Consider the following 60,948-nt stretch of genomic DNA (forward strand, 5'->3'; position numbering starts at 1 on the left):
AACTAGGGACACAAAAATGTACAAAATTCCTGGTGCTGGGTGCCAGAGTCAAAATGCTGAGAAGGGGTTCTCCCACCTGGAAAGTGCGAAGCCCAGATAACTTTATCTTTAGCTCTATTCAGTTAAACTTGCCTACCAGGATTCTCCTAGGATGGACCCTATGTTTTCCCCCTCTAAGGAGGCCATAGTGGAGCCTTGTCTGTACTGGGGGCAACTGAACCGAGACTCCGTCCCCACCTGCATTGAGAAGCCCAGGATCTCAGCTGGGATTGGGGGATGCACACTGCCAGCCACTTAAAAGGGCAGGTGAGCATCTCTCCAACAGGTGAGGACCCAGGAGCCTTTGAACAGAAGAGGGTGGGGTCTCTGTCTGAGGATGATGGAAACCATGAGCCAGGGCTTGCACCCTGCATCACTGGGTTTGTGGGGGTGAGGTGGGGGGAGCACCATGAGGCTGGTCCCTCCTTTTCTCAGCTGAACTTTTCTTCCTATCTGAGTCCAGGCTTCTAAGAGAGTCCCGCTGTTGTGGGGACAGCAACCTGAGTCATGTCTCAAGTGTCCACCCGCTTGGGTGGACTTGCCTATTGTCAGGCTCTACCCTGTGTGGTCAGTGGCCACTCACCAGGGACAGGTCAAGGGAATGGTAGGCAAAGAAAGGACAGGGGTTCAGTAGTAACCCAGCTCAGCAGGGTGCAAATGGGGAAAAGCCCAGGGTGGGGAGAAGATGCAACTTTCCTCCTGCTTAGGGAGGCAGGGTGGCTTTGCTCCCATGGCCCCCTCCCCCTGCCACCAGCTTCTCCCTAGAGTGGGCCGGGCTGGTCAGGACCTGCCTCCAGCCTGCCTTCCTCCCCAGCAGCTCAGAGGAAAATTACTCTCCTCTTGGTGCTCTTGATTTTTTGAAGCCAGATCAAAGGTGGGACCCAGCTGGGAGCCCTAGTAAAATCTCAGCAATGTGTGGAGCCCTGGAGTTTCAGAGGTGAAACCAGGAACCAGAGGAGGGCCCATCCCAGGCTGGGGCTGCAGGGGTCAGAGGCCAGAGAGAGAGAGAGAGAGAGAGTGTGTGTGTGGAAACCTGGAGCAGGAGTGGGCCGGTGGGTGGGGGCTAGGGCAGGAGCATCGATTTAAAGGCTCCAAGCAAAGTGGCCACTGCTTTGGCTGGCGCTGCTGATCTTTCAATACAGAGACCCCCAACAACCTCAGGGGCCAAGCCCAACTCTCTCCAGAGTTTGACACAGACAAATGACAGCCACTCTTACATCACTGCCCCTGGCTGACAGAACTGCTTTTCATAACAGCGGATTCTTAGCTTAGGCAACCTTGCTTCTCTCTGCTGCAAACAGCAGCAGGGTCCTGTTTCCCAGGCCTGGGGTCAGACCAAAAAGCTTTTTCTGTATTTTTTGTTCTCATGGAGCTGAGGATTAAACCCTTGAATGTGAAGGAAACACTTTGCCTCTGAGCAACAGGCCCAACCCTTTCTGTCTTTTCTAAATTTGTTTGTTTTTGTTTTGTTTTTAGAGACAGGGTTTCCCTGTATAGAGCCCTGGCTATGCTGGAACTCACTTTGTACACCAGGCTGACCTCGAACTCACAGCCTCTGCCTCCCAAGGGCTGGGATTAAAGGTGTGCACCACCACACCCAGCATCTTTTCTAATTTTTGATGTCAGACTCCTTTTGTAGTACAGGCTAGCCTGAAACCCATGCTCCTTCTGCCTCAGTCACCCGAGTGCTGGGATGCTAGAAGGACACCAACCACCACGGGAGATTTTCCTATTTCTTCTCCACTTTTCAGATGAAAACTTAAAGCTGAACTCCAGGCCTGTGTCCCTGCCCTGCTCACTCACTCTTCCTTGTTCTTGGAGCAGTCCCAGGTAGGCCACATGATTGCTCTTGTCCTTCAAAAGCCCAGTTTTGCAACAGGATTTCTTGGAACTCACTCTGTAGACTAGGCTGGCCTCAAACTCATGGAGATCTGCCTGCCTCTACCTCTCGAGTGCTGGATTTAAAAGGTGTGTGCCACCACTGCCTGGCTCAAGAGGTCAATTTTTAAATTTTTAAATTATATTTACTTTATGTGCATTGGTATCTTGCCTGTACCACACGCACGCGTACACCACACGCGTGAGTTGCAGAGTTGTGAGCTGCCACGTGGGTGCTGGAAATCAAATCTGGGTTCTCTGGGAGAGCAGCCACTATCCTGCTAACTGCTAAACCGCCTTCTCTCCAGCGCTCTCAAGGGGCATTCTTCTCTGGAAGGAAGGCCTGCCCTATCTGTTCCCTTGCTAGGAATGACCTTGCTGTCTTCCAGTACTGTAGCATGGAAGAGATTAATGGAACTGCTAGGGTGGACAGCTGCTCTTAAGGATGGATCACTGGGGAATGGGGCAATGACTTGGTTGAATAAAGTGCTTGCTGAACCTGGGTTCGGATCCCCAGCACCCACGTCAAAAACTGGGTGCGCTGGCATGCAACCATCCAGGTGCTGGGAGCTGGAGACGGAAGGGTCCCTGGGTTTGCTCGCCCCAGTCTAGCTGAATCTCCAGGTTCCAGGTTCAGTGAGAGACTTTGTGTCAGAACTGAGGCGGAGTCACTGAGGAAGACAACTGTCAACTTCTTATCCGCACATGCAAATGCATGCATGTGTGCCAGTGCGCACCCACCACACGCATATGCACACATAAAAAGCATAGCCTTGTGTCTTTTTTCTTTTCCGGTAGGAAGATGTTGTGTGGGTCATTCCAAGACCCTACCTTCTTTTTCTTTACGGTCCTGACTAGGACCGTGACAGACTGAAACGAGCATGTCGTGGGAGCCGCCACTGCCCCTGGCTAAGCCCTCTTTAACTAAGGCGGCCTCTGTTTTCATCACTGCAGGCAACTGTCCGTTGCCCACAGCCTGAGTTCTCCCAAGCACTGAGATGCTGGCGAGGCAGAGCGGGGATGGGCAGTGAGTCCATGTGTGCGCACATGTGGCTGTGGATACAGAGAAAAGGACACGGGGGCTGCTCTATGGTCCTTCTGTCACCAATGCACTGTGACCTCAGCCAACTCCAGCACCTTCTCAGGGCCTCGGTTTCCCCTGGTCATAAAATATGGGGTTAATTGTCCCTTCTAGGGAAGCTGGGAGGGTTAATTGGGCAATGGCTCTGAAGAGAAGGAGATCTATAAATCCAAGGGATCATTAGAGGGTATTTCACAGGCGCTTTGCGGCCCCGATGGTATTATTAATATGATTATTGTTATTGTTATCACCACCGTCGCCCACTTCCCGAGTCCCTGCCAGCTGGGTCCTGCTTCCAGGTGAAGGAGCTCTGCCAATGGCCTCTGTGACCCTCCACTCTCTTTACTCAAGCATCTCAGGGGACCCCTCGGGAGGCTATTCCAGTGTGGTGTTACAGAGTCCAGACCTCCAAGGTGAGAGGGGTCGAGAAAGATGTCCATGCTTGCTCAGTGAATGTCAAAGTCCTCTCTGTGCTGGAGCCGCCTCCAGGCTGCTGTGGGAAGTCTGGGAAACAGCAGTAGCTCTCTGGAGATACAGTCAGGGTTGAGAGAGGGCCAGGAGGAGCCTGAGACAGGAAGTTGCTCTCCGGGACACTGAGAGGCTGTTGGTGGGACTGTGCTTTCTTGAGGAGACAAATGGCTCTTCTTATGGAGTCTTTTTTGTAGGGACCCTAATACTCTCACAGCCCAGCGATGAAGCAGGGCCTAGGCTGGCCAATAGCCAATCCAGTATACCCACCAGGTTACTTAGGTCTCCTGGTTGTCAGGTTACACCATGGTCACGGGCTTCTGGAAATGTCTTGGGTGCCCTCTGGTGGTGACAACAGGAAGGCTGCAGAGGACCAACCCCTGCCCTAAGAGCAGCTTCTTTCTGCCCTTTCTTCTGGAAGCCCTGCAGATCCCACCCAGGAGGGCTAGCAAAGAGGAAGAACCAGGCAAGAAGGAAGAACCCTATGGGAGGGATGGCTGGAATGTCTTTGCTGGGAGATTCTGTGACAGTTGGTCAGCAGCCATCAACCTGGGCAGGAAGGCCAAAGAGTAGAGGGAGCTGGGGATCAGGCCACGGGACTGGAGTGGCATCCCTGGGTTTGTGACAAGCGCAGGTGATGGCTGTGTGTATGCACCGAGATGCAGAGTAGGGACAGCTAGGACATAACAGGGAGTCTACTTTTGACGTTACCGGAAGATTGGAGTGGCTGAGACCCAGAAATCATGGAAAAACCTAGAGGAGAAAAAAAAAAAAAAGAACCATGGTTCACTCAAACCAAGAGTTTTCCCATCAAGCCACTGTCAGGGTTTGTGTATCAGGGAAGCAAGACAGGCTGGGAAAGTCTTACCCATAAGTAGAGAGAGGATGAAAAAATAGAAAACCAGAGGAGGAAAAGGGAGAGGTCATGGGGAGATCCTTAAGGCAAATGCCAGCATCTTTAGAAGGCTGAGGTGGCTGTAATTGTTTGAAGAATTATCCTGTCAAGTTGGGGTCATAGAAGGGAGTGTGAGCCAGTATGGGCCCCAAGGCTGTCCTATGCTTCTAGACTATAAGCCCAGAGCATTGTTGAGCCTTATGGCTCTTTCTATAAGATGCTCCTGAAGCTATCTGCAGCTTCCTGGGGACAGAGACCATGACTCCATGTGTCTCCTTCAGTGTGTTCAGCATTCTCGGAGACTCTGGAGAGACAAGGACGGCCACAAACAGAAACAGATGAGGAGGGTTGGGAAGCAGCAAAGTATGGAGGGGGCTTAACAGGAAGCCACGGCCAGGAAAGGAGTGAAGTGGAAGTAGAGGAAGCTGAACTTGAACGGGCAGTGGGGGCAGTGGGTAAGACTGTGAGAAGTGTCAAGGAGAGCCAACACCTGTGCACCTGCCATCAGGCACCGGGCTGGGCGTGGAGGGTGTGCAGCGGGGAACGAGATAAGCAGGGGACTGTGAGTGGTGGAGAGCAAGTAACTTTGCACACTAGAAATGGGGACAGTGACAACTTGGACTAGGAAGAGACTGAAAGTAGCCGGCAGCACGAAGGAGACCAGCAATGACAGAACTTGCCTCCAGACCCACCGGAGACACGATGGAGCCCTGGGTGATGCGAGAAGACCCAACTGGAACTACCCAGCCATCTTTGCTCTTCAAATGCCACTGCAGGTAGGGCGGGACTAGAGATAGTCAGGGATGGAAGGGCAGGAGTGGGTGGGCCGAGGGTCTTTGGCGAAGGAGTGCCTTTGGGTCTAGCTTACACATGAATTATCTGAGGATCTTCTTCATACAAACGCCTGGTTCCATCCTAGGGACTGACTTCCTAGGACAGGACAGGAGCCCGACCTCAGAACTGGTGAAAGGCTTTCTGCTGAATCTGAAGAATGCTCAGGGGACTGAAGTTGTAGCCGAGGGGTAGAGCACTCGTCTAGCAAGTGCAAGGCTCTGTGTTTGATCCCCAGCATGGCAAAAGTCAATGTGGTCAGGGAGAAATCAGGCACTTTGGAGCCTAGCCTCTTCTTCCCTCATATGGAAGAGAGGGGACAACTTGGAAAAAGAGGTCTGTGAGAAAATAATTTGTGTGGTAGTCTGAGGGGCTCGTGAATGAATTTCAAAGACTCCGTTGGTATGGTTCAGTGGAGAGTTGGTTTAGCATGCAGGAGGCCCTAGATTCAATCCCCAGTATCACAAGAGACAAACCAAACCAAACCAAACCAAAAGCTGACCGGCAATCACTCAGTTCAAAACAACTGGTGCAGGTTGGGTCTGGTGGTCCATGCCTAGAATCCCAGCACTTGGGAGGTGGAGGCAGGAGGATCATGAATTTCAGGCAAGGCTGGGTTACTTGAGACCCTGTCTCAAAAAGAAAACACCAACCAAACCAGGTGATGGTAGCACACGCCTTTAATCCCAGCGCTTGGGAGACAGAGGCAGGAGAATCTCTGTGAGTTCGAGGCCAGCCTGGTCTACAACATGAGTTCCAGGTCAGGCTCCAAAGCTACACAGAGAAATCCTGTCTCAAAAAAAGAAAACAACCCACCAGTCACTGGTGAATCCTAGGTTTTCTCATGTCCCCCACCCACATTCTTTACTTACTCTTCCTGACAGGGCCTCTTTCTGTCATAGAAGAGGTCTGACAGCCACCCGCAGGATAGTCAACCCCACCTCCCCACCAAAACCCCTGCACCCTAATGCAGCTGAGTCACTGAGCCCAGGTGGAGTCCCTGGCTACACAATGAAGCAAGCCAAACTGGAAACTGGCCTGGGAACAGAATGTATGGGTTAAACAAGTCTTACGCAGATGTAAGTGTATGCAGTCATTCTAGAACTCTGAATCCATTTCCTGATCGGCTTGTATAGGAGCTTAGTCCTTCCGCTTAGCCTCTTAGGGCTGTCAGGAGGGAGGGTGGAGCCAGAGGAAGATGGCCTCTGGCCTCGAGCCCTAGCACAGACACAAACAAACTGAAGTAGAAGAGTCTGAGAGGGAAGCCCTTTCTTTGTCCCAGCAACAGTCCAGCCAGGGCAGCATGAACAAGACAAAGCTCAGCTGGGCAGAGATGAAGAGAACAGATTTTGATCAGGGCTCTTACAAAGGAAAGGTTTACGGAAGAGGAAAGGGAACTAGTCAAGAAGAGACCGATGTGTTTAGGGACAGTGACTCCTTTCCCTGAGAAGCAAAGGTGTGGAGGGTGTGGGGCGTGGTGGTGCAACTGTGAAGGACCTGGCTTAAGTTGAAAGCTTTGACCTTGTAAGTGGCATAGAGTCCCAGTGAAGGAACATACATGGACATACATGTGCACATGAAGGCCAGAGCCGGACATTGGATGTCTTGCTCTGCTGCTGTGTCTCCGAAAGCCTGGAGCTAGAGTGGCGCTAGCCAACTCCCGCCGCCCTCCAGTCTGTGCGCAAACCTCACACTGAATGATGGAGTTTCAGAAGCTGGACTCCTTTTACATGGGCTCTGGGGATTTGAACTCAGGTCTCTCTCATGCTTGAGCAGCAAGTGACATCTTTCCAGCCCCCAGTGAAGGATTTTAGCTACCGCAGTGACAGCATCTAATGTTTTGTTTTTCAAAAGCTAACCACAGAGGTAATTCAAAAGTACCTCGTTCTAAGCAATTTTGTATCATTTTATCTCAGCAAACCTCTCCTTCTTAGTGATAGGAAGAAGAAAGGAAAAGGAAGATAGAAGTTAAGAGAAAATGTATTGAGACTTGGGGGTATACCTCAATGATAAAGTTTATTCTAAGTGTTTGGGATTCATCCTCAGCATCACAAAAGGTCCAGCAATTTATATTGTATCTTCCTATAATAAGTCGCTCAAGTGTTGATTTTGTAAGCTTTATTATATACTCTCGTATGCTAGTTTTTTGTTGTTTTCAATTCAGAGTTTCTCTGTGCAACAGTCCTGGCTGTCCTGGAACTCGTTTTTTACGCCAGCCTTCCAAGCAGGTGTGAGCAATCTGGCTTTAACAGGAGTTTAAGGTTCCAGTGTAGGTGGGTGTGTAGCTTCCGGCCCACGGTGAAATTTCCTCTCGATGCCATGCTGCCTGCCCAAGTTAAGTCGCACGCAGAGGAGGGCTTGGGAGAGAAAGATAAACCTACCTGCGATGCCTACCTCCTTCGGGAGGAAATGAGGCAACGATCAAGCAGGGTCGCTAAGATTCCAGTGTGCAATTCTGCCCACCAGAGGTGCAGGTTAAAATGCAGATTCTAGGCATGCTCGAGAAGGAGCAAATGTGACTAGGGACGACCCTGGGATTCTGCTTTTGGAAATGGCTTAGTCAATTCCGATGCGCCCGTCTGGAGCCGCGAGGATCAGGGCGGCTCTGCGATACACTGGTGAAGATGAACAGGGTCTTGAAATGATAATCTCATGATCAGTTAACCAACCCTCGCCAGGGCGACAGCGGGCGAGGGGCCGAGGGCTGAGGGGAAGGCTATGCGCTCATATGGGGCCGAGCACCGACAGTTACCCTAGCCCTCTCCATGCCAGACTGTACCTACAATGATGTATAAGCTCTTTATGGGGCATTTCTCGGCCTCACACTAAACACTTCTGATTGGCTTCAGGGCAGATCTATCACTCATCTTCTGGGTTAGAAGTGGGTGGAAGGTCAACCACGACCAATACAGAAGCACTTCTCATCTAAGCCCCGCCCCATCCCGCTTCCTGTTGCTGTCCATCAACCTCCTAGCAGGCGGGACTTTGCCTCCTGCCAGTTGGCTAATGGACACGTCATTCATTTATCAGTTGACTTCCGGTTGGTGACTACCGCCGTCTATCAGTGTCGTTTCGCAGCTCTATTGGCCAAATCAACGTCACTCTAGGTGCTTCCCAATGATTGGTTGAAAATGCTGTCGGTCCCCAATGTACCGAGCGCTTATTGGTGAGCGCTGCCGTCGCTCGGGCGGTGGCGGGCTCCGGGATTGGCGGGTGCTAGGCGGGCGGTGTCAGGCTCTCGGTGGCGGCGGAGACGGCGGAGGCCAGGGAGGAAGATGTCGTAATGAGCGGTGGGTCCTGGCCTTTGCCGGTGGGGTCTTCCCGGCCCTCAAGGGTTGGGAAGACGGGCAGAGGCCTCGGGGAGGGGGAGCCGGAATCGGGGGTGCCCCCCTGGGACTGGGCCTGGCGCCGGGGCCCGGCTACGGGAGGGGCGGGGGAGGAAGGATTCCCGCCCGGAGGAGGAGCGCGGCTGGCCGGCCGGGCGGAGGCACCCGGAAGGGGGCGTTAGACTCCCCGCCCCTCGGAGCCCCGGGCGGGCGAGAGGCGCTTCCGGGCCTGGCTGGCGGCGCGGGCAGCTAGGCGATTTTGGAACCCCCCCCCCCTTCGCCCCCTTAGCTAGGTGGCGCGGGGCCGTCAGAGTGTGTCCGAGTCTGCTCCACGCAGGCGGCCGATACCCGCTCGGGCTCTTTCTGCGGGCAGGCAACGCTTGAGAGCCAGGTGGTGCCCATCAGACTGACCTAGGCTGCAGTCTGCTGCCCCGCAGTCCCAGACGGTGCCACACACTCCCTAGGCAGATGACTGCCGAGTGAAAACCGAATCTTACTGTTTGTACCTTGCCCTTGAGCCTGCGGCTGGGTAGCTGCAAACTTGGAATTCTGAGAAGTTTGAGAACTTGTTGACCGAGCTCCCAGATTATTGCCCGATGCCCCGCGCGGGGGCAAAAATGCACTGAAATGCCAAGGAAAAGCGTAGGCGCAATCGTTCTTAAGAGATGACCTAAGAAATAAAATAGATACTCGCTTTCTTCGTTCATCCTCGTTGTTGACTTAATGGTCCTCAGCTTCCTCCCGTCCTTCTTAGGTTTCTTTCCCAGTGCCTTTCTAATTTTAGTACAAAAGGAAGTGTTTCTTCTGCCTTGGGCAATTGAGAAACCTGTCCTCACTACATTCCTTGGTTTTGATTCCAATAGTCTGTCATGTTTAATTGTTTCATAATTAACTTGACGCCGTTTGGCTTTTCTCCTGAACTCTTCCTTTTTTAGGAGGTTACTGGATCATTTATTTGTTGCTTCGTGGAGAAAGGCCAGTGATCCGTGAGCCAGGAATTGGCCCCAGGTCCCCCTTACACAGATTTCATTGTAGAAAGGCGATTGATGTTGCAGTGTGGACTGGTATGCGCTGTCTACAGCTGTTATGCTGTGCCCTGCCAGGCACTGGGCATTACAGAGGATGGCAAAGCCCTGAGTTGACTCTACCCCCTGTTATGCTGGAGACTGAATCTAGATCCTCACAAACGCTAGACAAGCACCTCCTTCCTCCTCCCACTGAGCCCAGAGCTGCCTTGGATAGGATTTTTAAGGCTAGAACGGTTAGGGTGTTAGCCAGCACACAGTGAGTTAGCAGAGGGAACGATGGAGCCCAGACCATAGTAGCAATTCCCATTACCATCCAAAAGGAATCCATTGTCTGGAGTGATGGGGTCATCAGTGTCTTTTTTTCATTTAAATTCTTGATGATAGTGAAAGGAGCAGTCGAAACCAGTCAGTGGGGCTGATGTCAGTGTTCCAGTGGCTTCTTTTTGGGGGGGTGGGGTGTTGAAACATGACCTCACTCTGAAACCCTGGCTGGCTTGTATTCGTATTTTAATCTGTGTAGGCCTTGAATTTGAGATCCTCACGCCTCAGCCTCCCAAGTTCTGGAATTATAGGCCAGTGACCAAACAAACATCAGGCCCTGTTAGTATGAATTATCTTTGGCTGAGGTAGTTGCTGGGTTTTCTAATTCTAGTTCTTCTACTTGATTCTACAGAGACTTCCCTCTTTGGTTAACAGCAACAGCAACAGGGAACATAAGCTGCTCTGACACCATTATGAGCCCTGAGCTAGATGCTAAAGACAAAGATTGTTGCCAAAGACAACTATCTAGGGTTTACTCATAACCGTATCTTTCCCTGGGCACCCAGCTGGTTCTGAGAGGAAGAGTTTGGCATCCCTGAGCATCACATAGGCTGGCTCTCCCTAGATTTGATTTAAAGTTTGGGCCTGGGTCAGAGATGGTTCAGTGGGTAAAGACACTTGCTGCCAAGTCTGGCTATCTGAGTTCAATCCTTGGGTCCCACCTAGAGGAAGGAGAGAAACAACTTCCACACTGCCTTGTCTGTCTTCACCCTCAGAGGGAGAGAGGGAGAGAGAGAGAGAGCACGAGCGAGCCAACCAAATAAATATTAAAAAGTTTGGGCCTGCGGAAGCCTGTCAAAGAGGAGATAAGCAGTAAAAAGATTATGGCAGATGTTTGGGTGAAAAAGCCCAAGCCTTTCCAGCAGGTAGGGAAGTTAGTATTTGGGTCTTGAACATCTTAGTTATTGTGGTAGTTCAGTGTTTTGGAGAAGTTATAGTCTCTTGTGCTAAGCAGTGACGAGTCCTTGACCATGGGTATGTGGCAAGCTTACTTTAAGCAAGTATTGCCCAACTCTGGCCCTTCTAATGACTTTTAAAGCTTCTTGCAGCCAACCAGTAGACTCTGCTGGCATTGATGTGGGCTCAGCAGTTTTCTAGACCCTGACTCCCCCGTTTCCGTGCTAGAAATGGGCCATTTTAAAATAAGTTACCTTTATTCTATCTCTGTTTCATCTACACCTGGAAACTCTGCTTCCAGACACTGAAAATAGTAGTGATTATTTTGGGTCAAGTAGATAATGACCAGAGTGAGAGAGGCAGAGAGGTCGTTGTAAAGGTTGTTTGGAGTATTCAAAAGTAAGCACGTCTGAGTTGATGGGATTACGTTGCCTCATTTGCAGTATTGTGGGCTGTGAACTTGGAGTCATCTGTTTGGAGAAGGTCATCTACTTCCTTGTACATTTATTGGGTGACGTGTCTGAACTGTCTTTTTGGGTGACTTGAAGAATTTGTGAGCTGCTTCCCAGCTTTTCTAAACCCAGAACCTAGGCTCGGTGTGGTGATGCACCTAATCCTACCACACAGGCTGAGACCGGAAGATTGAGAGTTTGAGTTCACCTGAGGCTACTTAGTGAGTTGCAGGCTAGCCTGGGCTTTATAGCAAGCAAGACCTTGTCTTAAAAAAATAAAAAATGAGGGCTGGAGAGATAGCTCAGCAGTTAAGAGCATTGCCTGCTCTTCTAAAGGTCCTGAGTTCAATTCCCAGCAACCACATGGTGGCTCACAACCATCTGTAATGAGGTCTAGTGCCCTCTTCTGGCCTTCAGGCATACACGCAGAAAGAATATTGTATACATAATAAATAAATAAATTAATTAATTAATTAAAAAATAAATAAAAAATGAAAACAAGGGAATTTTACCCAGAGGGTGGGCAAATAAGTGTTTTTCCAGGTTGAGAAATGTGGTATCACACAGGCTGTTAGTGGCTTTTCCCATGAGTACTCCTGCGGGACTCATCTACCTCCTGTAGTTCCTTCTCCTTTTCCCTCCACAGCCAGTGCTCAGGTCTTTGTTTCTCAGCTGTAGTTGCAGGTCTGTCTCTTATGCTGTGAGCTCCATAACCAACAGATGTTCTGAGGGCCGCAGGGCAGAGGGGTTTCACAGTCCATCGGAAACCTTTTGGAGCCTGGTGGGAAGGAAAAAGAGGGTGAAAGTATGTCGGGCTAAAGAGGAATGGGATTGGGGTCATGGTGGATTTGTTCCAGTTGACAAATGGTGAAATGTTTCTGCTGGGATCCTGAAGGAAAGCACAAAACCAGCACCGGAGCAAGCTCCGAGTTGGCCCCAGGGTCTCGGGGCAGCCAGACCTCTCAGTACATGATGGGGAGCGCGCGTCAGTGTCACCAGTCACTGCGCCTTTCCTCACTGTGGCCCGGAGAGAGCTCCAGGTAGTGTTGATATATCAAGGCTGTCCCTTCAACACAAGCATGCTTGTAATCTCGGCCATTGGAGTCAGCTGCTGCATGTAGTGCAGAGGTTTAACTTGGGTGGCCAAGGCTAAGTCCTCTGAGGTGCCACTTTGCCTCTGTGTGGTGATTTAGACCCTTGAGGTGTCATTCATCTCAGCCACAGGGCGACAGTGGCTCAGGAAGAGTCAGCAGGCACTGCACGTTTCTAAATGTCTCTCCAAACTTCCTCACTGGGGTTGTTACCTCTCGTGGGAGTTTGTAAAATCCCTTAGTGGCTTCTGAGACAGTTAGCAGGATCATGTGATTGGAAGTGAAATATTTCTGCCTCTGGTTTATATTTAATTTTGGAAATTAGAGAATGAAAAACCAAAATCAGATGAAGACATTTCCCAGGCTTCAGAAGAGCAAGCAGCAAACAGCCTCCTTCCCTTCTCCAGGGAAATGAAGTCACTACTCATTTCAGAAGCCGGGAGAGCTCCAGAGAGTGACTCACATGCAGAGAGGGCAACATGTTCATGCATAAGGAGATTCCTGGTGTGTGGGGGCAACACTTGCTTTTATTTCTCCTGTTTGTACAACAGAATTCTGAGTCCCAGTATTTTTTCTTAAGATTTACTTATTATCATACAGTGTTCTGCCTGTATGTATGCCTGCTTGCCATAAGAAGGAACCAGATTTCATTGTAGATGATTGTGATCTACCATGTGGTTACTGGAACTTGAACTCAGGACCTCTGGAAGAGCAGCCAGTGCTCTTAACCATCTGAGTCATCTCTTCAACGCAGAGTCCCAGTATTCTTAAGCAGAAAAGCTTTACATGGTTCCTGGGACGCTTCCACCATGCTGAAATGTTCCCATCATTCCCTGTTGCCCCCACATTGATGCCCAGGCAGCAAGCTAACTCGGAGTGACAGCAGTCAGGTGTGGCGGAAAAGAATTCTGCACAGGACAAACCTGGAGTGTTCACATTCAGATGCTCTCACAGTCCTAGCTAATGTCCCCCGTGTGTGTGCTAACTGGAAAGGTATTGAAGCGTAGCCTGGAGCTGTAGTGCCGGCTGTGCAGTTGAGTTGCTTGCACTGAAGTGTTTGACCAGTTCCAGCTCACACAGGCACCACCACATTTGTTTTATTGGGTACTGGGGATGGAACCCCAGCTTGGTGAAACTGAACCACGTCTTGGTGAAACTGAACCAAGAGCCCTCTGGTTCTTCTTCTGTTTTTTTTTTTTTTTTTTTTTTTCTTTCAAGATGTGGTTTTTCTGTGTAGCCTTGGCTGTTCTGGAACTTGTTTTGTATACCAGGCTAGCCTCAAACCCAAAGATCCGCCTGCCTCTGCCTCCAGAGTGCTGGGATTAAAGGCGTGTGCCACCACTGCTGGCTCCCCCTTTGGTTATTTTTTGGTTTTGTTTGTTTTCTGAGACAGGGTTTCTCTGTGTAGCCCTAGCTGTCCTGGAACTAGCTCTGTAGACCAGGCTGACCTCAAACTCAGAGAGATCTGCCCCCGAAGTGCTAAGATTAAAGGCGTGCGCCACCACCACCAGGCAAATTTGCATTCTTAATGAGATAGTAATTAAGTAACTAATAAGTACTTGTTGGAAAGTGATAAGTCCAAGGATAAAAACAGAAGAGAGGGAGGTAGGAAAAATGTGTGGGAGAGGCAGTTTACATAGGATGTTCAGGGATGTCTTGGTGAGAAAGTGACTTCATGAAGCCCTAAAAGAGTGGAAGGGGTTGAACCAGTTCCGTCTAGAGTGAGGGGAGGAGGGTAAACTCAAGCGGATGTGGGAGCGAGCCCCAGGACCTTAGGGGAAGACAGCATGAGGAAAGCAGTGAGGGAGGAAGGGTAGGCAGTCAGGCCACACGCCTGTGTGTGATGGTTGGCACTTTGACTCTGATGGGATGCTGGTGAGGGCCTCTGAATAGAAGAGTGATGTGGTTATGTTTATGTCTTGCGTTGAAAACAGACTGACAGGGTCAAGGTTGAAAGGACAGCTCAGTGGCCTTCCGGGTTGGCTAGGTACACACATGGGTCAAGATGATGGCAGAGCAGTGATATTTGGAATGTGTTCAGAAGTTAGAAGCGTTTACTCTCACATGTGAGAAAAATAAAAGGATAATTTCAAGGCTTTAAGGCTGAGCAGCTGGAGGGACGGAGTTAGCATTCACTGCGGTGGGGAATGTTTGCAGGAAGCATGGAATTGGAAGCTCTCAGACACACAGTATAGTGCTGGCTAGAGTCAAGACACCCTCTAATATGTCCAAGTGAAGGTATCAGGAGCTCAGAGGGGGCAAAGTCTGCAGACAAACTCAGGCCGCCATCATTATATAGTATCTATGTGGCATTGGTTTTGAAAGCCATGAGAGTAAATGAAATTGCTCAGAAAATAGGTATAGACAGAAAGAATACAAGTTCTGAAATCTGGATGGCCTAGCTGCTGAAAATTTGAAAGGGGAGGACCATCAGAAACTTAGAAATAGCTGTCTTGGGAATCAACCAAAGAGTGTTTCCAGGAGCAAGAACAGTTAGTTGTTAGATCCCAGAAGATGAGGACTCAGGTCCAGGAGTTAGCAGTTAGATTCAGTAACATGAGGTCTGGTAGCATTAGCAATTTGAGTAGCATGAGGGTGGTACAATGTGGTTGGAGCCAAGTTCAAGAATGATTATTGGGAGTAATTAGGATCAGCAAGAACAGACCCTCCTCGACTTAGGCTATTTGTTGGATAAATTTGTAGTGAACTGAAAAGATTGGAAGTCAAACATGCATTTTAATATACCCAACCTTCTAAATGTTATAGTGTGTGCGGGGTGTTCTTTCTTTCCTTCCTTCCTTCCTTCCTTCCTTCCTCCCTCCTTCCCTCCCTCTCTCCTTCCCTTCCTTCCTTCCTTCCTTCCTTTCTTCCTTTCTTTCGTTTTGAGACAGGGTTTCTCTGTAGCTTTGGAGTCTGTCCTGGAACTGGCTCTTGCAGACCAGGCTGGCCTCTAACTCACAGAGATCCACCTGCCTCTGCCTCTCAGGTGCTGGGATTAAAGGCATGTGCTGCTACCGCCTGATGGGGGCGCTCTAGAATGAATGGAAAGAATGCTTGTCTAGCATGAATGGGTTTGAAATCCTGGCGTGCTGGGTAGTGGTGGTGCACACCTTTAATCCCAGCATTTGGGAGGCAGAGGCGGGGTCAATCTCTCACTGCGAGTTCCAGGACAGCCAAGGCTACACAGAGAAACCCTGTCTTGAAAACAAACAAACAAACAAACAAAAAAGTGAAAAGTTTTTGCGCCCCAATAAACCTCTCCATTGATGCAATAATCCAGATCAGAATAAATCAAACCAAATTAGACAAAGCCCAGGTTTAATGGATACTAGCGCTCCTGGCTTCCAGGCCCTCAGAGAGGAGGTGGGGGAAGGAAAACTAGGAAACCACATGTTTGTTCTCTGGGAAACAATTTAAATACCCTATGGGAGTAGTCTTGAGCCTCTCTGGGGAGGGGTCACTGTTTGGTGGGTTTTCTTGGAGGTGGAGTCTGGACTGAGGCAACTCCCAGAGGAGGGGCTTGGGATGGAACTTTCCACCCAAACATTCCAGACTCTTTAGATATAGGGGTGCCCGGGACTGAGGTGAAGCTTTTCACCCAAACAGAAAGAAATAAAAGAAAACTAGGCATAATGATACATATCTGTATTCATAGCATTCCAGAGGTGGAGACAGGAGACTCAGGAATTCAAGGTCATCCTTTGTTCTGTAGTGAATGTGAGGCCAACGGACTACATGAATACATCTTGTCTCAAAAACAGAGACCTCTTAGGTTTGCTGAGAGTTGGACAAAATCATTTACCACAAAGGTTTGCTTTATTTATTTATTTATTTATTTTTGTTTTTTGAGACGGTTTCTCTGTGTCTGTGGAGCCTGTCCTGGGGTGCTCTATGTAGACCAGGCTGGCCTCAAACACATGGAGATCCACCTGCCTCTGCCTCCTGAGTGCTGGGACTAAAGGCGTGCACCACTACTGCCCAGCTCACAAAAGTATTTTTTAATAAAATGCTTACTATCATGTAACTTACTAAATACTGTACTAAAAGTAGAAAACGTAACTATGAGTATTCCTTCATATACTAAGTAGTATAGTAGAAAACGTAACTATGAGTATTCTTTCATACACTATGTAGCACTGAAAAGTTAAGTTGGAGGCCTGCAGGTTAGCTCAGTGCTTGGAGGTGTTTGCCCAGTGCCTGTTATGTCAGGATTAGTCTGACAACCCGAGTTTAATCCCCAGGACTCCCATGATGGAAGAGAGAACCTCCACATGTTAGTCATGGCATGTATGTAGCTATGCACAAATAAGTACACATGCTTATACAAATAAAATATGATTGAAATGTGAAAAAAATGAAGTTGGCTGGGTGGTGGTGGTGCACGCCTTTAATCCCAGCACTTGGGAGACAGAGGCAGGCGGATCTCTGTGAGTTCAAGACCAGCCTGGTCTACAAGAGTTAGTTCCAGAACAGGCTCCAAAGCTACAGAGAAACCCTGTCTCCAAAAAAAAAAAAAAAAATGAGGTTGAACCATAGAAGGAACTGTCTGAACGGGTGACTGAGGAGAGGTTAAGAATCCCAGCTCATTAAGGAACTGTAACTTTCTTGATAAAGTCGTTTGTAAGTCTCAGGGTCATGGCTTGCTTGGGGTCATAGCTGAGGGTGGAGAAGATCTCTGTTCTCTCCATTGGCCTGTGGCCTTAGCAACTCTTCCCAGAGTTGTTCTGCAAAGAACGGAGTCATCTTTCTGTATTGTGGTTGCTGGGTGTTCAGTTGTCCAGGCAGTTTGGAGTCTGTCACAGCCCAGCTTGCTCACTCCACCCTTCTTCATCCATGCTGATTCACCAGTTTCCCTGGAGGGCCAGTTTTGTTCTTTAAAATCAGCCATGGTTTGCTTTTCCCTCACCAGCTCTGAATTCTTTCAGGCTAGGCAACTGGGAAAGCCTGGCCTTAGAAACTGCTTTACTGGCTTCTGGCCCAGTCATACTGACCAAAATAGCCACCAGAAGGGCTGTTTGCACAGAGTGAAATTCCTGCTGGGGAAATGCCATAGTGGAGGGCCAAGGAAGCCATAGCTGCAAAGTTTAAAAAAAAAAAAAAAAAAAAAACCCTATAGCCTAGGGTCTGGTTGTGGACTTTGAGCCCTTCTAGCCTAGGACAGCTTGATAACCAGGCTCTAGGGTCCTTCCTGTTAGATCATGCAGTCCAACAGTCCCAAGCCAGTCTGCCAGAGAAAGACACCCCCGCCCCCAGGGCAGAGCTCCGCTCCCTACCCTGTGGTGAGGCCAGCGTTGCCAAGGGTGCTCCAGGGAGTGTTCACTGGCACCCAGCAAGGTCATCTGCTTCTAGAGAGTAAGTGAGAGACCACTAGAGATTATAAATGGCCAAAGGGAGAGCTCAGACTTCAGGCTCCCAGGAAGAGAAAGATGAGAGAGGAGGGAGGGGCAGGGAGGAGGCTCAGTGCTTGGTTTCTCTAAACTTATCAAAAGAGCTTTTGGAAACTATGGAAGGGTGTAGCCCGGGGAGTGGCTGGATAGGATTCTAGGTTTACAAAGGTAGTCTTCCAGGAGTGTACCAGCTGGATAAAGGGAGCTGGAGGCTGGAAGCTGCTCTGGAGGCTGTGGGTGGGAGTTCAGGCTGAGTGAGGGTGCTTTAAGCAAGGACCAGGGCCATGGGACCAGTGAGTAGGAAGGACATTTCTACAGAGGGGGGAATCGTGAGGAGCTAGTTATCTGTCAGGAGGGTGCTGCCGAGGTTAGAATTAGGACGGCCAGAAAGAAGCTACATTCCAAAGATTCCTGTATGCTCACCCAGGGACCACAGCTGTCCCTGTGCTGGGAAGCAGATCTGAGATCAGCAATTCAGTGCAGACACAGCTTACTGCAGAGCCAGTCCTTGCACGCATCCCATACCTTAGACCCACGATCACAGCCGTGGGTGTCGAATGCTAGCAGAGGACTTCATCGCAGTCCAAAGAGGACTCCAAGGACATGATATACCTGTTACAAAATGGCTGGCCATAAATTTTGCTAGGGAGGAAAATGAAAGCTGGTTAAAGGTGCAAGCATTTGTTTGAAACACAGAAAAGCCCTCAGTAAGGGAAGGACAGTGAAGATAAGCAGGGAAAAGCAGGCCTGTGGAAACTGGGGAGGAGAAAGCCCCGAGGGAATGCTCAGGTTGGGAGTGTCTGGCTGGCCCTGTGAAGGCCCAAAGAGGGCGGGGCCGGCCCAGACCTGGGAGTGTCAGCCTCTGCGAAGGTGTCTGAAGCACTGTGAATTGACACAGCCCCGCACTGAAGGGGTCTTGGGTGAGAAGGGACACTTGTTGAAGAATGCCAGTATTTGAGTGGTGGCAAGGAAGAGGAGCCTGCGGGAATTTGCAGGGGGAGGCGACCAACAAGAGAGGTCTGCGCAAAGAGGTCTGTGGTGACCTGGGTGTGGATGGTGGCCTGGAGGGGACCAAGTTTGGCCAAGGAGGGTGGTGACCGTTGGTGAAAGTCTAGAAGCTCGGTGGTTTTCTGTCAGTCTTGGGGTTCTGTTATGGTCCCTCTGCACCCTCTACTCCTTCTTCCTTGCTGCCTTGTTCAACCCTCAGGGCTTTTCCTTAGGACTGAGGCGTATGGTCACTGCTTGCATCATTGATCATGTCAGACGGCAACCTAGAGACTTGGGAAGTTCTAGCTGAAATGAATTAATGATGAGATCAAATGATGTCATTGAGAGTTGTGCACTTTTTTCTTTCAAGAATATTTGGTAAGGGTGTGTGATATGTGGATAAGGTGGTTGCTGCGATGCCTGATGACCAAGGTTCAGTCCCCAGAATCTACGTGGTGGAAAGAACTGACTCCCACATTGTTCTCTAACTTTCACATGTCACTGTGCATGCCTGCATGTGAACAAACACATACAAAATAAATATAAAAAAGGAATATGCAGTAATCCCTGTTGCCCGTATTGCTAAGTAAATGTAGGTTTCAGTGACCAACTATAAACTGCTGTTACAGTGCTGGATATACTGGGGAGGACTCAGGGGCAGAGCATTTGCCCATCACGTGTGAGGCCCTGGTCCAACCCCTAGCACAAAAACAAAACGTGTAGCATGGTGGAAATGGTGTGAATCAGTTACAGAATTCTAAGAGTCCCTCTGCGGCTTCACACCCCACTTAGGGGTGCTTTGAATAGGATGGAGGGAAGTTAAGCATGACTTACATCCACATTACACATTTTAAACACACAGTTCCAAATTAAATGAGCCTGCTCAGAGAGCTATGGTTATGTTTGTGTGCTCTTCTCCTAACCGCTTTCCTTCCCACACACCAACTGGAAGCGCTTCTCTTTTCTGTAGCTCTCTCTTTCCAGTTCTGGAGTGGCAGAGAAATGGCTCTCTGTTTTGATCGCCCAGGTCTGCCGCCCAGGAGCTACATAAAGCTCTCAGTGATAATAAGAGACACACTTGTGGTGGTTTTAGACCAAAGAAGTATTTCAAGTGCCAACTGGGGGGGGGGGGGATGAAACCAAACTGAGATGGTGCGACCAGGAGCACCAGCAGCCTGCAGCTATGTCGTAGGCTCTGCTTTAACCTCTTACTCCGTGGGTCTCCACTTCTTAACGTTATGACCCTTTAATACAGTTCCTCTTATTGTGGTAGCCTCAACGACAACATTATTTTCATTGCTACTTCATAACTAATTTTGCTATTGTAATTAATAATAATGTAAATATTTGATTTGCAGGCTATCTGATATGCAGCCCCTGTGAAAGGGTCATTTGACCCCTAAGTTGAGAACCATTGTTTTAACTGAATAAGCACTGGGAGCCCAATCAGTTTGAGTCCAGGGTCAGTGACTACAGAGGGAGAGAGAAGTGGCTAGGACATGCTGGGCCATCTGCATTTCACTTCCTTTGCACTCTGCCCTGCTTCAGTGTCCCTGCGTTTTCTAACAGGAAGGCTGTCATTCACCAGGGGTTAAGATAAGAACACGAGCCCTTGAGAGCCTCCTAGGAGACCCACTGCCTGCTTTCCCAGCCCTGCCAGTAACTGACTCATCTCGTGTGTTTTTTTCCCCCAAAGACAGTGTTTCTCTGTTTATCTCTGGCTGTCCTGAAACTCACTCTGTAGACCAGGATGGACTCGAATTCACAGAGCTCCACCTGCCTCTGCCTCCCAAGTGCTGGGATTAAAGGCATGCGTCACCATCGCCCAGCTTCAACTTGTGTTTTTACCAACACAACATGGTCTGAAAAACGTTGTTTTAACTGTTTTTTGGGTATTAACCAAGGGCCTTGTACATGCTAGGCAGAGTCTTCCACTGATCACACCCTTGTACCTCAAAAGGATAAACACTGGAAATTTAGCACAACTTTTCATCCCATCTTCAACAGAATATACATCTTGCCTCTGGTTAAACAATTTCAAAGAAAGGGGACTTCACCCTCAGAGGCAATTGTTTCTGTCTTTTTGTTGCTAAGATTTATTTATTAGTTAAGATTTATTTATTAATTATGTATACAGTATTCTGTCTGCATGTATGCTGCAGGCCAGAAGAGGGCACCAGATCTCATTACAGATGGTTGTGATGTGGTTGCTGGGAATTGAACTCAGGACCTCTGGAAGAGCAGTCAGTGCTCTTAACCTCTGAGCTATCTCTCCAGCCCTTGGTTCTGTCTTTTAAAGGTTTCATTGAATTAAACGGAAATCTGGCTTTTTGAACAGTCACATAAGTGGCTTGGTTTAAACTTATATACAGAGTAAGTATCCTGGTCAGAACCTCGTTGGAATGCCCCTTAGAATGGGGCCAGTGCTCCAGATAGAACCCAGCATGTAGAATAACACATGGAAAATACTATTTTTCTTGTCCTACGATTGAGTTTTTTAGATTTTTTTTAAAATAAAAGCTTTTGTCTTGAAAAACCAAAAACAGAAAAAAAATAATAGTTTTTGTGCTGGGCAGTGGTGGCACACACCTTTAATCCCAGCACTAGGGAAGCAGAAGCAGGAAGATCTTTGAGTTTGAGGCCAAACTGGTCTACAGAGGGAGTTCCAGGACAGCCAGGGCTACATGTAGAAACGTCTCAAAAAGCCAAAAGAAAAAAGTTCTTGTTATCTGGGTATGGTGACCTATGTCTTAAATCTTAGCACTTAGGAGGCAAAGACTAGACTAGTGTAAGACTGTAAGTAAATGCATAACTAAGAGAAGAGGACAGTTACCATGAGGAACACAGGACAGTGAGAAGGCCGGAGATGCCCCGGTCTGGGTTGGAGATCCCTAGGCTCACACCCACCCAAAGCTGTGTCCCCATCCTGCTCATCTCCGTGTCGGGTGTCTGCTCTGTATTCATGTCTCCACCCAGAACCTTTAAGAGCAACTGGGCCGGGCTCACAGGGCTGCTCTTTGCAACTGCACGCTTTTATCTGTCTTTTATCTGTGCAAGGGTTTTGCAGTCACCTGTGTCTGTACTGTCCTAGGATCTACACGTCCTCTGCCCAGAGCTGTACTCTGGCTCTTCACAGTTGGCAGCATCTGCAGCATTCTCACGGATGTGACCACTGATAGCACTGTGCTGCCTTCTGACCAGCCAGTCTTTCTCTGAGAACCATGTTCCCTTAGATGCCTGAAGAAACATGAATGGTTGTGTTTTCTCCCTGACCTCTGTCCTCACTAGATTCCCAACCTGGGCTCAGTTACTGAGCCTTTGTCCCTTGAGTCTTCTAAGCAATCTCCCCCGTCTCTCTATTTCCTGGAATTTACTTTCCAAATGTCTGGGATCCGCTGACTCTGCCCCAGTGCTTTGCCTGTGGGATGGCAGTCCTTTACCACATGCTCTTGGAGAAGGTCTTAGTGTGCAGCCTTCGCTGGCCTGGGACTCACTGTGTAGACCAGGCTGGCCTCTACCTCCCATGTGCCAAGATTAAAGGTGTGTGCCACCACACCTAGCCTCTTGTTTTACCTTTTGTTTACTTAAAATTTTATCTATCTATTTTTCCTGCACATATGTTTTACACAACATGAGTGTGTACAATATGCGCTGGAGGCAAGAAGATGTCATCATATCTCTTAGAACTGGAGTTACAGAGGATTATGAGCCACCACATGGTTTCTGGCAACCCTGGGTCTTCTGGAAGAACAGCCCGTGCTCTTAACCACTGAGCCATCTCTCCAGCCTCCAGTTTTGTTTACCTTCCTCCCGCCCCCACCCCCAGATAGAGTTTCTCTATAGCTTTGAAGCCTGTCCTGGAAGCTGGGCTGGCCTTGCCTGTCTACCTCCCAGATTAAAGGCATGTGCAACCTCCCCTGGCTTGTTTACCTTTTAAATAAAACTTAAGTGCAAGGTAGATACTTCATTTATTAGTTCCTCCCTTATTGAAAATAAGTGGCTGGGCCTGGTGGCACAAACCTGCAATCCCAGCCCGTGAGAGGCTGTGGTATGAGTTCCAGGTCAACCTGGGGTGTGGTATAAGATCCCTGTCTCAAGTAAAGTAAAAATAAAATTTAAAAATTACAAGAGAATACAGTGGTCCCCCAGATACAGGGGATTGGTTCCAGAAGCCCTGGAGATACCAGAATTCATAAATGTTTAAGAGTTTTTTTATAGAATTTACATATAAGCTACACACCTATATACTTTAAATCATCTGCAGATTAGAGTCAGCATTTTTTGGTGCATGTTGGTTGAATATGTGAATATAGAACCTGTGGCTATGGAGGCCAACTCTAATTATTGTGGGAAAATGAGAAAATATAGTAAATTGAGAAAAAAATCTGTCAGAGATATAACTATATATATATACAATAGAATATATATTATATATCTATAATATATAGTTATACTATATATACATATATATATATATGTATAGTTATCTATACACAATAGAATTTACTCAGTATTCATTCTTCCCTATGGTGTTATAGCAATTGTCCAATGTGAAGGTATAAATTCACTTAAAGGAATTACCCAGCTGCCATCTACTGATTCGTGGGGCCCTTGTGTCTTTGTGTGAAGGCTGAGCATACAGCTTTTAGAAAAGGACAGGGGTGTCCTACTCAGGAGTGCTGGTCTAGCCTTTCTTCACTACCAGACTGGTTTGCATCTAGCTTCAGCTGGATTGAGCTGGTAGCTTCAGTTAGTACAAGACTTTACCCCTAATGGAGAGCTTTAGAGTCACCAGTGTCCAGCAGGGGGTGCTCCAGACCCACCGTAGCCAGACTGGAGACAGCCGTCCTGTCCTGGAGTCTCCCAATGTGATGAAGGCAGGCCTGGCCCAGATAGATGAGTGTGAGCAAAAGAGATGGTCACCCCTGACAAGCATAGGCTGTGATGCTTGAACTAGGCCCATGTAGGAAAAGCTGTTAACTTCTCAGAGAAGCAGCAAGAGAGGCAAAATGAAAAGCTGAGGCAAGGAGCCTTGGGTTCTCTTCAGGTGTCTTACCTATTGCTCCATCTTTCTCCCTGCAGATCCACAGATGAGCATGGCCGCCACCGCTGCTGTCAGTCCTAGTGACTACCTGCAGCCTGCTGCCGCTGCTACCCAGGCAAGTGCACAGTGGGCTCTGAGGGCAGGGGCCAGAGGCTGGCGGAGCAGTGAGGTGGATTGTCCACCTTACTCTGCCTGCAAACACCCAGGAAGATCTACTTATCCTCATTCTCTGAACTGAGACATAACCACTTGGCTGAGGTGTCAAAGCTGTGCAGAGAGAGCAGTATTAAACTTGGCATTCTTGAGGCTAGGCTGTTAGTAAGTCCCTGCTGCACATGTGTGAGTACCTGAGCTCAGTTCCAGGTTCCCTGTAAAAAGCTGGGCATGGTAGTTCATGCCTATAGTCCACCAGCCACCTAGTCTTGCTCAGTGAGTTTCAGATTCAGTGGGAGACCTTGTCTCAAAAAATACAGCGAGGTAGAGAGATGGCTCAGCGATTAAGAGCACTCTTTTTTCAGAGGACCTGGGTTCAGTTCCCAGCACCCACAGCTCACGACTCAACTGTTAGCAACTCCAGTTCAGGGGATCCAACATCCTCACACAGACATATATGCAGACAAAACACCAATGTATGTAAAATAAAAATAAATAAATCATTTAGAATTTAAAAAATGAATAAGGTGAAAGAACTGGAGAGATACTCAGTGGTTAAGAGCACTGGCTGCTCTTCCAGAGGACTCAGGTTTGATTTCCTTTTTGAACTCATATGGCAGCTCACAACTCTCCATGTTCCAGTCAAAGGGGATCTGATACCCTTTCTGGCCTCTGAGACCATCCGGCACTTGAGTGATACACAAACATACATGTAGGCAAAACATTTAAATACATAAAGTAAATAATAAAGACAAGGCTGAGAGTAGCGGAGTAAGAATTTAACATTAGGGGGCTGGAGAGATGGGTCAGAGCACTGACTGCTCTTCCAGAGGACCTGGGTTCACTTCCCAGCAATCACAACCATCTATGCCCTCTTCTGGCTTGCAGATAGAACACTGTATACATAATAAATAAATAAATATTTAAAGAAAAAAAGGGGGGAAAAGCTGGGTGGTGGTGGCACATGCCTTTAATCCCAGAGGGAGGCAGAGGCAGGTGGATCTCAGTGATTTTGAGGCCAGCTTGGTCTACAAGAGCTAGTTTCCAGGACCGGCTCCAAAGCTGCAGAGTAAACCTTGTCTCGAAACACCCCCCCCCCCCAAAAAAAAGAAAGAAAATAAAAAAGAATTTAACATTAACCTCTGGTCTCCACATGTACAGACTCAAATATAGCTACACACCCCTTCACATAAACACACATACATGTATAGAACACACACACCAGAACAAAACCAGAAACTCAGGATTCCGTCTGAGCCTATCACCCTTGAGAGAACAGGCCCTGTTATCTACCCCTCTCTAGTCAGGAAGCAACCTCCAGGAAGCACCTACCCAGTGTCATCTTCCCTCCCCGTTGCCTCTCCTTTGCCTGCTTTGTGCTAGTTCATAGAATACCATCTGAGAGCCGGGCACACCTTTAATCCCAGCACTCGGAAGAGAGAGGCAAGCGTGGTCTACGAGAGCTAGTTCCAGGACAGGCTCCAAAGCTACAGAGAAACCTTGTCTCAAAAGACCAAAAATAAAACCCCATCTGAGATCAGGGATGTGTGATTGTCTCTAACACTAGGCCAACAAGACCAGTAGGAAAACATCTCATGCTGTTGGTCTGCCATGGCCAGAGCTACTTCTGGTGGGGAGGGGGTATGGTGATGGCCTGGAATGGGGTGGGGAGGAGCTCTCGGAGCTGTGGGATCACTGTGGCAGAAGGGTGTCTAGCCAGTCTTCCCATCTCACTCCTGTCCTCTGCTGATTCTTGCAGGACGCCCAGCCATCTCCCTTGGCCCTGCTTGCTGCGACATGTAGCAAAATTGGCCCACCAGCTGTTGAAGCTGCAGTGACACCTCCTGCTCCCCCACAGCCCGCCCCACGGAAACTGGTCCCTATCAAACCAGCCCCTCTTCCGCTCAGTCCCAGCAAGAATAGCTTTGGCATCTTGTCATCTAAAGGAAATATACTTCAGATTCAGGGCTCTCAGCTGAGTGCCTCCTATCCTGGAGGGCAGTTGGTGTTTGCCATTCAGAACCCCACTGTGATCAACAAAGGGAGCCGATCAAATGCAAGTATACAGTACCAAGCAGTGCCGCAGATTCAAGGGAACAGTTCCCAGACCATCCAGATGCAGCCCAATCTCACCAACCAGATCCAGATCATCCCAGGCACCAACCAAGCCATCATCACCCCCTCATCATCCAGCCACAAGCCTGTTCCCATCAAGCCAGCTCCTGTCCAGAAGTCAAATACAACTACCAGCCCTGTGCAGAGTGGGGCCAACGTGGTGAAGCTGACAGGTGGGGGCGGCAACGTAACACTTACCCTGCCCGTCAACAACCTGGTGAACACCAGTGATGCTGGGGCCCCCACTCAGCTCCTCACTGAGAGCCCCCCCACCCCACTGTCTAAGACTACCAAAAAAGTCAGGAAGAAGAGCCTTCCTGTCTCGCAGCCATCAGTGGCTGTGGCTGAGCAGGTGGAGACGGTGCTGATTGAGACCACAGCAGACAACATCATCCAGGCAGGAAATAACCTGCTGATTGTCCAAAGCCCTGGTGGGGGCCAGCCAGCTGTGGTCCAGCAAGTCCAAGTGGTGCCCCCCAAGGCTGAGCAACAGCAGGTGGTGCAGATCCCCCAGCAGGCACTGCGGGTGGTGCAGGCTGCCTCTGCAACCCTCCCCACCGTTCCCCAGAAGCCCTCTCAGAACTTTCAGATCCAGACAACGGAGTCAGCGCCAACCCAGGTACCACAGTCCCTCTGCCCCACCTCCCTCTCCTCTGCTTACCCTTCTGCTTGCTTTTGAAACTGAGGCAGATCATCGCCAGATCTGTTGGGAAGTTGGAGTCACCATCATTTGGGTGGGCAGGAAATGACTTCTGCCCTGGGGTCTCTTCGGGTCTTAGGTCAAGTAGTCCTGATCTGTAGAAATCAGATGGAATAGGGATATCTTGTCTGTTGTATTCTTTCATTATGGGGTCGCTCTGGGCATGACTATGGGGTAGATATGAATACTTTTGTAATAAAATATTTTATCATAAAATTATATACAACAGCAGCAAGAATGAGAATTCAGGTCAGAACCACAGTAAAGTAGGAAGGTTCACGAGGACAGACTGTTGCCTACTGTTGAGAACAAGAAAGGTAACAGGTGGGAGCAGTTAGGCTCCTTTTATGCATCTGCTGCTGTCGTCTTCTACTTCCCCTCTTTTGCAGCTGTTAAGTCAGCTGGCAGTTGTGCCAGCTGTTCAACTCTGTCTTTTCTTTAGATGCCAAGCAGCTGGAGAGATGACTCAGCAAGTAAGAGCACTGGCTGCTCTTCCAGAGGTCCTGAGTTCAGTTCCCAGCAACCACGTGGTGGCTCACAACCATCTGTAAAGAGATACGGTGCCCTCTTCTGGCCTGCAGGTGTACATGCAGGCACAATATACATAATATATAAATAAAGGTTAAAAAAAAACAAAACTCGTGAAATCAGTAGTGAAATGCTGGTATAATTGGGAGGCTCTATTTAGGCTTCACTGCGTGTTCCAGTTAATAATTCTTAAGGACTTGACCCACCACCTTAAACGTGGTTGTCACATCACTTATCTGAGACACTTCCTCACACCCCCACCTCCATGGGGCTGGGAATTAAACTCAGGACTTTGTGGATCTTAGACCTAAGTGCTCTGCTCCAGAGCTATATCCCTAGCCCCACTTCCTTTTTAACTTTACTGTCATGGCCTTGCTGCCTCGAAGGCCACAGGCTGGTTACTCTGTGTTCGTGTGATGTTTCCCGCATGAGCGGGTGCAGGCTATGCAAGCTTTCACTGAAGTGTCACAGAGTGCATGTGTGCCGGATTCTGCTGTCCCATTGCTGGGGTGGTTACAGTGTCGATGCCTAACAGACCTATGGAATTTAATAATGACTTTTCTGTGTGTCTGGAGACATCTCCCACCACTCAGAGGCTCAAATGCATGCTATGCAAGTGTGGGGACCAGAGTGTGTATCCCCAGAAGCCACATAAAGCAGACACTGTAGCTTGTAGCTGCCCTTGCAGTGCTCACACATGGGAGGAGACACAACTCCCAGAAGCTCTGTGAGCCGGGCATCTGGGCGTGAACGAGACCCTACCTCACACAGGTGGAAGGCAAGGATTCACACCCAAGGTTGTCCTGTGACTTCCACAAGTGTGCTTTAGCACATGTGTACACATACACACACATATACCACACACACGAGATAAAAATTATTTTCTTCCTCTTTGTATTTTATTAGTATTTTGAAGAGTGATAACATTTTCAGATAAGATAAATATCCTGTTTCTCTCTGAAAGTTTTTAGATGTATTATTTTTCTGTGTGTGAGTGTTTTGCCAGTGTGTATGTATGTGTACTCTGTGCGTGTCTGGTGCCCCAGGTCAGAAGAGGCCATCAGATCCTCTGGAACTGGAGTTACGGATGATTGTGAGCTGCCGTGTGGATAAGAGAAATCTGGGTCCTCTGGAAGAGCAGCCGATGCTCCTAAACACTGAGGGCCCCCCCCCCCAGTGTATTTTTGCTATGTAGGTTAGGCTGGCCTGGGGTCACTTTGTAGCCCATGCTGGTGTTGTGCTTTTTTAAAGTTTTCCAATTTTGAGATTCAGTAGTTACATTTTTCCATACCAAGCAAATTAAACGTTTGGTTGCAGGTCAGTAACCAGTTTATGCCAGTTTAGTGTCCTGTTAAACATCAGTATTGTCTGAGTACATGTTTGGGCTGGTTGAAGGATGGGATGACGGAGGTGTCCAGTTTTCTCTTGGACAAGGAAGGCTGTGTGAGGTGCTGGTGCCATGTCTCTCAGGACTCTCCTCTCTCTGGTCCCTCAGGTTTATATTCGTACACCTTCTGGTGAGGTACAGACAGTCCTCGTCCAGGACAGCCCCCCAACAACAGCTGCAAGCACCTCAACCACCACTTGTAACAGCCCTGCACCCCGGGCTCCCCAACTGAGTGGCGCCAGTAAAAAGCATTCAGCTGCAATTCTCCGAAAAGAGCGACCCCTGCCAAAGATTGCGCCTGCTGGGAGCATCATCAGCCTGAATGCTGCTCAGTTGGCGGCAGCTGCTCAGGCCATGCAGACCATCAACATCAATGGAGTCCAAGTGCAGGGTGTGCCTGTCACCATCACCAACACTGGCGGTGAGGGAAAGTCCTGCAGCCAGGGTGTTGGCAGCAGGGCTTTGTATTCAGCATATGGGAATCCTGAGCCATTTCGAGACAGGGTTTCTCTGTGTAGCTCTGGCTGTCATGAAACTCACACTGTAGACCAGGCTGAACTTGAACTCATGTCTTTGCTCCCAAGTGTTGAGCTCAAAGTTGTGTGCCACCATTTCCCTGCTAAGGAAGGCTTCTTACAGAGAAAGGCTGGTGCTGAGGTTTAGTGGCAGAGAAGGGTGTCCTGGACAGTAGGACCAGCTTGTGCCACACACAAGCTCAATGAGGACAAATGCTGTGAATGCAGTCTTGAAAATAGGAGGGACGGGGACAGATGGCTCTGTGGTTAAGAGCACTGGCTGCTCTTCCAGAGCCTGGGTTTAAATCCCAGCACCCACAGTCTGTAACTAGTCCCATAGCATCTGATGCCTTTTTCTGGTATATAGATAAACATGCATACAAAACACCCATATGTATAAAATACGTAAGTAGGTCTTGAAGAAACTTAGGGAAGAGGGAGAGCTGAGCTGCCTAGCAGAGGCGGTCTTTATTCTGCACTGGGAGTAGGGCAGCTGTCCAGGTTGAGGTCACGACTTTCTTCCTCCCTACTGAATTTCTATCTTGCATTTTATGCATTTGGTTTGTCCAGTTTTAGGGGACACTAAGGGAGGACAAGGTAGCCTAGAGTGATTTTCCCAAAGCTCATTAATAAAAAGTTCTTGGGAGAGTTTCCTGCCAGAAGCATTAGAATCTCGGAGAGGACCTGGCTCTCACTGCTCTCCAGAATATAAGCTACCATGACTCATCCTTAACCTGTGCAGGAGACAGAGGAAGAAGGTTTGGCCTGGGCTTCCTTTCCTGAACCGCATCCTTCTCTCTTCCATAGGGCAGCAGCAGCTGACAGTGCAGAATGTTTCTGGAAACAACTTGACCATCAGTGGGCTGAGCCCCACCCAGATCCAGCTGCAGATGGAACAGGCCCTCGCTGGAGAGGCCCAGCCTGGGGAGAAGAGGCGGCGTATGGCCTGCACGTGTCCCAACTGCAAGGATGGGGAGAAGAGGTAATCCACACCTGGGGCCAAACCCACAGCCTGACATACGCCCTATCCACAGCTGCTCTCTGGATAGGTGGCAGCTCCCAACTCTTGCCTCCCAGCTCTGCTGAGCTCTCTGACCTGACTCCTCCTATGCTTCTCTTTGTTCTCTCCCCTCCCTATTCCCATTTCCTCCCCACTGTCAACCCAACCCCCTCAGGTCTGGGGAGCAGGGCAAGAAGAAGCACGTATGCCACATCCCAGACTGCGGAAAGACTTTCCGGAAGACATCCTTGCTTCGGGCCCATGTCCGCCTGCACACTGGCGAGCGACCCTTTGTCTGCAACTGGTTCTTTTGTGGGAAGAGGTTCACACGGAGCGACGAGCTCCAGCGACATGCTCGAACCCACACAGGTCAGTCTCCCCATGCCCTTCAGCTACCCTTTGTGCACCACCACCCTGGCTGCTCAGGAGCTTCCCCGGCCTGCATGGCCGCCATGGAGCTCTTCCGAGTCACTGAGCTGTCGCCCAGAGTCGGGTGGCTGCACTCCACAGCCTGATCACCTTTTGTCATTTCTGCAGAGCTGCTTAACAAGCTCTGAGCTGGGCAGCTCTATCGTCCTGTCAGTAGAGAGACTGAGGCAGGAGGATCAGGAATTCACAGCCAGCCTGGGTAACATGAGAGACTGTCACAAGTAAAATAAATCAGAAAATCCCACCAAGCGCTGAAGAGGTTTGCCAGGCCCTGTGGTTTGCGTTTTCAGCTAACTTCAGTTAGTCCCAGGAAGGCCGTGGAGACGCTTGTGGTGGGCAGGCGGGCTCCAGTTCAAGGCCCCCCCCCCTTTCTTATTATGTACCAGTTTGTCTTAGGACTTGACTCCTTTTGACTCAGCCCTCTGCACTTGGGACAGGCAGGCCTGAATCTTCGTGAACTAAGCCAGTGCTCTCTCTTGTCTTGCCTCAGCTTTCCAAGCAATGGGATTACAGTGTAAATCAACATACCCAGGTTTTTGTTTTTTTTTTTTTTTTTGAGACAAGATTTTGTTGTGTATCCTAGGTCTACCTTAAACTCATGGCAGTTCTCCTGTCTCCTGAATGCTGGTATTACAGGCCTGCTCCAACACGCCTGGCTTACTGCAGGCCTGCCTTGATAGCAGCTAGGGTTGGTGTCAAGGTTGCTATCACAGTCCTGTGCTTTAATGTACTAACAAATACAGACCACACTATAGAAGGGTGCCCTAGGCTTGTCCTGGGCGTGCCCAGTGGTCCACAAGATACACCGGCAGATACTGCTGTAGTGAATGATGCCTTGCTGGACAGAGACTGGAGTCAGGGGACATGTGACCCAAAGTTACAGCTTCTAGCTGGATCAGACCCCCTCAGAGGCAGAAGTATAAATACCCTGACAGTGTGGTCCAGACGTGGTGGGTGAGCATGTCTTCCTGCAAGGAGGATGTTATGTTGATCAAAGTTTAAACTCCAGGGCACACAGTCCGGAATAAAGCAGGTATACGGAGGCTCAAAGGAACAGTCTGGGCAGGGAACAAGGAACTCATTGGAATGAGGTGGATTAGAAGAGACAGCTGGGGCAGAGAGATGAGATCAGTAGATGACAGGAAGGACCCTGTTAGTGGCGTGCGTATGGCGATGAGGCCAGGTCGGCTTTTCCAGGGGCTCTCACACGTGCTTCTCCTTTCTGGGGCTGTGGCAGTGTCTGTACATGGGCTCTTTGGTAACAGTTATTTCCTCTTCCAGGGGACAAGCGTTTCGAGTGCGCCCAGTGTCAGAAGCGCTTCATGAGGAGTGACCACCTCACCAAACATTACAAGACCCACCTAGTCACGAAGAACTTGTAAGGCCAGCTGAAGCAGGAGGCCCTGAAGATGGAATCCCTGTCTAATTGGCCTGGGTCTGTGGTGGACAGGTGCCCACAACTGCCCTGGGCGGCCCTCATCCCACTCCTGTCTGTGGCTGTGTCCCCACGGGGAGGGGCTCTCCTGTGCTCTCCTCCTTCCAAAGGCCCTTCCCTTCTCACCATAAGCTCCTGGCCTGCCCAGGCTGCGCACACTGGCCATGCCCAATGAGACGTTCTAAACCAGGACGTGTGGGGACCCTTATTTCCAAAGGAAAAACATGCATTTCACTCCGTCGAGGAGCAAAGTGAGCCCCCTATCCTAACCCATGCCCTGCCCCAACACTGCCGGAGTCCCATTGTGCCATGCCCCGCAATCCCCTGCCTTCTTGTCCCCCTCAATTACCTCCCCTGGCCGCTAGGGACACCCCGGGGCCCTGTACCCAGCCTCCCACTGGCTCCCACCTCTGCGGAGGGCTGGGAGGCTGCCTCCACTCCACTGCCCAGCCCCTGCCATGGCTCTCCTCCAGACATTCCAACTTCCTATTTGAAAGGTCAGATGCCGGCGGACTCCTCCCACTCCTTTTTCTATGGAGAACGTTGCCTTATTCTCGGACTTCAGATGATGAACACTGTGTATGTGTGTGCTTTAAAGACATTTTATTTAATTGCTCCCTTCTTCCTTTCTTTACTAGCCGCCTCCCCTCACCTGCGTTCAGTTTAGGGTTTCGGGGGCAATACTGAGCATAGGAGTTTTTTTTTTCTCACTAACAATTCTTTTCTAAATGACACATTTCAATTCAGATCTGGACTCACACATGGAAACACCTTCCATTCTGACTCCCTCCACACCCTTTCATCTCGTCACCCTACCTGCCTGAGCTCTATTGTGTACAGTGTATATTGTATAATAGACGATTGTGTCTACAACATGTTTTAAAAAAAACATATTGCTTGTTATTTTTGAGGCTTTTAAATTAAACAAAAATCCAACTTTATTTTTTGTTGTAACTGCTTGAGGATGTTTTATTAATTAAGTGACAGATTTGTTATCCTTTATTAACGATGTATTTTGTTGGTCAGTGCTGGGCTGACAAAAATTTTTCTCGCTAATAAATTTAGTTGCCCGAGGCAAAGTCTGCTCTTGGCAGTTGGGCTGTCTTTGTCTGTTCCTTCAGAGGTCCCACAGAGGGGACTCCTGAGGAGGGAGCCCCGCACTCTCAACTTACCCTCCTAGCCCTAGCAAGTCCAAACCATGGCCCCAAAGGAGAGGAGTGCTTGGAGCCCCTCTGGGGACTTCTGGAGCGCAGAGATGATTGCAGATGTCTCTGTTTTTCTTCTCCACTAACCAGTGTTGCATCAGCCACAGAGACAAATCCTAGAAGGGACTTCCTGAGCTGGTGGACTAACTCCTCTATCCTGCTCCAGCCCTGGAGGAAGGCCGTTGCCTCCTAGTCCATAAAAAGCTAGCAGAGGAGTTAAGAACCTTGGCTTGGGGCTGGAGAGATGGCTCAGAGGTTAAGAGCACTACCTGGTTTTCCAAAGGTCCTGAGTTCAATTCCCAGCAACCATATAGTGGCTCACAACCATCTGTAATGAGATCTGGTGGCCTCTTCTGGCCTGCAGGCAGAACACTGTATATATAATAAATCTTTGGAAAAAAACAAAAAACCTTGGCTTACAAGGTTGGGTTTACACCAAACACAGTTCCTATCGAGTGAGAGCTCTTTCCACCGTGGAGGACCAAGCAGGCTTTTCAGGGTCAGCAGCTAGAGGCCCAGCTTTTCTCTGAGAGAAGACCCTGACTAGCTTTGGGTTCTGCTCTGTTGTACCCTGGCCCAGCCCCTCAGAGAGGACAGCTGGTTGGCCATGCCTGTTGTGTTCAGGACTTTTTCATCTTAACTGAACTACACAGAAGTCACGGGTTGTGATTTATTCAGATTTGAAATGCGTTCGTGTGTAAGCCTGAAGAATGACAGCCAGGCTGAAGGAGGAAGCTAGTCTGCCTCAGACACTTAGACAGCTGGTCACTTTGTGCTTACCCTCAGACCAGCCAGGACCGCAGCTCTGAGTGCCGAGACTTCTGTGCTGGCCTTTCCCTTGCAGTCCAGCCTTGTCACCAGCACCTGCACCAGCCAACAGTTTTTCCCCAGAGCCAGTCGACCTCCACATAGCTGCAAAGTAAAAAGGACAAGGGTCACAGCTGGGTCTGGGCTCTCTGCCCTCAATCGCTTCTCTACCAGCAGAGGGCGCCCCGTGCTGCCTATTCTCAAGCCCTTTGGGCATTATTAGACCAACAGCTGGATCAACCCTGGCACAGAAGCCTTATTAGCCCATCAGCCTGCATCTCAGTGTAGCCCTGGCAGCTAGGGAAGGAAGGTCTTGCTGTGCTCTGAATGCTGGGTAGTGCAAATCCCCCCCCCAACTGACCACTTTCTGCCACACACTGCCTCAGGCACAGGATTACCTGGGGCCTTCAAGGTCTGCTTTACCTCTAGCTGACCCCTTGGCCTCCTTTGTGAACAGGATGGTGTTAGCAGGGCATGGTGGCGCAAGCCTTTAATCCCAGCATTCAGGAGACAGAGGCAGGTGAATCTCTGTGAGTTTGAGAGGCCAATCTGGTCTACTGAGTGTAGCCAATGCTACACTAAGAAACCCTGCCTCGAAAAAACAAAAACAAACAAACAAATGATGTCACCTCACAGCTAGAAGGAGCAGGCTGATGTATGGGAGTTCCCTTCTCGGGGAGACACGCAGATATACAGGCTGTGGCATTCTACCCCTGTCTCTTGTAGGATGCCTGGAATGTTTTGTTTGTTAAAAATTTATTATTTAAATTATCCGTAGGGGTGTGTGTGTGCATGAAAGCATGTACCCATGCGGGTAGGTGTCCTCAGAGGCCAGAGGCATCGCATCCCCTGGAGTCCACATGCCAACTGAACCCATGTCCTCTGGAAGAGCAGCAGAAGCTAAACCACTGGGCCATCTCTCTAGCCCCTGGAAGCCTGAGTTTTAAAAGGAAGAGAACATGTCCTACCTAGCATGAGATCAAGGAGTAGAAAGGCTCCTACCTGGGAAGATGACTCAGTGGGTAAAGTGTTTGCTATGTGAGCAATAAGGACCTGAGTTCGATTCTCCATAAAAAGCCAGCCCAGGAGGGCTGTGGTTAATTCATATTGGTTGCTCTTCCAGACGATCCCGGTTCAATTCCCAGCACCCACATGGCAGCTCACAACTGTCTGTGACTCCAGTTTAGACATACCCTCACGCAGACATACATATAGGCAAAACATCAATGCACATAAATTAAAAATAAACCATTAAAAAAAAACCAATCCTGGTTGGTATGTTTATCATCCTAGTCCTGAGAGATTTAGAGATAGGCTAATCAGCCAACCCAGTGTAGCCTAATCGGTCCAAGAAAGAGAACCTGTCTCAAAAACCAAGGTGGATGTCTCCTAAGTAAAAACATCCGAAGGTGACCCCTGGCCTGAGTATGTTTGCCTTGTGCAAGCACAGGCCAAAGGTTCAGCGGCAAAGGGCCCTTGTCTGGCTTTAAGCCATCCTGTATCTGAGAGCTACAGTGACCAAGGCTGATGTGCCTGTTCTCCTCTGAGCAAAGGATTCTCCTCTGAGCAAGGGACCTCCACCAGATACTTGAAGGGGCTCTTGACGACTAGGTACAGCCATGCTCAGAGGTTTAGGGGTCCCTACAACCCGAGCGTGGTTGCTCCTTTGCAAGTTCCTTTCTTAGGTCATCTGTACCAGAGCCCCCCCTTGTGTCCTTGCCTCTCGGCTCCCCTCATAGGCAACACTGCAGCTCTTCAGCGCAGACTCCAGGCTTACTTCCTGGAGAAGGGTAGGAAAGACCCACTGCTTGAAGGCAAACCGAACAGTAGACTGCTTAGTTTTGTTTCCTTTTGACTTTCTGAGACAATCTTTCTACGTAGCACTCAAAGGAGCCCTGGGATTCTCCAATCCCAGCCTCCTGAGTGTGGGGTCTCTAGGCACATATAGGGGGTTTTATTTTGCTTTTTTTCCTGTTTTCTTTCTTTTTGGTTTTTCTAGACAGGGTTTCTTTGTGTAACAGCCGCTGGCTGTCCTGGAGACCAGGTTGGCCTTGAACTCACAGAGATCCTCCTGCCTCTACACCCTGAGTGTTGGGATTAAAGGCATATGCTACCATTGCTCAGCCTCCTCTTTTTTAAAACATTTGTTTTATTTTTATGTGCATGAGTGTTTTTATCTGCATATATGTATCTGCACCACATGCATGCAGTGCCCACAAAAGCCAGAACAGGGCATTGGATCCCTGAAACTGCAGTTCCGGATGGTTGTGAGCCACCAGGCAGGTGTTGGGAACCAAACCCCAGCCAGTGCTCTATCTCCAGCACCTTTTTTTGTTAAGTAGCAAACCTTCCTTCAACTCCCCCTTCAATCTTTACAACGTCTGCTATCAGCTGCTCTTCTTGTCATTGCAACTGTTTCCTGATATTAAGCAAGGGTTAATTTTGGCTCAGGATAGGGAAGCTGGGTGTGTGGAATGCTGGTCACTGAATCTATGGTTAGGAAGCAGAAAGAGATGAACCCCACTGCTCAGCTGGCTTCCTCCCTGCACCCTTTTTTCGTCAGCCTAGGACCCCAGCCCAGGACGGGTCTTCTCTGATTACACCTCCCTGGGAACCTTCACATGATTCTAACTCTAGCCAAGTTAGCAAAGATTAACTACTACCCTCAACAACTATGCTCAAACACATCGCTTTATAGCATCCCACCTCTGGCCCCCATAATATAAAATGCATCTAATCCATCTCTAAGTCTCTGCAGTCTGAACAGTCTTCACACCAAATGTCGACATGGTCTCTCCTGAAGCCCAGGAAACCTCTTAACTGTGAGCCTCTGTGAAGCAAACAGTGAGCGACGCATTTCCAGCATACACTGCAAATGCCCTCGTTCCAGGCCAAGGAATGAAGCACAAGGAAATGTCAGACCGAAGCAAGACTAAGGCAGAGAAAACCTGAAGCTTGCCTGGCCATGGTGGCGCCCACCTTGAATCCCAGCACTCAGGAGGCAGAGGCAGGTGGATCTCTGCTCAAGGTCAGCCTGGTCTACAGAGCGAGTTCTAGGACAGCCAGGGCCACACAGAGAAACCCTGTCTCGAACCCCCCCGCCAAACAAAACAAAACCCTGAAGCTCCATATCTGGCATCTGGGACTCTTGGTGGCATCACCTAGGTTTGAACAGTCTTAGGTACCCTGCCGCTCCAGTTCTGCTGCCTAAATCACACATAACTTCTCTTCTCTTTGCAGCTTTTCTCAGCAGACGTCCCATGGCCCTAGAATCTCCAGTATCCTGGGGTCCCCACTGCATCGTAGGCTTCACCTTCCTAGCTTCAGACAGCGGCTTCTCAGGGCCTCCTTCCAACCCTACCACACAGCGCCTGGTTTCAGTGCCTTCAGGAACACTGATGGAAGTTGCCATGACCCAATAGCCCTTGCATTTTGCAGGCCAGCGAAACCACATGGATAGGGCTGCTAAACTATGCTCTAGATCCCATGTGGCCCTCTTCTGCCACAGCTGCCGCGGGACTCTGTGCAGGTCGGCGACCTGGGTAAACACTTCCTAAGCAGCGTTCCCAGTTCAAGCGTTCTCCTTTCAAATGAACGTACAGTTCCTAAGTTGGAGCCTTCGGTGGTCAGGCTTTTGCCCCCAGGACACCTTCCCTATGGCAGAAAGAGGTTTCTCTAGTTAATGTAACAGATTGTCTGAGTTGTTCTATTGCTGTAAAGAGACACCATGATCAAAGCAATTCCTATAAAAGAAAGCTTTTAGCTGGGCGCTGGCTTACGCTTTGAGAGGGATTTGTTCATGATCATCACAGCAGGAAGCAGACAAGTCCGTCTTTGGAGTAGTAACAAAGAGCTTGCCATCCTCATCTGCCTGATCTGCAACTGGGCCTGAGGTGGGCTGTGGGCTTTTGAATCCCACCCTAGTGTCACACCTCCCGCAACGAGGTCACACCCACAATCCTTCCCAAACAGTTCCACTAACTGGGGCCCTAACATTCAAATATACGAGCTTATAGAGACCATTCTCATTCAAATCATCAGTTTCTCTAGTTCAAGGAACAATTGCTTTCTCCTTTCTCTGCATCTGCCCTATTCACAATTTAAAACTTATTCATCTCCTTTTTTTTTCAACACACTGAACATTTTTTCATATATTTCTGACCAAGAGCAGTAAGCATGTTATGTTTATCTTAAACTTTCCTCTGCTAAATATCTTTTTGTGTGTGTGTGGGGGGGAGGGTTGGTTGGTTATGTATTTATTTATTTATTTATTTAGAGCCAAGGTTTCTCTGTGTCGCCTTGGCTGCCCTGGAACTCACTCTCACAGAGTTCCGCCTGCCTCTGCCTCCAGAGTGCTGGGATAAAAGGTGTGCACCACCACTGCCCACCTCTGCCAAATATCTTTTTTAAAAAGATTTTATTTTATTTATTATATATACACTGTTCTGTATGTATGCTTACCTGCACACCAGAAGAGGGCATCAGATCTCATTTTAGATGGCTGTGAGCTGGGAATTGAACTCAGGGCCTCTGGATGAGCAGCCAGTGCTCTTAACCTCTCTTAAGCCATTTCTTCAGGCTTCTGCGAAATATCTTATTTCATGCCCTTCGAATTCAGTCTCATTTAGGTTTTCAGGACATGGGCAGAAAGCAGGCAGATTTTATTTATTTTGCTATAAAAGGAATGGTCTCTAGCCCAGTTTCCTTGCCTCAGCTGACAACCCAGAAGCATGTGCCCTGTCTGCCTCCTGGTGTTCAGTCATCCACACTCTGCTGATGTGTTCACCATGTACAATAAGCTTCTCTAGCCTCCTGCTCTCTTACATGATAGAAAGGGGTCCTGGTCATTAATCTGCACCCTTGCCCCCCACCTTCCTCTGAAGCCTCACATACTTTAACCTGTCTAAATTTAGTTTCAAGCCAGGTGTGGTGGCACATGCCTGGAATCCCAGCACTCAGGAAACAGAGGAATGAAGGCCAGAAATTAAGGGCTAATCATGGTTACATAGTGAGGTCAAGGCTAGGCTAGGCTGCACGAGACCCTGTCTAAAACAGTTAAACAAACAAACAAGCAAATAAATAAATAATAAAAAATTGAGTCTTTCCCTAGGTTAGGAATGTAACTCAGTCAGTAGAGTATTTGCCTGAAATGCCTGGGTTTAACCCTAGCATCACAAAACAAAGGAACAAACCTATTCTCTTCCTAACCTACCGGCTCTAGAAGAGTTGAACAAGTTAGCTAAGATCGGGCCATGAGGTGATCTCTTGTGCTATTGTCTGAGGTTTCTGTCCTGCCCAGTTCCTGCAGTTGTTAAGTCCCAAAGAAATCACACAGAGGTCTGCATTAACTATAAACTGATTGGCCCATTAGCTCAGGCTTCTTATTAACTCTTATAACTTATATTAGCCCATTATTCTTGTCTATGTTAGCCACGTGGCTTGGTTGGTACCTTTTTCGGCAAGGGAGTCACATCTCGCTTCTTCTGTGGCTGGGTCACGACTGCAGAAAGAGCTTCCCTCTTCCCAGAATTTTCCTGTTCTCGTTGCCCTGCCTCTACTTCCTGCCTGGTTGTCCTGCCTGGCTACTGGCCAATCAGCATTTTATTAAAATATAATTGACAGGGTACAAACCATTGTCCCACAGTACTTGCTCCCCCTTTTTTTTAAAAAAAAAAAACACCAAAAACTCTAAATCTAATATCCTCTGTTTATCTTTTCTCCTTACCATTCATTATCCATAATAACTTGTAACCAACATTCTAAACAAAGGAAAATATCCATAGCCCATTTTTTGGGAATGTGGGCGTAGTTTTCCAGGCTACTTCCTGTTGGTTAATGACACTGATAATCTTATGGGGACCTAAAGAAAATTTATAATTATGATCAAGTCCTGACTGGAGTATTCTGTGAGGCTGATCATCTCAGGCAGCAGTCTTTGAACTGTTCTAGATATAGATCTGGATATAGAACTCAGACATCTGGGGCATCTGCTCCTATCAGAGATTTCTCGGGTGGTCTTCCTTGATCAAACCTGATTTTTCTTAACTCAGAATGAATCCACAGCTTCTCATTTCCTGTGGAAACAAAAGCAAAACCTCTTCTCCAAGGTAACATACCTTTTGACGTCAATTTTGAAGTCAAGGTATTTTCAAAATAGCTATCTTGAATTAATTCAGCAGCATTTATAAGCAAATATCTTTTAGCAGCTTTTGCTCCTTCCTCAGCATTCAAACAATTCAAAGAGAACCTAATAACATACAGAATTGAGACTCTCTGTGTATTTTTCATCTTTACATGGCTTTACTTAAACCTCTATTTTATTTTTAATTTTAATTTTTGGCTTTTTGAGACAGGGTCTCTCTGTGTATCTTTGTCCTGGAACTCACTCTGTAGACCAGGCTATCCTTGAACTCACAGAGATCCGCCTGTCTCTGACTCCCAAGTGCTGGGATTAAAGGTGTGCGCCACCACACCCAACTACTCTCTTTCCTTAAGGACTTTTTTTCTTTTTTCTCCCAAGCCTATATATATTTTTAAACACACTAAAACCATTTAGAGGTTTTCTTCATCTGAATCTATCTTTACTGTATATATCTCTTTTTTTCTGACCACACAAGTCTTTAATTTGCCAAGTAATATGGCTAGGATTAAAGCCCTGGCTTTGATGGCTGGATCCAGCCCATTCTTTAGCTTTCTGAGATTCCAGCTTCATGGTAGAGGTAACGGCAGAGTCATGTTTATTGCCACCACTCTATGGTGTTTCAAGGTCCCTGCCACCACCAAAAGACATGCAGTCAGCTTTTCATCAATACCATTTAAGTGTTTTGTGGCAGGACCTCTTAAAAAAGCTTCAAGGTTTTGCAGCTGAAGCCGAGTCAGGAAGCCTCTCTTAAATGAAATGTGCTTGCCTCTAGCAAGCAGAGCAAACCTGAAAAATTGCTGCTACCAGAAGCCACGATAAACTCTGCTCCCAGGCTCTCTCAGGCTTTCTGTGAATGCGCTTGTCCCCACGTTGGGCACCATTCTGTTCCCTGCCTCATTGTGCTTCTTCATTCCTAGTCTCGAAGGCTGCAGGGTGAGAAGGGCTCCATCCATCCTCCCTCAAGCAACAGGTCTTGGAGGTACTCACTGCAGTGCCCACTCCAGGTTCCTCTCAGGCTATGCATCTTATACATTGTCCTCCACAGACAGGATGGTTTCATTCACCAGCCCAAGAAGCCCTCAGGGCACTGGCCCGAAGCTTATCCACTAGTGATGTAGGGACGTCATAGTGAGGGACACCCTCACACTCTCTAGCTGATGGTAGGGGTAGGCATTCATACACACACACACACACACACACACACACACACACACACACGCCTACCTGCAGATCTCAGATAAACAGATACCACCATCTCAACATCCTTTACTCCAGGCAGAAGTAAAGGCTACAATGGCAGGGGCTTTTGCACACGATCCTTACATAATGCCTCCCTGCCCAAGGTTGACCATATCTCTGTCATCTCTGCAGAACAGCCTGCCGTTGTTACCAGAGCAATGAGCATCCCTTTAATACAAAGCTGCCTGGAGAAGGAACGGAGCCAGGCCTGGGAGGCAGGCCAGAATTGCAACTACTGGGAAGACTGGGCATGAGGAGGATTGACGGCTAGCCTGGGCTACAAAGTGAGTTCAGGTCAGTCTTGGCAACTCAGTGAGACCCAATCTCAGAATAAAAAGTAAAAGATGGTTAAGGATGTAGTTCAGCAGGAGAGAGCTTGCCTAGCATGAACAAGGCCCTACCTAGGTTCAATCCCAAGTATCTAAACGTTTAAAGGAACATCACCTCTAGCCAGTGTGACAAGACGTGCTTGTATTCCAAGCATTTGGGAGGCCGAGTCAGGAGACTGCCATGAGTTTGGGACCAACCTTGTCTATACAGTGCCTATACAGTGTCTATATACGGCTTTAAGTGCCATTTTGGAGGCTCATGACCTTCTAGGCTCCAGCTTCCATTTTCCATCCGGGCCAAACACAAGTGTCCCATAAGCCCTCGACAGCTCTGCTGATAAATTCATTTGCTCCCCCAAACTTCTTCCCAGATGCTTCCTGCCACTGGCCTCACCCTCCCTTCCTTGTCGCCCACTTAGTCACCAGAGCCAGGTCCCAAAATACAAATCCGATCGCTAAAATTAAAAAGAAAAATCAGCATCATGCAGTGGAAGCACACACCTTTAATCCCAGCACTCAGGATTAAAGGGAGGCAGAGGCAGGAGAGAATCTCTGAGTTTGAGGCCAGCCTAGTCTACAGGGGCAGTTCCAGGATAGCCAGGGTTACAAAAAGAAATATAGTCTCAAAAAGTAAAAGCCAAAAAAAAGCAAAAAGAAAAACCAACTAGGTATAGTGGTGCACACCTTTAATCCCAGCACTTGGGAGGCAGAGGCAAGAGGATCTTTGTGAGTTCAAGACCAGCCTGGTCTACAGAATGAGTTTCAGGACAACAAGAAACAAGAGCAAAATAGTGAGACTCAGTCTTGAAGGAAAAAAGAAAACGAAAGAAAGAACCAATAATCTCATCAGACAATTGAATGAAAAGGTAGTTTAAAAAAATAAATAAAGTGATGCATGACTTTAATCCAGTACTAAAGAGACAAGAGGCAGGAGTTGGTAGTCAGCCTGATTTACATAGGAAGATAGCAAGTTCCAGAATAGTCAGAGTTACATAGTGATAAACTGTCTTGTCTTTTTAAAATAGGGGAGGGGGGAACTTTGGAAGCAAACAGTCAAGAAACAGCCCCTGCACCCCAAACTTCTCAGTTTCATCCTGAGAGAGCAGTGCAGTTCTCTGTGAAATGCAGTACAATTTTGCAAGACATTGCTTGGCTTGAGTTAGGCCTCTCTCAAGAAAAGAAGAACACTGAGAAGTTGGATGAAGCACCAATACGAAAATGCAGTGCCCGTTCCAAAAAAGACTAAAGGAAGTGCCAGCCACGGCTGTTCTGCTGCTGGTTACACAACCGCAGGGCAGCTTTGTGGTTCAGACCCCAAATCCCACCAAGCAGAAACGCACAACACAGGCCTGTTTGTTAACTTCGAGACAAAGGGAAAACATAGAGGAGTCCACAGCAAACTTCCTAGATAAACGACAAGGAAGGGAGAGGCTGTCAAACCCAGGGATCCCCCCCTCCCAGTTTGCATTTGTTTTTATGGTAGTGGAAGGAAAGCATTTTGCCACTGAGCTACATATCCAGCCATTAATGAAGTCTTTCTTCCTTTTTTCTGGCTTTTATGTAGACCAGGCTGGCCTTACACTCACAGAGATCTGCCTGCCTCTGCCTCCCCAGAGTGCTGGGATTAAAGACGTGCGCTACCACCACCAGGCTTAAAGTCTTCCTTTTGAGACATTTTTTTTTTCTCCAAGACAGGGTTTCTCTGTAGCTTTGGAGCCTGTCCGGGAACTAGCCTTGTAGACTAGGCTGGCCTCAAACTCACGATCCTTCGGCCTCAGCCTCCCAGGTAGCTGGCTCACAGGCACATTCTACCACTTCTACCATACCTGCTCCCCACCTCCCCACACACCCCCACCAAGTGATCTTAAACAAACAAACAAAAGACCACCTACCACAAAATTAGGCTCTTGGCTCCACAATGATTAAAAAAAATGAGAGTCGCTGTGTCTAAAGGGTGGGCTTCATTCACTACCTTCACAGGGGTCTTCAGCAAGGAGCCCAAGTCCCTGCCTGTGCATCTCTCCTGTTTCTCACTCCCTGCCTCCAGCAGCATCGCACCGCTCCAAGGTTCCAGGTACATCTTCTTCTACTTCCGGCCACCTTTTCTCTTCCTGACACCTGTTCTAAGGCCCATCTGGCAAACACTCCCTAAGACAAATCTATTGTCAGTTCCTCCGATGAAGCCTTTCTGGACTGGTTGTCCCCTTTGATTCTGCTTCCCTTTGACTAACAGAAACATGTTACCACCTGCAATTCTCTCTGGCTCATAGGTCTGCCCCACTGTGGACAGGAACCTTGCTGTTGCCTTCACTTTGGCAACAGTAAGACCTCACTCAATGCCTGGCCCAAAGATAGTCTATAGCAAAGGGTATCGGATGGATAGGATACAAAAATACACATCTCATGGGATTTTTTTGGTTTTTGAGATGCTTTGTAGACCAGGCTGGCCTCGAACTCACAGAGACACGCCTGCCTCTCTGCCTTCCAAGTGCTGGGATTAAAGGCATGCGCCACCGCCACAGGCTTTATGCGACTTATTTTAAAGGCAGGGGTCACTATGTAGCCAAGTTGGCTCTCATGATCCTTTCACTTCAGTCTCCCAAGTGCTGGAGTCACAGGTGTGTGGCACCACAGGCAGCTCACGTTCTCGACTTTACAGTCTTAGCCTATAAAACTCTAGCTCCAATGGACGTGTAGCCCAAAGTGGAGCTGTCCAAAGTACACTAATGACTACTTAGGCCAACTGCAAGGGCCGGAAAACTGTCTTCATCATGTTCATGGGAGAAACAATGATAGCCCCCAAAATGCCAACCAGTGGAGAACCCACAGACTCATACAGCTGAGCTTTGTCTTTTTCGAGACAGGATCTTATGGGGTCCAGGCTAGCCTCACACTTGCTATGTAGCCAAGGTTGGCCTTCAACTGAGTGCGCAGATTACCTATAGACACGCACCACTATGCCCAGCAAGCTTCGTCTTGTTTCTGTGCAGCAGATTCCATTGGTTCAAGCTCTGAACATAGGATGACAGGGTCCCGCCGCAGACATAAGCCCGCCAAGAAGTTCCTTACCTGACACAGGTCTAGGTGCCTGTCTAGATGGCTTGCTCCTGTGGTCCCCATTCCAGATGCTGGCAGACACCAGGGCTACAGTCATCTCCACCACACCTGCTTCTCAGTCCTACATCTACAGCCTGAAATCATTTTGCAGGCTCCGGTCCCCTGTATCCTCAGCTGGCTATTGCTGGCTTCGACCATGAACTATGCCTTCCCACTACCTAGGAAGGAAAAAAAAATGTGAAAAAGGGAAAATAACCAAAATGCAAGAGGCCTGGGAGAGGGGCAGCCCTTCCATCTGTTAGGGGAGTGGTTAGTATGTTTTATCCATTGCTCAGGGATAGGATGCGCTGAGCCCAGCCCACCCCTAAGGGAAACGAGGCAGGAGTGGATTCCAAGGCATAGGGGAATACCACTCCGGTCAGGGGTAGCCTAATCGCAATTTTCCCTCTCCTTTCTATTAGCTGCCTCCCTTCTCACTTCGCGGTCTTCCCCATGACACCAGAGCATCTTCCCAGTCCCCAGAGTACCACCTCACGGCCCTCAACACCTGTCCTATGTGGTCCACAATCCGTTTCTACCTTTGCTACTCTCAAGCCACAATCTTCTCCCTCAACCAGACTACCCTTTTTTTCTCCATGTCCCCATCACCTTGCTTCAGAGTCCGGCCCTAAAGCCTTGTCTACCAACCTCCGCTTCCAGGAGGTGCTTCCTGTCCTAGTTCCTACTCAGTTCTCAATAACCCAGCCACTTAATGCAGACCACTCCTCTCCAGCTCCCCAGACTTCGCCCCGCCCCCGCCTCGGCTGCAGCGGTCCCTATCCCTTTAATAAACCTCCACGTGCGTGTTAACGGCGGTGACAGCATTTCCTTGTCTCTCTGGTCCCGTCCCTGGAGGCGCATTCCATTGGCTGCTGACTTCCTCTGTTCTCGTTCTAATTGGTCTCGCTTCAGGAAACTCAAACCAATGAGTTCTCCGCGTCGGTCTCCAAGCTCTGATCCTGGACAGCTATTGGCTGTCCTGGCACCTTGGCTCCGAGAATTTAGAACTTGTTAGCTTGTCTGGGCTACTAGCAAATTCTTCCCAGGCTAGACACCCAGGCTAAGCAATTGGTTCCGAACCCTGAGGAACCCAGGACTAGGCGACGCCGGGTCACGTGGGCGGCTGCCTACATGACGTACGGGCTGCTGAGCGTCAGCGTGACGTTCAGGCGACCTTCGAAGTGGCCAGGCTACCTCCGTCACCTGTGCAGTCGGGGTGCTGTCATGGACCTGGGACCGATGCGCAAGAGTTACCGCGGGGACCGAGAGGTGCAGCCGCTGACGTCGCCGGGGCACGAAAAGGGGGTGTTCCTGAGTCATCTTCCAAGGGGTTGGACGAGCGCCTTGAGGCTTCAGGGGCCACTCATGGGGCAACAGGATTTAGGGATCACTCTGATGGGAGAAGGGTGTTTCAGAGACAGCTAGGGAGGAAAACATGGGATAAAGATGTGTCATAGGCGGTCGTGAAGGGTACTGACTTCAGAACTCACCTGGGTTGGAACCCAGCTTTTTTTTTTTTCCCACCATATCACTTTGGGCAATTTATCCTCTCTGGGCCTCAGTTTACTAATCCGTAAAGTGATAATATCGACTTTACAAAAGTCTGTGGGTTTAGAGTTTTTCTAATTTTTACGTTTTTATTCATTTAGTGTGTGTGTGGTATATAGGCCAGAGAACAGTTTTTCAAGAATTGTTTTTTCTCCCCCCATCATGTAGGTCACCAAGTCGTCAGGCTTGGTGGCAGATTCCTTTACTGGCTGAGCCATCTCACCAACCTGTATTCAGGCATTTGTGAAGTGCCTATACGGTCCCAAAACCCCGGCCCGTGGTGGCACTCGCCTTTAATCCCAGCACACATGAGGCAGACGCAGGTGGATCTCTATGAGTCAGGCCAGCCTGGTCTACAATCGCTCATTCCAGAACAGCTGGGACAGTAACACAGAAAAACCCTGTCTCGAAAAACAAAGACAAAACAGAACAAGTCACAAAACACGCCATAAAATAATAAAGGGGTGGAGAGTGTGTCTGTAGCTCAGTTGGTAGAGTTCTCGCCTAGTGTGCGTGCACAAAGGATCTGGATTTTGTCCCTAGCACCAAATAAGCTAGGCGTGGTGGCTCCAAAGTTCAGGGTGCTACGCAAGGTGTTCGAGGCTAACCTGTTAGCTTAGTGTTTACCTCCCTCAGTACCTCCTGGGTTTCAAGACAGCATTTCTCTGCAGCTTTGAAGCCTGTCCAGGATGGAACTCGCTCTGTAGACCAGGCTGACCTTGAACTCACAGAGATTCCCCCTTTCTCTGCCTCCTGAGTACTGGGATTAAAGGCATGCACTCCCAATGCCCGGGTTGTTTCAGGGTTGTTTAGAAAACTAAATGCATTTTCACTTGAAAAGTACTTCAGTCCATACCAGGCACAAAATGAGCATTATGTGTTCACTAAATGAGTCAGTCTCTCTTTCTAGGCATTTGAGGAGTCTCATCTGACCTCTCTGGACCCCATGAAGCAGTTTGCTTCCTGGTTTGAGGAGGCTGTTCAGTGTCCGGACATAGGGGAAGCCAATGCTATGTGTCTGGCTACCTGCACCAGGTAGGCACAGCCATGGGCCCCTGTGTGGGTGGGTCCAGATGGTTGAGACTTAGGAAGGCCTAAACAAAGTGCATTCAACTGACCGTCTGCAGTTCTACTAAAAGAACCCCAGTTGAGTTACTGATCTTCTCTGGGCCCCAGGAAACCAGTCCTTAGCTGGTAATCCAAAAAGCCAGCTCACTAAATGCTCTTCAGCGATAAAATGCAGCTCCTTATACGTCTTGATCCTTGATGTATCCACTCACGACTCATGTCCCTTGACTTCCCTCATGCTCATATCTGCCCAAGCCCTGTCGCCCTTCATCTCCTGAGGCTGCTCCCGAGGCCCTTTCCCTCTCCTGAAACCCGGCATAGGATTTGCCAATCAGTCCTACCCTTTGAGAGATCTGTCTGTCTGTCTCTGTCTCTCTCTGTTGTTTTGTTTTGTTTTGTTTTGTTTTGTTTTTTTTTTTTTGAGACAGAGTTTCTCTGTGTAGACCAGGCTGGCCTCGGACTAAGAGATTATTTCCTGCCTCTGCCTCCCGATGCTGGGATCAAAGGCGTGCACCAGCACCACCCGGCGAGAGATCTCTGTTAGCCTCCTACTCAGTTGCTCTTGTCCCTTATCACTAAAGCACCAGACTTTGAGGCAGGGCTTTGACACCACCCTCTGGGTTATCACTCTGAGCTCTGAGCAGAGGTCCGTCCATCACTGCCTCTTTTTGAGTGATCAGTTGGCTCCACGCTTTGGTGTTGGTCCTTTCTCTTCCAGTCTCACTTGCTTTTCAACATTGTTACAGTAAGGTGCCATAGACTGTGTAGCTCAGGCTAGAAGTTACACTTCTGGAGGCTAGAAGTTCAAGAGCAAGTGGCTGTCAGGGATGCTGTATGCCATACATCCCTTAGGGAGACACTGCTTGATCCACAAGGAGCCCCAGACAGTGGTATCACACTTGTACCTCCAGCAAAATTCCAGGGCATTGTTTGATGGCATTGGACCCCACAGCTTGACTCTCTGCCCCCCTTTCTTCCCCCCAGTTTGTGGCTATGTATTTGTTTATGAGATTACACAATTGATATTTGCCTCCCTTAGGGGTGTGGCTGAAGGGGTTGCTCAGGGGTGAGAACGCTGGAATGGTTTCTGACCTGATGCTCTGCTGTGTGCCCTAGAGATGGAAAACCCTCTGCCCGCATGCTGCTGCTGAAGGGCTTTGGCAAGGATGGCTTCCGCTTCTTCACTAACTACGAGAGCCGAAAGGGAAAAGAGCTGGTGAGGGGTCAGGCTCAGTCCTTCCCAGGGCTGGCAGGGCTAGCCTCCACCCTGTTTACGTGGTCTTCTTACCACTCCCTGCTCCCTCCTTTCTCTGCCCAGGTTCCCTCTTTGCTTCAGGACCTTTGTACTCTGAGTGAATGAACCCACACCCACCTCCATCATCGCTACCCAATCAGCTGCCATTCCTGTGGGTCTCAGCCACATGGTCCCTCATTAGGGAAGCCTTTCTTACCCAACACTGACTCAGCCCCTGGCACATGGCACTGTTTGCCCGTAGGGCACCTTACAGCTTTACTTTGTCATTTCTTTTCAGCCTCTGACGTGTGACAATGCGGTCACACGATTGATATTTGCTCCACAGTAATCTCTGTGGAGTAGACGTTGCTGCTTTTTATTTAATCTGTTTTGTCCCCAGCACCTGTTCTAAGGGGTGCAGGGGTTGGTGTTTCATCTGCATTTAGTCATGCCACCCTGAGGTACATTCCACAGCACCCCCCAAAGCTCTATGAGTGAGCTGGGTGTGGAGGCTGAGGCAGGAGGATTGCCACAGGCCACTGAGTAGGACCCTGTCTCAAAAACAACAAGGAGCATAAAACAAACAATAACAAACGTATCTAACGCCACAACTCTGGTGACTGGAGAGGCCAAGCCTCACACCGGAGTTAAGCCGACTTAAACCCAGCTCTAGCACCAGCTGTGGGAACTGCACCATGCGCCACTCTGCCCTGAGAGCCTGTCTTCAGACCTGAAACAGGAGGCTCGCCTTTGAGAGTTTAAATGAGAAGGAACATTGAATGCATCTGTTGAAAATCTCCTCCATCTCCTGCCTTCCTCCTCTGTGCAGGGAGCATTGTTTTCAATGATTTCTATGGTTTCCCTCTTGTTTCAGGACTCGAATCCCTTTGCCTCTCTTGTCTTCTACTGGGAGCCCCTGAACCGGCAGGTGAGTGAGCATCTTCAAAACAACTTCCTGTGGACTGTGTGGGCAGGGGTCAATTTATAAATGATTGCAGGGAAGGAAGGTCCCCAGACCAGGCACATTATTCTGCCTAGGCCTGGGTACGCTACCTCTCACACAACTCTCAGACGGTCTGGTTGGAGCTGAGTGGTGGGGCAGCAGATAGAGAAAACAGCAAGAGACAGGGCGTGTGCCGGTAAGAGGGATTGGTAGGACCCATCATCACTAGCCAGGGTCATCCACATGCAGGTACGTGTGGAGGGTCCTGTGAAGAAGCTGCCTGAGAAGGAGGCTGAGAACTACTTCCATTCCCGCCCCAAGAGCAGCCAGATTGGGGCTGTGGTCAGTCGGCAAAGTTCTGTGATCCCCGATCGAGAGGTAAGTGGGGCTTCAGCATGATCCTCTTGATTCCTGAGGCTCTGGGCACATCCCCAGGGACTGTCTCCAGGAGATGCCAGGGCCCTGTCAATCTAGCAGAGAAAAAAAAGATGATGCTGTCCCTGGGGAGAAGAGTGGGAAGATTGAAAACAGGCCTCCTCTGTCTGATTCTCCTGTTGACCACTGCCCCAGAACCCCTCCATCCCCTCTGTCCCCCGTACCTGGCCGAGGTCCTGCCCCAAAACCTATGTTCGTAAGTCCTTAAGTGGATCATCGCCCATGCCTGACTCTTACTCTGTCTTCCCTGAACAGTATCTGAGAAAGAAAAATGAGGAATTGGGGCAGCTCTACCAGGAACAAGAGGTGCCGAAGCCGGAATACTGGTAAGTGATACCTGTGCCTGATGGACATCCAAAAAGGGACTGGGGGCAGATCTCCTTCTCCGGGAATCCTTCGCCGGCTCATCCCAGGAACTTCCCTCAAGGGAGCTTGGGATCAGAGGGGAGGAGGGCACAATAAAGCTCTGCTTCTTCCCCATAGGGGTGGCTACATCCTGTACCCCCAGGTGATAGAGTTCTGGCAAGGCCAAACCAACCGCCTGCATGATCGCATTGTCTTCCGGAGAGGCCTGACAGCAGGAGCCGCACCCCTGGGACCCATGACCCACCACGGGGAGGAAGACTGGGTGTATGAGAGACTTGCACCTTGATTCTGGACTCAGAATGTTGGGGAATCGTCTGAAATCAGCCGAAAGAGAGTGGGGTAGAGCTTCTAAGAGAGGGTGAAGGACTGGGAGCCAGGTCTGCCTTTCTCTCTGTGTTGGGGGGCTTAAACCTAGGATCTTGCTCATGCTAGGTAACACTATCACTGAGCTATAGTCTCAATATTTTTTTAACCTTTTATTTGGAGACTAAGTTGCCTAGGCTGGCCTTGAGCTCACTGTGTGTGTACCCCAGTCAAGTCTTGGCCTTAAATTCCTCTTGCCGCAGTCTTTTGAGGAGCAGTGATTACAGGCTTGTGCCACCAGGCCCAGCTCCAGTCCCTGTTTTTAAACTAAGTCCATTTCCTTTCCTATCCGTCCTTTATATCCAAGTCTCCCCAGGACTCCCCCCACCCCACCCCAGTCCTTCGAACTCAGCTGGCTGGAGCAGAGCATGGTCGTGTCATAGAGAGTCACGAATGGCCAAGAATCTCATAATTATCTCCCTTGGCTTTGCTTGTGGGTTTTGGAAAAGCCCATCTTGCGGGTAGCAGCTATTATGACTCTGTTTCCAGCAACGGAATCATCAGGCTGCCGACATGCATGGTTCACCGGCCACGGAAAGGAGCCTGGGCCAATCCGTGTTTTCTATGGCTCAGCCAGGATCAGAGAACCACTGTTTGTTCTGGTTGGCCATGAACTTGTTACTCTGGACGCTGTACTTCTTTTGACTTTGTGGGTGTGTGCTTCAGTCTCTGTCACTGACAAGAGTTCCCCCCAAGTCAGTCCTCTTCTGTGTTGGTCCCCCTACTTAACCCTGGGTCCCGAAGGACACTGACCCTGTGGCCGCCCACCAGGTACCCCCCTCCCTCACCCCTTTTGCTGTTGTGCCATGGACTTACATGCACATGCACATGTGTTGTTGAGAAGAACACCTTGCTGTACCCCACCTCTTTTAGGAGGTTGTGTGTGTGTCCCCAGTTTTTAGCGTGATCTCAGCTGTCATTTCCAACATACAAGTGTGTAATAAAAACTTCCGGCCATGTGTGACATTAGTGCTTGACCTGACTTTGTTTTGTCGGTCCCAGGAGGAGGAACCTCAGCAGACAGGGAAGCTGGAGAGCGAATGGACAAGACTTTCCTCCCTCCTAGCTTCTGGCCAGACAGATTGGGTCCAGCAGGGGGCGCCCACTGGCTAGAGTTGACCCTTACAGGACAGTGGAGGCCAGTTCCAGGCGGCCTCTTCTGCCCGCCCCCCCTTCCTCTGCTTGGGCGACTTCCCAGTGAAACTGTGGTTGATAACCATGGCCTCTCCCGGCTCCTGCACGTGTTTGCACTCTCGGTTCCTCCTCCTCCTCCTAGCAGCTCCTGCAAGCTTGCAGCTGCCTTGCTTGGGACTCCCTGGGGCAGCTGGGTCTCTCTAGCCAACTGGGCCTCCAGCTTAGGGTGACATGTACTGTCTCCCTGGAAGATTTCTGCAGAGATCATTTTAGGGCATGTGAAGGTCAGAGACCAGGGACCCCACGGAAGGAAGTTCAGCAGTAGAGTGTTTGTCTAGCATGTGTAAATTCTACCCTCAGCATTGTGTCTGGTGTGTGTGTGGTGGGGGGCATAAACCAAATGGTATGGTTCATGCCTGTAATCCCAACTCTTGGGAGGCTAGAACAGGAGGATTGTAATGAGTTTGAGGTCAGCCTGGGCTACATGGGGAGTTCCAAGTCAACTTGGGCTGCACTGTGAGCGCCTGCCTCAAAAAAGCAAAACCAAACACGAGTCTATACCCAGTACCCATCTTCATTTCCTGTCTGGAATTAGGTAATCTCAGAATGGCTGCTGTGAGATGGCTCTTAGAGGGTACCCAGACTCTAGGCTCACAGGTTGGCTCTCCTATGGGTTCCAGAGCTTTCATATTCCGCTTGGCAGCAGTCACCTCCCTTGGCCTAAGACCTAAACCCTGTCCTGTCTCATCTCCCATCACATTCTGCAGATGGTAACTGTTCCTGCCTCTGCCACCCCAGCACATAATAGAAGAGGTTCAAGAATGGAAGGCGCTGGGGTGTGGGGCATCATGGGTCACACAGACAGACCAATTCTCCTTTTAACCAAGTGCCTGGCCAAGGGCTGGTAACTTAACTAGCCTCTCTCATCCTCCAGTAACTCCCCCAGAAGATGGAGCTGACAGCAGCACTCGGCTCTCCGTGATGGGGGTAGGGAGGACTAGGGAAACAGCCTGTGTGAGCAGTGTGTGTGGTAAGCTAACAGCAAGGTTGCAAGAATGGGGGGCATCTCAGCCCTTTGTGGGAGGCTTTATGAACTGAGTAACAGACCTAGAAAGTTCTGGGGAGGAGGGGGGTGCAAAAGGCTGAGGTAAAGGCAGGGCCCCTCAGTCTCTTTTCTGTTCAACTCCTGCTCTGCCTCCCTTATCCTCTGAGTTCCCCTGGCCTGGGCGAGGCACCTGACAAAGGTCTCCTTGTATAGGTCTGTTTGTTTTGGCAATAGACTTCCTCAGCAACAGCTCCCTAGGGTGGGGTGGCCCTGCAGACTTTGAGGCACTGACCTCGAAGCTGTTGAACCACATAGCTGAGTGGCCACCTTGGTCTTTCCCACCGTGAGCTCCAGGGATTTGACTGATTTTTTTTTCTTCAGTTCTCAGGCCCTGTGGCTTGGGTAAGAACTAGACTTGCCGTTACAGGGTGAGTACTCTCCCCTGCTTCTTTAACTACAGCAGTGGGGATGGTGGCATTCTGTAAGAGAAGGAAGAGGAAGGGAACCACCTGAGACTCTGAGGAGGTTTTGTTGTGTTTCCTGAGATGGGGCCTTTCAGTACACCCCAGGTTGACCTTTGAACTGCAATCCCCCTGCCTCAGCAAGAGCTGAGATTACAGGGATTTGCCCTCACACCTGGCTTTACAGATAAGTCTCTCTATAAAATGTCCCCAGGCTCACCAGGCTACTAATTGGCGGCACCAGAATTTAAATCTTGGTCCCAAACTGAACCACTGAGAACTACAGAGTTTTGGGGCCTGTTGCCGAAGTTCTTTCTAACCCACTGTCTTAGAGCCCCCACAACTTCGCAGTTGTCCAGGGGGTGTCTGTCTCTTTCCTTTCTCCCCTGCCATATGAAGCCTAGCCTGATGGTGGAATTACTGACAGACAGCTTCTACACTGTCACACTTGGGGTCCCTTCCTGAAGTTTGAAGAGCCCACACGAAAGTAGGGACGTGGCCATCCCCAGACATGTGAGATAAGAGCATAGATACCCCTGTGTTCTCAGCACTGTTTATTACTAAGTAAAACCTACCACGACTTTTTCAACAAAATTCAAGGCTCCAGGATTGACTTCTGGGGCGGATCCATCTTAAATACTATTGGGGAAGGAGTAGAGGAAACCCAATCATTCCTCTAGTTTGGACCCTTGGACCAGTGAGGCTTCTCTTTGGGGGGTATGTAATTCAGCACCCACACACGTGCTGGTCAAGGCAATAACTCAGGGATTTCTGATTTGGCCTTCTGTAGCACCCCAGGGAGTGCTCGTATCTTTTGCCGCACCACTCAGGTGGAGCGAAGTTCCAGGTTTACTCCTTGAATTCAGAGGCGATCTCAAGCTCAACAGCTCCGCCTCTGGCACCAAGGAAACCGCTTATCACGTGACTTCTGGAAACTCTGCTCTTCTAGGATTGGTCCGGGGGAACAAGTCACAGGTAGAGAAAGTAGAGGGAGCGGCGTTCCAAATTCACCCTTGACCCTGTGCCCAGGGAGTGGGTGGAGTCTGTCGGGCTCCCTGTCTACTCTGTCGCGCCGCCTCCCTGTGAGCCAAGCTGCTTTGCCAAGGACAGCTGTACTTCTAGGCGGCCATTTTTCATCCTAGACCGGAGTGCCTTTGTATGCGATCATGGGGAGGAGGGCCCTGGGATCTCCCAGGCCCTTTGTAAATCTGGGGCACATAAATACAAACCTAAGAGCCAGGTGCTCCTGCCAGCAGGCATCACCTGCCACCATGGCATTAGCTATGACCAAAGAGGCCAGCGTGGCAAGCTCCTGCCTCAGACCCCACCAGTGGCAGGGGGCAAGGAGGCGCTAGTGTCCTCCCCGGCTGCCTTCATTGTCCTTTGTCCTCCCTGTCGTCAAAGAGGTTGGGGTTCTCTGCCAACATGGCCCGGACTTTTTTCTTTTCCTTAAAGCGGCCTGAGTTGGAGACTTTGACGTGCTTGCCTTTGGTGTTCTTGTCCACAATCTTCTCCAGGCGGGTGTTAAAGTCGCTGTGAGGACCCCCAGCGTCAGGGCTCGGGGGCTCCGCTCCTCCCTCCGTTTGGGCGTAGGAGTCAGGGATTTCATAGAGCACTTTGGGGGTGGACTTCTTCTTCCGGAGGAAAGTCAGCTTCCACCAACCGACTTCAGTCATGGCGGTCCCGGGGCCCAGGCAGGGCTTTCTGCGGGACCAAATGGGAGAGACAAAGGTCACTGGGTGGAGGGGATGGGCACTTGGACCAGGGCTCGTTCACAGTAATGAGCTGTTTCAAGAACTGTCGGGTGTGCTGGTTAACGCCTAGAACTGTAGCACAGAGGCTGAGCTGGGAGGGTTGGGAATTGGAGACCAACCTGGGCTACATAATGAGGCCCTGTCTCAAAAAAAAAAAAAAAAAAAAAAAAAAAAAAAAGTGAAGGATTGAGGGCAGGGACTGAAGGGTTGGGAAAAGAGCCTCAAGGGCAGCCATTAATGGGAAAGACATTGAGCCAGGCCATGGGACAGTGAGACAACCCTACCCCACTGCCTCACAAAGCTGTAGAGAGAGCTCTGAGGTCCTTCCTTCCAAGCCTTCAGGCTACAGGCTAGGGAAACCCCTTACCTAGTCACACATATCTTGGTCTGTGACACCATGACCAAGTCCTTCTCATCTCTGCCCGGTGCTGGCAGACCACTGACAGGCCACGCTTGCAGAAACACCCTGTGCTTTGCTTGGAACTCAGGACAAAATTAAATAGAATTTGTGATAGATCTAGTCGTTTGTCATTCCCAATAGTGACGAGCATGGGCCTTTCCTGAGGAGAGGCCTGGGAGCCGCAGTCTTGGGAAGGTCTGCCTAAGCCTCCTGAAGGAGTAGAGGAAAGTTCGGCCAAGTTACTTCTCTGGGCCTCGGGGTCCTTATTCGTCCCATCCAGGTCTGACTCTCAGCTCCACCATGACGGCCTGTCTATATGGTTACATCAGCTTTGCGGAGTAAAACTCAGGAGATGGACTAATCATTACCAGACTGTTCTTTTTCCCCAGCAAGCTGCCACAGGACGGGTGTTTGAAGGAGAGTTAAAAATTTGCAAGGCAGTCAGGTGGAGCCTGGCGGGTGCCATGATCGCGGGTTGTTCTGTACGGACCCTTCTAGAAGGCTCTCAGGTGGGATTTGGGTTGAAATCCAAGCGTCACAGCTCACAAGCTGTGTGCCCTGACATGGAGCCTCCTCTGCCCAGACCTGACCTTTTATTAATTTCCACAAAGGTGCATGTGAGCTAGAAGAAGGCCTGGGAATGAAGCTCTCTGGCCACGGCTGTCTGCAGTATGGAGGGGACAGGAGCCTGGAGGAATTAATTCTGTGAGGGAGCTGAACGACGTAGTCAAGGGCGTCTCTGGGCCCAGAGAGGCTGGAGGTCTGGTCTTAGGACCCTGGGCATACACCGGGACAACCCTGGGGAAGCAGGGGCAGAAGCTAACAGATGCCAGGAAGCGAGATGGCCGGGCGGCCCAGACCTGCATTTGTCACCTCTGTTAAAAGCCGATGGAGGGACTTGTGAGATGGGCCACAGGCAATGCACCTGCCACCAAACCAGATGACCCGAGTTCCATCTCTAGGGCCTATGTGGTAGAAGAGGAGAATTGATGCTCAGAAGTCCGCTGACTTCCACAAATGAACCATGGCATACACCCGTTAGGTACACCCAAAACATTTTTTTGTTTGTTTTTGTTTTTCAGACAGGATTTCTCTGTGTCGCCCCAGCTGTCCTGGAACCCGCTCTGTAGACCAGGCTGGCCTCGAACTCACTTAGATCTGCCTGCCTCTGCCTCCCAAGTGCTGGAATTAAAGGCACCAGAAATGTAATTTTTAAAAAGCTGGTGATAGAGGGGGACTGGGAGCATAGCTAGGTGGTAGATCCTTTGCCTAATATGCCCAAAACTCTGTGTTTAATCCATAGCACTAAAACCCCCAAATCTTGATGGACTTCGTTACATTGTCTAAAATCATCAGAAAGAAAAAATCCGAATCGAGCACCAGCAGATTTTTTTAAGTAGAAGAAATATAGGATACTGCTTTCTCCCCTTCTGGCTTTCTAATTTCCATAATGCATATGGGTATTTGGGGTGAGGGGAGCATGTCAGATTCAGGAAGAGCAAGACCCTGCCTGGCCTAGGCTGGAAACAAGCTGGACACCTCTTGCTGCTGTCCCTTGTGTGGTGTCTTCTGCCCCTCTAGATACATCTCCCCACCGCCCCACCACCCCAGCCCAGGATACTCTTTCCCATTCTTTTGTTCACAAAGCAGACCCATATTGCTGACTCTATCCCTTCAGTTGGGTCTAAGTGACTGAAGTTAGAGATCATGTACAGCTCCACTTAGAGCATGGGGGTGCAGGGGGAGCGGGGACGAGGGCCGGATGGGTACTTCCAGGCACCTGAAGAGCTGAGTGCATAGAGGGACAGCCTGAGAGGTTTGCCTTGGCAGCGTGCCCCTCCTGGGCTTAGCACAGCCTTGCACAGAACTTAGCGTTCCAGAGCGGGTTACTGGAAGGAGCTGTGGGAGGGCAAGGAAGGAGGGACAGGGTGCCCGCTCAGTAGCTGCCTTGTTGACCCACCACTGCCCATCTGGAGCTGCCAGAGACGTGGGCACCTGATTTCCTTGCTCTATGCGGGAGAGAGGCTTCTGCTGATACCAGTTAAAATGTACCCATTTCAACGAGTACTCTATATCAGGGTGGCATTTCCGGAGCTTTGCCTTGAAGGAGGCTCAGGTCACGAGGAAATGCTCGGCAGACTGTTATGTTAATGCCTGCCTTGGTGCCCTGTGTCCTGGACTTGTACCCTGGACTCTTGAGGATACGTTTTCTGGCCTTCCTGTCCTCTCTGCCCAGGACACCTAAACACCCGAATAAGTGTTTGCCCCTTGAGGCAAGCCTAACACATGGAAATCTGAATCTGTAAAACAGATAAATTGATGGACTATTCTCTGTTTTGCATAATGCAACCTGGAGAGTCTTTAGTGCATGTAAAAGACAATGTAGAATCTGGTCCAGCATGGTGGCACCCACTTTTAATCCTAGCAATCAGGAGGCAGAGACAGGAGGAGCTCTGTGAGTTTAAGGTTAGCCCACTCTACATTGGGAGCTCCAGAAGTCAGGACTACATAAAGATATTCTTGTCTAGCGGGGCAGTAGTGGCGCGTGCCTTTAATCCCAGCACTCAGGAGGCAGAAGCAGGTGAGTCTGTAAATTTGAGGTTAGCTTGGTCTACAGAGTGAGTTCCAAGACATCCAAGGCTACACAGAGAAATCCTGTCTTAAAAAACAAAAAAAAAGGAGAAAAAAAAACAAAAAATAAAAAAGAAAAGAAACTGTCTAAAAACAAAAGGAAAAAAAAACACAACAAAGAGCAGGCGATAGGAACCAGGCTTGGAAATGCACATTTGCAGTCTCCACACTCAGGAAAGACAGTCCAGAGACTCCAAAAGTCAGCCTGATCTACCCAACAAGTTTCTACTTCAGTCTGGTCTCCAGAATGAGACCCTGTCTTAAAAATGAGCTAACAAACAACAGCAAAAAAGAAATAAACAAACAAAAAGAAAAAGAAAGAAAAAGGCAGCCAGAGTTGTAAAGAGGAAAATGTTAAAATGCTTCCAGTCACATGCCCGTGCATGATCCTGGAAAGTCAAGGGGACCGGGTGATAGACGCACAGATCTAGCACTGGGTGAGATCAGCTGTCTGCTTACCCAGGACCCTGAGATGTCAGGTTAAGGGCTGGGCCCTTGCCCTGGGTCTTGCAATCGTGGGATGAGGAAAATCAGGCCCCAAGGATGCCAGCTCCACCTCTGCTGTTTGTGTAGCTTCAGGGCCCATGAAAGGCCTTGTTAGGACAACTTGCCACCTCCTGCCTCAGGTGGCTAGCCCCATTGCATGCACATAAGCACCCAAGACAAGTCCTGTCACCCCAACTAGAGCACTATCTGAAGGGCTTTACCCAGAGTGGGCCAAGCTCCTTCTGAACGGGACAAGCTAACCATTGACTGCGTGAGAGGTGGAGGGGCAGGGGAAGGAGGGTATAGGTTCTGCATGGTAGAACCTGCTCCCCTTATTTTGCAGGACCCCCGAAGGCCTTTGGCTACCCTGAAGAAGACTGGGCAGCTAGCGGGAGATATTTTTACCAGACGGCCAGACACATACATGTTCCAGGTTGCGGGCCGGAGGGAACGATCTTGAACACAAGAGTTTAATAGTGAAACTTTCTCAACGCGAATTTTGTTGGAGGCCTGGGCATTCTCCCAGGGGCCAGTGGGGTGAGACTGGATGAAGACAGAGTCTGCGGGGCTCATCTACCACGAAGGCAGTAGTGGGAACCCTGGTCGGGACCTGCGTCAGAGTCTCCCCACCCACCAGTCCCTGCTGCCTGTACCTGTAATCCGGACTGCTCTGGGCTGGAGGTGAGACTTTCCCTAGAGGAGCTGACTGGAGGAGCTGCCCAGGCAGGTGAGATTGGAGGAGCCGAGGGTGTCTCCAGGGTGCTGGCCAGACTCAGCCTGGAGAGGTGGGTAGGAGCAGCTGCAGGGCAGGTGTGAGGGAAACAGGTGCAGAAGCAGGTACCAGCTTGCTTCGCGGGCAGCCGCTCCTGGAGTCAAGGTGAACCTGAAACCCGGCCCCTCCCAGCTAAGTAAACAGCAGCAGAGGCTGGCTCAAACTGATGAATATTCATTAGCCCAGAAATCCAATCCCAGTGCCCCTGCATCCACCCAGAAGCCAGGATCCTCCTGGGATCACCACACTAGAGGACCGAATCTCGAGGGACAACTGGGATGGGGGAGCACGGGAGCCTCCCTCCTCAGTTTCCTCCCCCCCCCCAGTGTCTGGTTGCACTCTGAAATGATCGCCAAAGCCACCCACACCCATTTTATCTTCCAAGGAGCTTAAACCCCTCTCCAACATGGGCCGCCTCCCGGATGTTGTCAGGGCACTACAGAGAAAGGGTTAAGGGCCCGCTGCTCCCAGAGCAGGCTGGGCATCCCTGCTCCCTTTGAACTACCTGAGTTGAAACCATTCTCTGGTTGAACTGGTTGGCAGACCGGTTCCCAGGCTGTCAGCTCTCCCCTACCCAGAACTCCTCTGTGGGCAGGGGGACTGGGATTCCTGACCTGAAGACCCCCCCTCCCCATTCCCGAAGATTTCACTAGAGGAAACAGAGGCGGCCTGGTGCGTGGGCAAGGCTCTTTAGACCCCTCGCACAGCCTCCTCTTGCTCAGAGGTGGTTATGGGGGAGGCTTTAGATAATATGCCAACACCAGGTGCAATGGAACCCTAGCACTCAGGAAGCTGAAGCAGGAAAATCATGAGTTAGTGGCTAGCCTGGGCTACATCAAGAACTCCTTTAGGGAAATCACACAAAGAATCCCCTGTGGGCAGATGGTTTCTGCATAAGCCTCAACTTTTCTCAAAGAGAAAGTTAGAGGTGGAGGAGGAGGGGGGAGGGAAAGAAGGAGGAGGAGGATGTGGTAGGTATAAGCAAGGAGAAAGGCAGAACGTGTGGGCACACAGTCACCTCCCACAAACCCACCTCGGTTCGGCTGCTGGCTTTGGGGAATGCTGTTGGGTAGCTGCCCTGAGGCATGCTCTTGACCTTCAGATGGGTATCTCTCCAGAGTAAGAAACTGCTGCTGCGTGTCCAGGGTTCTCGAAGCTTCTCTACCCAACATACTCACAGCTGCCTTTCTTCCTCTCTGGGCTGGGTATGTGTGCCTGACACAGAGCAAGGTTCGAGGGCCGAAAAAGGCATGAAAGTTCCCATTTTCCAGACTCTCTCCAGGGTATGTCTTCTTCTGTCTTGGATCCTATTCCTTTATAACCTAAATACCCCACCCCATGCTACTCCTAAAGAGCCCTTAGGTGGACTTCGAAGACTTCCCATCCCACGACCCACACTGGAGCCCCCTCACCTCTGGTTCTCTTAGGAGGGAACCTCTAGAGCAGTGACTCTCAACCTGTGAGTCACGACCCTTTTGGGGGGGTCACATATCAGATATTTAC

General features: G+C 49.5%; 4 protein-coding genes across 7 annotated transcripts; 2 read left to right on the forward strand and 2 right to left on the reverse strand.

Annotated features, from left to right (window-relative positions):
• The first annotated feature begins 8,391 nt into the window (after positions 1 to 8,391).
• Sp2 (Sp2 transcription factor) lies at positions 8,392 to 33,071 on the forward strand. Of its 2 annotated transcripts, none has more exons than XM_048450897.3 (7): positions 8,392 to 8,482; positions 23,764 to 23,840; positions 25,638 to 26,612; positions 28,717 to 29,029; positions 29,931 to 30,105; positions 30,299 to 30,492; positions 31,834 to 33,071. In XM_048450897.3, exons 1-7 carry the CDS (start codon positions 8,476 to 8,478, stop codon positions 31,932 to 31,934), a joined length of 1,842 nt encoding a protein of 613 aa, XP_048306854.1. In that variant the 5' UTR covers positions 8,392 to 8,475; the 3' UTR covers positions 31,935 to 33,071. The 2 variants fall into 2 exon arrangements, with proteins under 2 accessions (XP_048306854.1, XP_085551835.1); XM_085695709.2 differs by lacking the exon at positions 8,392 to 8,482 and adding an exon at positions 18,557 to 18,725.
• On the reverse strand, positions 11,723 to 45,737 carry LOC146893271 (uncharacterized). 3 transcript variants are annotated; one of them, XR_015003800.2, is made up of 5 exons: positions 45,454 to 45,737; positions 44,779 to 44,984; positions 33,973 to 34,104; positions 26,655 to 26,788; positions 11,723 to 11,994 (listed from the first exon to the last, which is right to left on the reverse strand). XR_015003800.2 is itself a non-coding variant. In XM_085695710.2 (4 exons), the coding sequence occupies exons 2-4, from the start codon at positions 44,827 to 44,829 to the stop codon at positions 11,788 to 11,790; spliced, it is 390 nt and encodes a 129-aa protein (XP_085551836.2). In that variant the 5' UTR covers positions 44,830 to 44,984; positions 45,454 to 45,737; the 3' UTR covers positions 11,723 to 11,787. The 3 variants fall into 3 exon arrangements, 2 of the variants coding, with proteins under 2 accessions (XP_085551836.2, XP_085551837.2); XM_085695710.2 differs by lacking the exon at positions 26,655 to 26,788; XM_085695711.2 differs by lacking the exon at positions 26,655 to 26,788 and having other exon boundaries at positions 45,415 to 45,737.
• Positions 45,738 to 45,797: 60 nt separating this feature from the next.
• On the forward strand, positions 45,798 to 51,726 carry Pnpo (pyridoxamine 5'-phosphate oxidase). Its single transcript, XM_087910048.1, has 7 exons — positions 45,798 to 46,074; positions 47,264 to 47,388; positions 48,538 to 48,637; positions 49,530 to 49,583; positions 49,848 to 49,976; positions 50,289 to 50,359; positions 50,517 to 51,726. Exons 1-7 carry the CDS (start codon positions 45,937 to 45,939, stop codon positions 50,683 to 50,685), a joined length of 786 nt encoding a protein of 261 aa, XP_087766174.1. The 5' UTR covers positions 45,798 to 45,936; the 3' UTR covers positions 50,686 to 51,726.
• Positions 51,727 to 53,939: 2,213 nt separating this feature from the next.
• Positions 53,940 to 59,575, reverse strand: Prr15l (proline rich 15 like). The gene is made up of 2 exons (XM_048450900.3): positions 59,327 to 59,575; positions 53,940 to 55,106 (listed from the first exon to the last, which is right to left on the reverse strand). Exon 2 carries the CDS (start codon positions 55,076 to 55,078, stop codon positions 54,776 to 54,778), a length of 303 nt encoding a protein of 100 aa, XP_048306857.1. The 5' UTR covers positions 55,079 to 55,106; positions 59,327 to 59,575; the 3' UTR covers positions 53,940 to 54,775.
• Positions 59,576 to 60,948: the final 1,373 nt, after the last annotated feature.

The sequence above is a fragment of the Myodes glareolus genome, chromosome 9, assembly GCF_982192425.1.
Source record: "Myodes glareolus chromosome 9, mMyoGla1.1, whole genome shotgun sequence".
In the NCBI taxonomy this organism is placed as follows: domain Eukaryota; kingdom Metazoa; phylum Chordata; class Mammalia; order Rodentia; family Cricetidae; genus Myodes; species Myodes glareolus.

What these genes read in the sequence shown, in the direction of transcription:
- Sp2 (XM_048450897.3), top strand. An exon ending in CTGCTGCCGCTGCTACCCAG is followed by an intron (nt 23,841 to 25,637) that starts GCAAGTGCACAG and finishes TGATTCTTGCAG; the next exon opens with GACGCCCAGCCATCTCCCTT. An exon ending in CGGAGTCAGCGCCAACCCAG is followed by an intron (nt 26,613 to 28,716) that starts GTACCACAGTCC and finishes CTGGTCCCTCAG; the next exon opens with GTTTATATTCGTACACCTTC.
- LOC146893271 (XM_085695710.2), bottom strand. Translation starts at nt 44,829, where the DNA reads ATGGGGACCACAGGAGCAAGCCATCTAGACAGGCACCTAGACCTGTGT. An exon ending in GGCACCTAGACCTGTGTCAG is followed by an intron (nt 34,105 to 44,778) that starts GTAAGGAACTTC and finishes TTTACTTTGCAG; the next exon opens with CTATGTGGAGGTCGACTGGC. An exon ending in CGGTCCTGGCTGGTCTGAGG is followed by an intron (nt 11,995 to 33,972) that starts GTAAGCACAAAG and finishes CCTTCCCACCAG; the next exon opens with GCTCCAAAAGGTTTCCGATG.
- Pnpo (XM_087910048.1), top strand. Translation starts at nt 45,937, where the DNA reads ATGACGTACGGGCTGCTGAGCGTCAGCGTGACGTTCAGGCGACCTTCG. An exon ending in TGTCTGGCTACCTGCACCAG is followed by an intron (nt 47,389 to 48,537) that starts GTAGGCACAGCC and finishes TGTGTGCCCTAG; the next exon opens with AGATGGAAAACCCTCTGCCC. An exon ending in GCCGAAAGGGAAAAGAGCTG is followed by an intron (nt 48,638 to 49,529) that starts GTGAGGGGTCAG and finishes CTCTTGTTTCAG; the next exon opens with GACTCGAATCCCTTTGCCTC.
- Prr15l (XM_048450900.3), bottom strand. Translation starts at nt 55,078, where the DNA reads ATGACTGAAGTCGGTTGGTGGAAGCTGACTTTCCTCCGGAAGAAGAAG.